The sequence below is a fragment of the Mytilus trossulus genome, chromosome 7 (assembly GCF_036588685.1).
Source record: "Mytilus trossulus isolate FHL-02 chromosome 7, PNRI_Mtr1.1.1.hap1, whole genome shotgun sequence".
Classification (NCBI taxonomy): Eukaryota; Metazoa; Mollusca; class Bivalvia; order Mytilida; family Mytilidae; genus Mytilus; species Mytilus trossulus.
In genome coordinates, this window is record NC_086379.1 from 48,884,240 (window position 1) to 48,956,328 (window position 72,089).

At 31.5% G+C, this 72,089-nt stretch overlaps 4 protein-coding genes across 5 annotated transcripts; all 4 read right to left on the reverse strand.

The window, feature by feature from the left end:
- Positions 1-2,749: 2,749 nt before the first annotated feature.
- Positions 2,750-12,347, reverse strand: LOC134726476 (uncharacterized). The gene is made up of 9 exons (XM_063590881.1): positions 12,278-12,347; positions 10,818-11,081; positions 10,003-10,113; positions 9,430-9,777; positions 8,596-8,877; positions 5,838-5,897; positions 5,305-5,346; positions 4,514-4,586; positions 2,750-3,314 (listed from the first exon to the last, which is right to left on the reverse strand). Exons 1-9 carry the CDS (start codon positions 12,345-12,347, stop codon positions 3,029-3,031), a joined length of 1,536 nt encoding a protein of 511 aa, XP_063446951.1. The 3' UTR covers positions 2,750-3,028.
- A 7,102-nt stretch (positions 12,348-19,449) lies between these two features.
- On the reverse strand, positions 19,450-32,857 carry LOC134725210 (uncharacterized). Of its 2 annotated transcripts, none has more exons than XM_063588853.1 (8): positions 32,750-32,857; positions 30,448-30,714; positions 28,196-28,315; positions 27,496-27,858; positions 26,135-26,407; positions 24,863-24,895; positions 22,121-22,193; positions 19,450-20,116 (listed from the first exon to the last, which is right to left on the reverse strand). In XM_063588853.1, exons 1-8 carry the CDS (start codon positions 32,823-32,825, stop codon positions 19,711-19,713), a joined length of 1,611 nt encoding a protein of 536 aa, XP_063444923.1. In that variant the 5' UTR covers positions 32,826-32,857; the 3' UTR covers positions 19,450-19,710. The 2 variants fall into 2 exon arrangements, with proteins under 2 accessions (XP_063444923.1, XP_063444922.1); XM_063588852.1 differs by having other exon boundaries at positions 30,448-30,729.
- A 6,559-nt stretch (positions 32,858-39,416) lies between these two features.
- LOC134725211 (uncharacterized) lies at positions 39,417-50,905 on the reverse strand. Its single transcript, XM_063588854.1, has 7 exons — positions 50,824-50,905; positions 47,655-47,921; positions 45,495-45,614; positions 44,797-45,159; positions 42,690-42,962; positions 40,379-40,438; positions 39,417-39,528 (listed from the first exon to the last, which is right to left on the reverse strand). The coding sequence occupies exons 1-7, from the start codon at positions 50,897-50,899 to the stop codon at positions 39,452-39,454; spliced, it is 1,236 nt and encodes a 411-aa protein (XP_063444924.1). The 5' UTR covers positions 50,900-50,905; the 3' UTR covers positions 39,417-39,451.
- A 3,191-nt stretch (positions 50,906-54,096) lies between these two features.
- LOC134726477 (uncharacterized) lies at positions 54,097-62,633 on the reverse strand. Its single transcript, XM_063590882.1, has 7 exons — positions 62,585-62,633; positions 60,991-61,110; positions 60,365-60,550; positions 58,311-58,583; positions 56,475-56,534; positions 55,579-55,651; positions 54,097-54,352 (listed from the first exon to the last, which is right to left on the reverse strand). Exons 1-7 carry the CDS (start codon positions 62,631-62,633, stop codon positions 54,166-54,168), a joined length of 948 nt encoding a protein of 315 aa, XP_063446952.1. The 3' UTR covers positions 54,097-54,165.
- Positions 62,634-72,089: the final 9,456 nt, after the last annotated feature.

Here is a 72,089-nt window from a genome sequence, read left to right on the forward strand (position 1 = left end):
GTTTATCCCTGAACCACCAACGATTATAATTTCCTGTTTTTTATAAGTTAAACATTTTTTTATATATCTACTTTCTTAATCCAACTCATACTTGTTCTATACTTCCTTTAATCTTAAATTAATTGTAAAGAATAACCACAACATATGTTTATACATATCATATTTACAAACAGTGTCTATCAAATTTAGTATTAAAAACGCCAACTCAAATTGATGATTAATAAACTGACTTTCTGATTTAAAAGGAATAAATAAAACATATATAGTGCATAATGTTCATTGTTGTTGTTATCTTTGCACTATAGATTTATATGGCACTTCTCTCTTCGATGAGTCCTCTTCTGTCAATACCTAGGCATGGAGGAAAAAACTACTATTAAAAGAACTAAAACCTGATGGTGTAAACGAGTAAATAATACACCTAGACGACAGCATATAAATAGCTTTTAACAACTGACAGATATCTACATGATACGTTATTTCTAAATCGTCCCAAATATATATAAAATAAGGAATAACTACTAGTATATTGTTTAACAGGTTAAAACATAATACGCAAAATGATATAACAATTTAGTAGAAAATTCAAAGATTTAAAAGTGTATTTTTAACATTTGTCATTTAAAGTGCACCCTCCTTCGTCGTTTGGGTCAAGAATGATCACCCGAGCCGTGCAGATTAAGTGACATACACTAATTTATACACTAAACTATAACAAAGATTTGGACAGGCTCTGGATTAAAATTATATTAAGTCAAAATAATAACCCAAATAACAATTGATTGATAGTGTTATCACGCAAATTTAGGTGAACGAAGGGTGCCAGAACCCTAGCTCTTATGTATCAACATTTATGAGGAATCGAAACTTTAAACCTGCTCCACTCCAAAACTGGTATAGTTTATGGACCCCTGTGACCCCTTTTTCAAAATCTGTTATCTGCATCCGGTTTTATACCCATTCTGCACACATAACTGTATTAAGGCGACGAAATTGTTACAAACAAATATAGATATTATATGAATTTATTTACTAGCACAAAGAAATCTGGTTTGGGAGGCATTTCTATTAGTATATAACTAGAAAAGACGCAAAGTAACGTATTTTGAATCGACAGGAGGATCCTTTAACCTTCATTTAGAAGTTCACACACACGTCACCAAAAATGGTCTACGACAAGGCTTTTCGTATCGTAAATGTACTGATTTACCTCTTTGTTCTATCTGGATACGATCATTTTTACAAATACGCCAAAAAAAATGTGATATGTTCAGACCGTATGTTAATCTCATTGGCATTTTCATAAGTATCAAACCATCCAATCTAGTGTACAAGACATGTACTTTTGGAGTTTACAATGCATGTTGATTTAACATAAATTGATTGAAAAAAAAGAACAAAAGTGTGTATGATTCAAAGTAAAACAGAAAAATCCCATCAGACACCACATGACGAGGATGTAAGCAAATATAGGTCTCGGTACGGCCTTCAACAATGTAATATATAAAATAAGTGTTCAATGAATATTAAATTACAGGAACAAACATATTATCAAAATTGAAATCTGTTTATACTATTCTCCTCTAAGTACCGCATGGTTTTAATGTTTTTTGTGTTTTGATTTAATGTAAGGCTTTTGACATTAAGTTAGTGTCATACATTTCTCTTATTGACAAATACTAAATATATTTATTATAAATCTTTAAAAAAAAAATTGTGAGGGTAGTTTTAAATATTTATCTTGCAGAAACCAATATTGAGAACAAAACATCGAACATTCCATCGCCAGACTTGTGACTGTATATAAAAAATAAAATCACAAAAAATACTGAACTCCGAGAAGAATTAAAAAAGGAAAGTTCATAATCAATTGTCAAAATCATAAGCTCAAAAACATCAAACGAATGGAAAACAAATGTCATGTTCCTTACTTGGTACAGGCATTTCTTATGTAGAATCGGTGGATTATACCTTGGTTTAAAGGTAGCTAAACCCCTCAATTGTATGACAGATGCATCAAATTACATTATATTGACATCGATATGTGAACACAACTTAGACATAATAGGTAAAAATGTTAAAAAATAGGGGTGTGGCAGTCAACATCGTTAAATTATCATCATTTAGGGTTTTGCTGTGTTTATTGTTAATCAGGGGGTTTGTTTTCAATTTTGAAATGTTTCACATAAAGCCTTGTACAACTAGGTGCAGTGTTGAAGGAGGAAAAGTTTCAATTTATGAAAAAATAAGAAGATATTGTAGGATTACCATAAGCTACGATACCCCAGAGACTTAAACGCAACTACTATAGTATAGGTAAATTTTGAATAGCACAGAGATTATATACATAACTGGCAAAAAGTACAGCGAAGAATAAGGAAGTAGAGATAGTTTTTATGATGACCTTAACATTTTTATGTGTTTTTTTTTATTATTATGTTTGTTAGTTTTATTTATGAAAAAAACTTAATGGTAGTAACAACCACATTCTCAACATTGTTATATTTTACAAGCGGCTTCTCAATATGTCATCTGGTTTAATGTGTTTGTGTGCTGTTACCGGGGTTCGAAATGTCCTGTTTTATATTTTATTATTATCTTACTGATATGAATTTAATGGTGTTCCGGGTGTCGTTACATTTTAATGGCTAGGTCAGAACCTTTCAAATATTAAAAATTAAAAGTGACATATATATTGATCAGTAAAATCTACCTGAGTTATCATATCATTCATTATTATGCCCAAAAAATGAAAAATGAAAATACGTTAGAACTTTAGATTACTAGGTAATGTTATTGAACTAAGTTATCATGATTTTGTTAAATCTGAACAAAGGATGATTAATGTTTGAAATTAATGTGAATCATGTCAACAATTTTTTTCTTTACACATTTGGCCCATTGTTTTGAATGAAAATACATCTGCCAGGTCTGCATTATTTATAGAAATGTTAGTAAGACCTCATATTTGTTTGCTTTATAGGCCGATCAAGAAACTACACTAATGCCATGTTTAAACGTGTAAAATTCACGTTCGAGTGGTGGTGTCATATTCATCTTCAGTTTGCTTTCCGAAGAAATGATCGTACGTTTCTTCATTTCTGTTCGTCAGCTTGTGATGACTTCCGGAATCATAAATATTGTCTGCAATATGACGGTATATATTGTTATCATTTTGGGGTTTTAATTGTTTTTCATTACTGGAAACATCGTAAGTTTCATCCTTGTCGGATATATCATATAGATCGGCTAGTTCTTGATCAAAAGCTTTGCTAGCGTTGTCAGATATAGCTTCCTGTTTACTAGTTGTGGATCTGTAAAATTAACAACATATTTGTTTTGTGTTTAGACATACTCAATATTTTGAAAAAATACTTAAGACATGCACCTAACTTTCTTTTGTCCTATCTGTTATAAGGTTTGAACGCAAGAGCTCACAACGTGTTAGCAATAACACTTCACTTTTGGCAACCGTCGATTTGAAGATATAGACTACATGACATTGTGTTGTCAATAAAAAAAAAGATGATATCACTGTGTTGCGACAGGTAAATTCTAAACGAAACTTCTTTCCATTGTCAAATATAAACTTCGGATAAAGCAATACAGACTTTCGACATATATCTAATTATAACATATATCAAAAACGGTACTACAGTAATTTGTTAATCCATTTCAATATGAAAGATGTCTACTTTTGAAAAAGTTGAATCAAATTATTATTGTTTGAAATAAAAGTTTTAAGATAACTTGAAAGGAGTATAATTGAATTATATAAAATATTAATTATTTAAGTAATACATGAAAAGGACAAACATACAGTCCGCGCCTGCATTTAACAATTTATATTTGGAAACTAAACACATGAACATACTTTGCCGTCGTAATAAACAATAAAGGATGACAGACGTTTCCTTTATATCGTACAGATTTTATATCAACATTTCATCAAACCCTTTACATTTATGTCATTGGTTATTTCTTTTTGTACGCCGCGTCTACGACTTTAGTTTTACGATCCGTCCGTTCGTCCTGTCGACCATCCACAACTGGTTAAAATCTTGGTAAAGACTATGCCAAGTTTCAGTTTATTGTAGTTTCGCCAAAAGTTGTGGTCATATTATTTTGAAACTAAGTGTCCATTATGTCGTTACGTGTTGTATGTGTTTGGGCTTTTGAAGTTGCCATTTAATTCGGAACTTTCGTTTTGGACTTAACTTGGATTTGAGTATGTTAACTTTGTGATTTTACTATTATAGAATATGCACAATTAAAGTTTTCAAATAGTGTATACACAGTTATTTATGTCAGTGATTTATGTATAAATTGCTAAAAGCAAACATATATTTTTCAAATCTCGATTCAATTCTTGTTTGCGTGTTCATTTAATCGTTTTGCCAATCATGTATTGTCTTTAAAAAAATGTCTTGTAGTGATTTTGTAAAATGCCATTAATGGTTTCAGTGAAATAAAATATTTGGAATGAAAACACATATCTACTATATCATATTACCTATTTATGCAACATATTACAAACACAGCTATGATAGTAACAAGTACGCCTCCGCTGACACCAGCTACTATAACTTAAATAAAGAAAAAGCGAAAAAACATTTGAATGAAATTAACAAGTATGTAATTACTCTTTTTTGGATATGTTAATAATTAAAAATTAACAACCAATGAAAAACAATTATATATGTTTGCAAGGTACAGCTGCTTTGATTGATTATGTGGTAGTTGCTTAAGATAGACCCCAGTGATAAAGAACATCTTTTGGTCATTCAATACTTATATAATTGTATTCATCAAACTTCAATTTGATGGCATGTCTAATATCTAAAGCTATTTTCATTAAGTTTTATCTGAATTAACTTCTAAGTTTCATTTGATCTATTAATTATATTTCCAATTATGGGTGTTGTCAAGGATATACTATCTTTATTTTTCTAACCATTTAGATAGTGAACATGGTTCAATCTGGAACCAAAAAGAATACAACATAAACGATTTCATTTGTCCTATTGCTGATATTAAACATGTATATTAACTTTCAGATTGTGACAAACACGTATGACTGTTGCTCTCATTTCCTTATATGTATTCAAAGACGTTACGTTGTCATTTAGATATTTCATTCCATTGATAAACATGATCAGATCCTCTATATCATTTATTTTTTTCCGATACCATGAAGTTCAAATATTTCTTCTACAACATTTATCTCAAAATGTATTTCACTATATAACAGATATACAAATCATAGCAGTTATGAATTGTTTATGTGAAACAAATGTTTATTACCTTTATATTTAACTAGAAACCCCAAGAATCCTCTTCTCGTATCTGCCGAAAAATTACAGGTATAGATTGATAGATTTATAAAGAAATAAAGACAGCAATTAATATAAAAAAAAATAACTAATTGAATGAAATGGTTTACAGACGATGATTTAGTGTAGTCCGATACTCTGAAAAGTCCATTGGCATTTCAATCAACGCCCGTTTTGGCAACATAGGATTTATCAGAACAGTTCAAAAGCCAAATCGACTACAAATTGATAAAAACGGAAAATAAAATTATGTTTGTCTTAGTGGTGCAAAAAGCAATATAATTCTGGGCTACACAAACACTCAGTATCAGTTTTAGTATAGAAACAAAACATTGAAGATACAATTATCTTTTAAATATCGTATTCAGACAAAATTGCAGAAAATAAAAACCACGTTTGTTACCGTGTGGCGAAGTGATATAACAAATTCTTTTGATTCAAATTTTTATCCGAACTATTGTCCATGAAAAAAAACCCCAAAACTGTAAGAATTTAATAGTTTACCTTCAGATTGGATTCTTGACTCTGTTGAAATTTCCGTATTAGTTGTTGTCTGAGAATTGTCTAAAATAACCCAAACATTTTGAAATAATCTTGCAAATACCGGATATGAATCAATCAAGTTTCATGATATATTATTTCAATAGTACTTGTTTTGTAAATGCGAGAACAATCTTCGAATATTTAATAACAACTATTGTATTAATATGTATTGGGTGACAATCACAGGGTTTTATACCTGATTTGGATCATGTCACCTTGCTACTACAATCCACGTGCTGTGATTTGACACTACACACTGTTAAAAAAGCTCTTATTGTTGTTCTTATTTCTACTGACTGTACAAGTCTGCAATATATAATGATATAAGAAAGAAAAACCCCACCATACGACAATTATTCTTGTTAATCGAAACTACAAGTTTACATTGTTTTCATACATGTGTTTGGTTAATGCTAATGACAGTTGATGTCAACTAAATCGTTTTAGAAACACATTTCATTGACCGTGAGACTGGATATCAACAGAAATAAATTATCTAGGCACGCTGTAAGACGTTATTCAAAAGCCATTTTGCGTTAAGTTTTAAATGAAGACAGGTTTATTATATTTGTATCAATAAATGGGTCAGTCGAAACTCTCTCTTGTATATTATATATGTTACAGTAAATAGGTGAAATTAGGAATTACATGTAATTACTAAACATATCAGTAAATATCTGTAATACTAGCCAATTTAGTAATTACATGTATTTACTAGTTGTTTCAGTGATTACCAGTACTCACTGATATTTTTTTGTCATTTTTACAGCTATTTACTAACTTTATATTTATGTTCTCAGATTAAAGATATAATTCAAGATACTAAATAAGCAAATAAAAGGGTAGGGATTTTAGGGCTTACTTAATTAAGGATTAAGGAATATAAGGCACGTCATAGGTGCATACTCCTAAGTGTTGTGAATTGAAGCTGGAAAATTGTTGTTTATAAGTTTTGAAACTCCAAGAAATTCATTTTCATCATACAAAATTGAGAAGAAAAAAAACATTTGTGAGACGTTGATACATGTAGGCAATTTCGCCTGCTAATTTTAAATAGACATTTATAGATAATGCCAAATTTGGTTATATAAGTCTTAAATCTCATAATATCTTTAAATTAAAATATACACCAGATATACTTTGCATAAAACAAACGTAAACTTGGCAAATGAATTAAGTTATATGGTTTTAAGAGTCAAATTTCATATTTCTGTTTGTCTGTTTTTTATGAGTTTTTCAAGACCTCAAAATTTAAGCGTATATACCTGCAGCAACATTTTATGATCGTTGAACCTGTATAAAAATCATCTTTTTGTGCATTTGATAAGTCGACTAAATGGTCCACCCATTTTTTCTTTACCTTCAATGTTGTCTTTCTATTTCTTTTTGTCAAGCCTGGGACTTTTGTCGCAAAAGTGAGACATAACACACATTCTGTCGTCAACAACATCCACAAATATTCACTCTGTGGTTAAAGGTTCTATAAGTTTTGATAAATTTCTTAAATTATTCTGGGTTTCTACCAAACTTGAACAGAAACTTGTACCTATCTCCAGCTCGGGATTGAATTAAAGGCCACACGAATGATTATGAATACGTATTCGATGAAGTCCAATATTCACTTGCAAGTGCACAACTCATCAACCATGTTTCTCAGCTTATTTTAGCAAAAAATTACCTGATTGACTGCTAAAAATGAATAATAATTTCACTATATCATTTTCATGAATGATTTACCAACAGAATAATCATATTTATTTTTTCTACATCACTTAGTGCATGCTCCTATAACAAAAAGGTACATTTTAGGCTAATCACTTTAGAGTATTAATTGATCTTCTATAGTTAGTTTTACAATAACTTTTAATCAGATGACCAAATTACATTATCGTTTTAACAGTTAGTAAATAGGTGTAAAAATTCATTTTAAAATTAGTAATAACTGGTAATAACTAGGCTGTTTCAGGAATTACTTGTTTTTACTTAGTGCATCGGGGATTACATGTAATTCCTATATTTTAGTAATTACATGTAATTCCTAAATTTTAGTAATTACATGTAATTCCTAATTTCACCTATTTACTGTAACATATATATACCTTTCACGGTTTGATCATTTTCTTGTGATTTTCTAGGCTGTTTAGCTTTTCTTCTTAATATTAATTATGCCTTATTAGATATTAGTAAAACCTAAGTTTCAGAGGACAAAATACTTACTCCGACGATGGAATGCAAAAAATAAAGAATAATGTAAACTTATACTGTTTGAATGCATTGATCATAATCAAATATTGCTTGTGAAAAAAATAAAAGGATGAATGACAGTCATGTTTACTTAAAGAAGATTTATATAATCTCATTGTGTAAGCAGTGCCTCTCTTCATGGAGCAACTGTTTGCATAAGAATGAGAATATCAATGAATTACTCCTCATATGTCCGGAATATGACAGTATTTATACACTAGTTTGTTGTATTTGTGCTTTTAAATCTGTTATTTGATAATTAGGGACTTGAGGCTTCGAAATTTCATCGGAGTTCAGTATGTTTATGATTTGACTTTTTATATAACATGATTAACATGACTATTTAAGCATTAACCTTAATTTGTGATGTGCAACTATATTTCGATGTTTTGTAGTAATCCAACATGAGGCACAAGGTGAAACCAGTTAACCAATGTAACGTCACTATGTCAACATTAAAAGTAAAAAAACTTACTCATGCATTGATACGTCACTGAAATATTGCTGTTGAAAACAGTACAATCTTTATATTTGTTCATTAAATCCAACACTCTAAATTTACATTGATCCGATTGGTTACAGCTTCTACAAAATGTATTTAGATCATTTTCAATAGATTTTTCTTGGCAATCAGTCTGGTGAATGGTTGGGTTTTCTTGTTGAAACGTTAATTTTATATCCCCAGCAAGAAACTGTGTCTCACATACTATGGCAATTGGTGTATCAATATCCTGGCAAGTGGTGTCAATTCTTTGTCCTTCATTTAAAAGAAAGCAAATTCTTCAGGTTTTTATGCGAGTTAAAATGTTCCTGATAACATCAGCTTGTGAATGTAATATGATTTCGAGATTAACATATCAATCAGTAAGAAAAAAAGCTAAACAGCCTGGAAAATAAAAAAAATATATGATCAAACCGTTTAAAGTATTTAAAAAAATTATCCTAAAATATTGGATCACTCCGTCTTATAGATATGACTGAAATCGTATATATATATTTTTAAATTTTATTTTTTTGTTATGGCAGAAATCAAGTGCTACGTAAGGGTTTGAAGTTTATTCTACATTGAGTATATCACAATAATATTTTTTTCAATAAATATCCGGTATGTTTATCCGGTTTGTTTTTATATCTTAAAAAATATTAATTATGCCTAATTAGATATTAGTTAAACCTAAGTTTCAATGGACTAAATACTTATTCTGACGATAGAATGCAAAAAATCAAGAACAAAGATGTTTTAAAGGAACACTGCGTCTGTTCTGTTTTGCAAATTATTTTAACAAAATAAGTTCTTGTTTATGTTTACCTTGACAAGGCCTATACGCTATCGATGTTTCATCCACTAGAATAGCATCATTACTACGATCCGTGAAGTTTGCTGCCAATGTTAACTTGAAAGGAACTTGTTCATATACATCTATTGATATGTTGATCCATTGATTTAAAGATGTAGATTTACCTTCTGTAGTAAATAATAAAGTGTGATTTTCGACATTAATCTTGTATATACTAAAGGAGCAAGTATGAGTTTTGGTATACAGGTGGTACCAAAGTGACAAGCATATAGGTTCCATGAATTCATTAACTGTAGTAATGTGTACTCTACTGTTTAAACCAATAGTAGATTTTGCAGCTATGACATAGCCTCTAGATGCTGAAAAATATAAATTATATAAATATGTATTCATCTACAAACTTGTAATATTTCAACATTTGAATTTTTTATGATTGGTCAGATCATTTAAGGTACTTCTAAGAACGATGGTTTATTGGAAACCCCGTTTAAACGAACGAAAAGTAAAATTCAATTAAGTAATACATTTTAATAGTTGTTGAGGTGATAATCAAGAAGGAACATAAAGATTGAAAATGTGCATACCTGCAGTATGATGTTCCACATTTGGAATACGTTTCCATTTGAAATTATGTGGTGATGCGTCCTCCCAATCTCCGAAATCCTCATCAAAAGTACTGACACTTGTCCCATTTTCTATAATGAGTCGAGTTCAGTTATTATTTCATATGTATCATGTTTTTCAATTTCGATTGTGAAAACATGCTTAATCTGAGGATAACTTAATTAACATATTTGAATATATAAATGTATAAACTTTTAATCAATTTTGATTTTTTGAGCTGGAAATAAAAAAAACCGTGTTATTTGACTTGCTGTTCTATATCTGCTGTGTGTCATTGTTTTTACACATCATTTTTCTTTCAATAACATGCTTAGTTAAGACAACATTTGGCCTCAAATCGGTTAACATGTTACATGACAAATCAAGGTAAAAAAGGCATAGCTTGATTTTCAAAAGAAAAAAAACCCAATCCGATCATGTCGCCCATATTGACATTGTTAGCGTTTTTTATGTATGATCATGCGATATACCAACTGGCAATCAATCACATGTTCAATCGGGTATAGGACACAACCTGTACCATTACAGTTGAAACGACAATCGTGGTACATGCATTAAAAGATTAGGGACCGCCAATGAGTTTGAATACTTTCAAATCGTATCGGTATAAAATCTGCAGATATATGTGGTTCTTCCAAAAAACTAACATATGAGTACAACCAAGGTAAGAAAGTCCGTAAAGCAAACTGCTTAAATAGTCCATATTTATTTTTATCACAGTACTACTAAAAATTAAGGAAACAATGAAAGCAAAAAAATGTAATATTTTTAGTACCGTGTTTACAAATGTACGACAGATTCATGTATCTTGACCCCCGTAGACAGGCTGATGTAAAGTTGAAATTCACCATACAGGAATTTACACCATTACAGCTGTCTTCTATATTATGAGTATCATTGGAATTTAAAACACATTGATTTGGACCACATGTCGTTGCCTCTTCCTGAACACTGATGTTCTGTATCTGTATTATTGAAGTTTGCCAACATGAGATGTTTACTTTATTATGTTCTGGATATCGAAACGTTGTAACCAATTCTACCATTAGCAAGACAATAAATACGATAAAAATTTATAATATTACATACAAGTGTAGCGTTGCAATTAAATAACTATAACTTCGACAGAAATTAACAGCATCCCCCACCCTTACAGAAATTGTTGAAAGACAAAAAAACAAAAAAAATATGTAAATGGCAAGATTAAACAAGATACAGGTCGGTTAGGAACACAGAACGTCGAAATGTTGAACTGATTACCAACCCTATGTTATTGCTTTAACCATTGTTGTATGTGAGGAGTAAACATAAAAATGATTTGGATTTAAAAGACTCCTTAGGTTTCCAGATGTGCACTTTATCAGTTTCATCTGTATGGAACTCATCCTTTATTATTGTTTTGTAGGTACACTTTTATGCATAACATTTGTTTATTCGTCCTGATACAATTACAGAAATTAAGCTAATCATGTATTATCACAAAACAACTTGAACTTTGCATGAAAGAATTATCGAGTATACACAATATTGCTTGCTTTCGAAAAACTAATAGTACCAATGCGGAATTAGAAGGTGCAGCGTAAACCAACCAAATACTATCAGCTATGACTCATAAAACATCGGTTAATTTTAAACATATTAAATGTGCACATTAAGCACTATTTACAAATGTACATTGACAGCTCCCAGTTCATTAAATGATTGGTTCGATTGCAAATCGGGAAATCTATAAACGGACCCCGTACCTTACAAATATACATAAACAGATATTACAAATGTTTGCTATCACACGAGTTTGGATCTTTGCATTTAAATAGTTTCTCGTTCGGTTTTAACATTCGTTTATATAGAACCCAGGTTTAGTTTAGGTCATTGTTCATATATTGTTTACTTTTCCGTAATTTTTAATATAATTTTGTCTTAAATAGGTATTCGTCTTATTGACAATCACACCACGTCTTTTTATTTCCAGTTGGGTCTTTAATTCGGACGTGTAGATCGTGGAACCAAAGTATAAATTGTAAATATGTCCACCCGATTGTAAACTTTTACATGCACCAAAATTTTCTTCGGTTTGACAAGTCGTTTAAAATGTGAGTCTTTCCTGTATTTGTTCAGTTCTGTTTAACAGAAGACCTCATATACACTAAAACTATAAAATAAAGTACATCGTTTAAGTACTTGCGGAAACAAATATATTCAACAGTGTATGGATTTGAACGAAAGAATACTTACCTGCTGTTTGTATGATTGATATACTAAAATATTGAAAATATAAAAATTCACTTATCCACAGGAAATCCATTTTGATAAAAAAAAATACGTGTGTCACGAATGTGGTAACGTACAGGAAGTTTTTAATAATCAAATAAGATACAAAGTGTTAAAACACAATGTAAATTAGTCGTGTAAAACATTATTTATATATTATAAGGGAAGTACGTTTGTTGTATTGTTAAATCTCGGTTAACATTTGTGAAGAAAATCACTTTAATACACAAACAGCCATTATTTCTATAAATGATAAATACATTAGTCAATATTTCAATACAGAAAGTATAAAAACTGTAACGCAAATAAAATATAACTTTTTGGGTGTACCGATTGATATTGTTTCCGTCATATTTTCATTACTGTTTCATATAAAAAGAATCCATGATATTCAAAATTCAACTCATTATGTACTTTGGCAAATCACTACTACGTGTTGGTATAATGATCTATAATACTAAAACTACGAGGTCCAATTTGTCAGCCGTCATCACGTAAAAACGACGAATCACAGAATTCAACTTTATATATAACTAATAAAGTACAAAGATGTAGATTAAAAATTACACCATTCCAGGCCCTTTTGTTTTCCACGTAATTAATATTGCCAATAATTAAGAAGTTCCGGGTCGAGTCCGATACCAATAGTATAATTCACCTGTTACCTATTACCTTATCTGTACGTTCCGCATCTGACAGGCGCACCACCAAACGGTGTATTCAGGATTAATATGCTATATACACGGATCATAATCACAGGGTTGACACTATTAAAATGTCAAATTGTTACCTTTTTTTTTCTTCTTTTTTTTCAAATTGTTACCTATTGTAGTATTTTAATCAGTAAGACTTTCTAATATAATACGAATACGAATACTAAAAATTTGGACTAAAAATAAAGCGTATAGGTACAGTTTTCAATTTGTTAGTTGGCATGACGTAAAACAGCGAGTCAAAGAATTCAACTTTATTTATAACTAATATAGGACAGTGCTGGTGATTAAAAAATGCTCTATTCCAGGACCTTTTGTTTTCCAAATACTAAATATTACTAATAATTGATAAGTTCCAGTTCGACGGGTTCAAACAGAAAGATTTGAAAGCAGAGAAAAACTGTGTATCTTATAATCGGCATGACTTTATCAGATGACAATACTAAAATAAGGCTTGCGCATATTTATATACTTTAATTCAGTCACGGACCCGTGATATCACGGGTGTTTTCTAGTATTTTATAAACGTCAGATTCACATTACTAAAGGACATTCGAATTACGTGTCTGATTTGCTGATTTGATATGCCTTTCAACTGGATTACAACTCATTACATGCGAATGGTTAGGAGAATCGCTTTATAATGTTTAGTGCTACATTTCATTTCCCATCATCGGTTAGAAGAATACGTAGTTTTTTTTACAAGACACCGAAAAAAAATTATGTTTCATTAAACAAAATGTAAAAACCAAATTCTCAAATTAAGTTACAAGTGTACAAATAATTAAATTTAACTTCCTCAAATGTTTCGTTAACTGCTGACAAATTTATGCTTAGTAGAATTAAATATTTATTTCATGTAGGCGTCGATTAAATGTAATGGTGAATTTTCTTCCCAATTTCTTTTTTTCACCTAAACACAATAAATGTGTAACACGAGGACAAGTTATAAAATCAAACTTTGAAACGAGTGACCGGTGAAAAATAATGTTCTTACAATTCTTGAACTAATGCATACAAACATAATAAACTTAGTCTTCTGTGCACGAATTTATTATTTTTTTCCTGTAAATTTCGTATAATCGTCAATTTTTTTTTCAATCGGTCAGTGTTGTTGTGAAAATATGGCAGGTAATTAAAGTTCGTGTTTTGAAGCCGGAGTTTAACGCTGGTCACCTGTTTGTCAACAATCGACAAAAAATAAACAAAAAAGCATGGAAGAGAGCACGTGTTTAACATGTAAATTCAGATAATAGTTTATTTTAAGGACATCCATGCGTATTGTGAGCACCGGATTTTTGCGAGATGGGTCACACTGAGGTCATTTTGCATACGGAAAATATGTCGGGGGGAATAGCTTGCTGGTAGGAAGCAATTAAAATAAAGTAAACTTCTTCTAAATATGAATAAATTAAAGAATTTTCTTCAGAAAAAAATATCTGTTCATAAGTTTTATAATGAAAACTATCCATTAAGTTATAAAAAACATATGCATTTTTTTTTTATTTGAGGTTTCTTATGACTTTAAAGAAAATAGACAAAGTTACCAAAGGTACCGTAATTACGCCAGACGAATCAGTGACACTCAGATCAAAATAGTTGTAAAGCCATATAATTGATATTCATGTCAACACCTAAGTGATGACTACTGGGCTGGTGATACTCTCGAAGACGAAACGTCCAGCAGTAGTGGAATTTACCCAGTGGTGTAAATAGTACCAGTATCATAATTTAATAGCCAGACGCGCGTTTCGTCTACATAAGACTCATCAGTGACGCTCAGATCAAAATAGTTGTAATGCCAATCAATTAAAAATTTGAAGAGAATTGAGAACCCAAAATTCCAAAACGTTGTGCCAATTACGACTAAGGCAATCTTCTCCTGGGATACGAAAATCTTTAGTTTTTCTAAAAATTCAAAGTTTTGTAAAAGGAAATTTATAAAAATGATCACATAATTTATATTCATGCCAACACCAAGGTAATGACAACTGGGAATCACATCCATGATTTTTTTTTTTGTTAGTGGCTTTGAACTAGTTGTCAATAACTGCGAGTACTCTCAGATCTGTACTCAATGTCTTTTTTGTTGTTAGGTTGTTCAAATACCCGGCCACATTCACTTTTAGTCGCAGTAATTATATCTTATCCATCTGATGAGTTAAGTTTAGCCTTTTGCAACTGATTTTTTTATAGTTAGTTCTTATGTTTTATATACCTATATGGAATTATTTTCTTTCAGAACGTCAGGTCATTCTTTCTCAGAATCAACCCGGACGATACCATGTTTCAATGGTATATCTCCAAGGCATAAAACAATGACCTGTGTAAGGTCATTATTTTCCTTGATAAACATGCAATCTATGATTTACTTCAAAATTTTATTCGTCTAATAGTTTTTTGTTGCCGATTTTGAAATTTATTTTCTAAAGTTCAACCGATGAAAGACGTAAAAGAAACCGTAATTGTAGTCCCGCAATTTATTTTTAGGAAGTTTTGTTGATTTATCGCTATAATAAAGAAACATTATCATATATGTCAGATGGATTTTAATGTAGACTTTCATAAAATAAATCCAGATTTAACATATTCGTGTGTAAGATTTCGAAAATCTTATTGAGTCAAACTGAATAGGTTGATTGATTTTTGGTTGATTGCTTAACGTCCAGTGGCAAATATTTCATGCATGTTCAGAACGATACCCACTGAATAGGAAACCATACTGTGACATACATGTATTTATATTCGTCTTCGTGTCAGTTCTTAACTTTTTAAAATTTATGTATACCTTTTACTCTATCAAATGATCAACTAATAAAATAATCTTATATTCTATTGAATAACATTATCGTAACTCACGAAAGGGTCGGGTGCGGAGGGTATATAATTTTATCCTGATTATCATTTTATAAAATGTATTGCTATTCGAAAGACAATCTTTCTGAATTTTTCATTCGATTCAAGTAAAATGGTTAAATAAATAACAACTTTTCCGCAATAGAAATAACAGAACAAATACAAAAAAAACATACCCCCTCCCCCTTTTCCATAAGCTAAGTGGTACAATACATAACTTACAATGTGTCTTGTATTTTTCAAATAACAATACATTTGTGTCTTACTTCATGCAGTTACAGTAATATTTCTATTGTGTATGGATAACAATTTTTAAAAGGTTTATATTTTATAAATTATTTAGTGAGTTTTATTTCACATTTTAAATGAGCCGCAGGGCGTATTAAAACCTGAACGCATTAGCAAGGAATATCCCACTTTAGTGTTGTCGGTAAAAAAAGGATACTAAATTTTACAAATCTTTATAAAATTGATATTTTTTTACGGTATATAAGTCAGATAATGCATATTTTCAGGGTTTTCTTGTCGTAGAACACACCTCGGGGTGTCAGGATTGTCCAAAGAAAGACCTCCCTCCGGTCGGTCTTTCAGTTGATCAATCCTAACACCCCTCGGTGTGTTCTACGACAAGAAAAACCTTAAAATATGCATTATCTATAACGTACTGTTACACCGCTGTCCCAGATTAGAGGAGGGTAGGGACCCGCTTACATGTTTAACCACGCCACATTCTCTATGATTGTGCATGTCTCAATTCAGGAGCCTTGTTCAAATGTTACATATTTGTTTTTCGTTCATTTTGTTTCTTAATTAGGCCGTTAGTGTTCTCGTTTGAATTGTTTTACATTGTCATTGCGGGGCCTTGTATAGCTGACTTTGCAGTATGGGCTTTGTTCATTGTTGAAGGCCGATCGGTGACCTATAGGAGTTACTTTCTGAGTCATTTGGTCTCTTGCAGAGAGTAGTTTCATTGGCAATTATATCACATCTTCTTTTTCTATATCAAAGTAATAACAAAGTATTACTGAGCATCGTGAACCTATACGAGTATGTATCTGTATAGCAAAGATTAGATGGTTTCATGATAAATAAAGATAATAATCTGACAATGACAAAATGAAAATTGTTGGTATAGACGGTATGTGATATTATATTTAAGAATATACATGAATATACCCAAATCAATATTACCCCTCTACCTTTATTCCAAGATTTGCGTTTTAAAAACAATCTGTTTTGTCTGAACGAATTATATTTTTAAATCATCCAACTATATAAAATGTTACAATGAAGTACTTAATTTTAGATTTGAATTAGTTTATTGTGATATGGATGTCTTTTAATATAATGTTTGTACAATGGTTCCCAAATCGTCTCAAACGTCTAGTAGTGGGATATTTATCAAGCAACAATGTTCTCTATTTGTGTGTAGAGATCAACATTGTTCAGTTTATTTTTATGATATGATTATTCTTATAAATGCTGAACATATAAATCCAAATGGGTTTCATTGTTTACAATGTCCTGGTAGCCGTAACAAATGAAAAATACCTAAATTTAAGACCTACAGAAAATGTATGCAGGTATTGGAATGTGTATTGAAAGAATGAATTATTTAAAAAAAAAAGAAGCTTACAGCAGTTTATCTTGTACATGCTGTAACAACTAGATAATTGGACTAGAGTTAATTTCCTGTTAATTGTTGCTTTGTTTTATCAAGCATACTACTACATGTAATAAATGTTCTTTTTTTATATTCAAAACAAGTGTGAAGGATAATATCAGAAAGATAACTTAGCTTGAATTGAAAGGCAATGTATATATGAATAGACCAATATGAATGTTTTTAAAATTATTGTTGATTAAATAGCTGACAACGGACTATGCTTTAATTCAAGAAATTATTTATAATATTAATCCTAGGATATCATTTTGCCTTTAACTGTGGTGCTTACCTTCTCCTGTCATCTCGTTATATTTATCTTTTTATTCAATTCAAAACATTATTTGAATCTTAATACGTTATCAGTTGCCTGGAATCGGTGACGATTTAATGGAGAATGCCTAGTTATATGGAATTGTATGACACCCTTTGAATACATAACACTTTTGGCACATTGCATGTCCATACAATAATTTATGGGTAAGCTCCAAAACTCTTCAATAGAAATAAAAAACTTTCCCTTTTTCTAATCTCATTCAAACCATATTTGAATAAATCTTTCCATGTCCAAGTAAATAGTAACCCCCCAAAAAATCGTAATCTGTATGAAAATGTCAAATTAAAAAGTTCCTTGTCAAATAGCAAACTCCAGAGACCGAATACATCAGACAAATAGACAACAATTGTCAACGTTTCGATATAACATTGTTTCTGCTGGAGTAGAAAAGCCATGCAATTATGATTTCATACTGTAATCTTGACTTAGAGATTTTTATTCATTATGATTATTAAAATTCTTCACACTTGTGTATCATATTGTATTTCGCGTACCTTTAAACTATCATCATTTAAGTATTTCGACTGATTTATCCTGTTATACACTGAAAATTCTATTATAGCAAACACATACAAAATTAATCTTGATGTTTCATACAAACAGACAGTTTGTTCGGTATAGTGAAATTATTTCACATTCTGTGTAGCCAGCACTTGTGAGCTTACTTTACGGCATATATTTCCTTTGTTTTTTGTTGTTGATAACTGTCGCATTTGTTGTCATGTCCTATCTTCTATTGTTCACAATAAGTGTAGCATGCACAACCAGATAGTAATTGTATGTTACAAACAAAAGGAACACTAGGTACAGCAACGAACAAGAAAGTGCCAGTAAATTTGTAAAAACACGTTTACATTTTAAAATACTTTATTCATATGATCACTAGACATGCTTAATTGCCATAATTACCTTAATATCAATCTTGTTATCTTTTACACCCTGTTCCTCAATATAACCAATGATTTTATGTGTTTGTGTTTAAAATTTATATAAAGAGTGTTACTGTAATATAATTTACATTGGTGTCATTCAGTATCATCTACACGTCAGACACAAGTAAACTAATAAAATAAAATTTCAAATGTAAAATTCGATTCACACTGCGTTAAAGATTAACAAAGATAATTGATATTGAGTAGTTTTTAGTATTTACATTATCATGATTATGTACCTGTTACTTTCAAATCCCCCAAAACGCTTTATGGATATACTTGAATCAGAATCAATCAAATTTATATTTTAAAACTGAGGATGTATATACTGTAAATTCAGAAATTATTGCACGCATTTATTATTGCCATTTGGTCATTTCAGACTAAAATGAGATTTGAAATTTTGCGATATTGAGAATTATCCTGTGAATTGCTTTGAAAAAATTCAAAACGCAATTATAACACATTTTGCATTTTTCGCTGTAATAAAAACATCGCAATAATTTCCTAAATACAGTATACCGAAACACGTGAAGAGATACAATTTCAAAATGGAAAAGAACGTATCAACCAAATCTATTTGAATTTTCATTTTTTTTAACAAAATCAAAACATTATAAAATAAGACACTTTTATTCAGCTTAGTAAACTTGCTTAAAAGCATATTAATTAAAACAGAGGTTGAATAAAATTATTCACATTTGATTTTGGTCTTTGAATAATCAGCATAATATTTACAAGCTGTGTATACTTTATTAATTTATGGTGATTTTCTATATGAGCATACATCTTCAATCTGCACAAGAATAGTTAAGTCCAACTAGACGTACACAAATGTATGATAACGTAGCTGTTTGCTTGATCAGCTGATTACCGGCAAAAATTCAGTTGTTACGTCACGTTCGAGCAGTGGTGTCATATTCATCTTCTGTTTGCTGTCCAAAGAAATGATCATACGTTTCGTCATTTCTGTCCGTCAGCTTGTGATGACTTCCGGAATCATAAATATTATCTGCTGTGTGGCTGTAAATATTGTTATCATTCGGATTTCCTCGTTGTCTATCGTTACTTGAAGCATCGTAGGTCCCATCTTCGTTAGACATATTATAAAAATCGGCTGATTCTTGACCATCCTGAGCCAACTGCACTGGTTTATGTAAATTTGTATCGGTTGATGTAATTATATCCTGACTGGGAGATTGAGACAAGTTTATTTTTGTTTTACTATGGTCGTCATTTTGCAATTCACCGAAAGCTTTGTTGTCGTTAGTGGAACTAGCCTCCTGTTTACCAGGTTTAGATCTGTAAAAAAAATTGATAATCAACAACATACATGTATTTGTTTGTGCCATACTAGCGAATTTAAATACAAAATGAACTCGTGAGTGTGGTAAGCATACGCGCTCATCATATGTAGGCAGTTACTAGAGTTGCAGATGTAGTCCGAATTTTCATTTTGAAGAAAATGTCTTCTAACTGTGTTCCGACATGTAGAACGTATATCCATTGTCGAACACAAACTGAAAGTCATATGATATTTGACATTTTTCAAAAGATATGTTTTATACACTGCAACGGATAAGTTCTAGTGCTACTATAAAATATACGGATAATCAATCATGTCTTCCCGAAATTTAATTTGCCAACAGATTTTCCGTATTCAATAACTTCAACTTTGATACTTGTCAACCTCACATCCTGATATCGCAAGTGCAAAGAAAAGGTAAACAAACATTGACATTCATATCCTTTTTTGTAATAATTATTCAGTGTATTGCACTATTGGTTGTTAACAAATAGCCTTAAAGATACAACTATCCCAGATAGGGTTATCCCTGTGTGTGAATTATCAAATGAACAAGAGGATTCACAAGATAAACGTATTATAAGTTTCAAAAGTGGTTAATAAATTATTACAATATATACACATGTAAAAAAGTATTGCAACACCTTGATTTTTTAAAACTTGAAAAATCAGCCTCTTCTTTTGGATGAAATATAATAAAATATGTGTTTAATATTATTGAAACATAGTTTATGATAACATTGGCATTGAAACGAACACAAAATGTTTGGAAAAAAATGATTTTTATAACCACAATTTTAATAACAAAATGAAGTGTTTTTTGTACCAAAAAATGCATTTTACAACTTTTACTGTAGTCGAACTTTACAATGTCAGACATTTGAAAATTAATCTTCAGATGACTGTTCACATCATGGTTGATCGCTATACGCCATAGAATTAGTACTTTGTGCGCAGCCTCCAATCAAACGGATAACCACAACTCAACGTCTTCTGATTCCTGCCATAAATCGACTAATATATTCTTAAGGTAGCAGCGACCCTTTCTGATGAAGGGCATTGTTTATTTCATGATGTGTTTGAACTGGTGTGTCCTTTCGCGCACTTTCCGCCCAATAGTGTCCCATATATGCTTGATATGGTTAAATCCGGGCTACGATCGGGCCAAGGAAGATGAACCGAATTCCATTTGAACATTGGATCTTCCTCCACGATGCTAATTTCCAATTTTGGGGACTTCTGCACTACATTGGATACGGAAAACTGTGTGACTGTTCGTTAGCAAAGGTCTCCGAAATGGTCTTATCGCACGATAACCAGTAGCGATGAGTTGATCTCGAACAGTTCTTGTTAAAAGGCTCCTGTATGGCCACCACTCTCTTTTTAGAATTGTCTTGTATGCAATGTGTTTCCTTATGACCAACCTTCAGTATGCTTGATTTTCTCTAGCAAAGGGTATAGGGGGTCTTCATTATCTCGGAAGGTCTTTAACAGCGTTTATTGTCTGATTTTATTCTCAAAAAGACTTATAGTGGAATTGTGATGACCCACAATACATGCAGTTGTTAAAGCGACATCCCTGCTTCTCTTATGCTGATAATCTGCCATCTTGCTGTAGTTAAGAGTGGTCAATGACCCATTACAAGGTGTCAATCACATAAATTTAAAAACTTGATTATTTAAAGTGTTGAAAACAAGGAGGATAAAAACATCTGTTTTGCTGTTTACGGGTACAGCAGCTGCACGTGCAGATAAAAACTTATCGAGTCGATATTTATTAATTAAACTCAGGTGATATTTAAATAATGTTTAACTAGTTCTATTTTACCAAATTATTTCACAAAAAAATCAAGAGTGTTTTTTTCATTTCAATTTCAATTTGGTGTTGCAATACTTTTTTTCCAACTGAATATATAGTTTTGATTTTTTTGGATTGATTTTTCTACTGTTATAGGGGATTTCGTCCACTTATAATATATATTATGATTACAATTGTTTACCTTTTTATGAGGCATATAACAACTACAACTATAATTGTAAGAACTACTCCTCCACTAACACCAGCTGCTATTCCTAAAAAAACAGAAGATGAACATCTATATTAAATTTATCAAACATATTTAACCTTTTCGTGATATGATACTACTCTAAAGTGTTCAATGACTTCCAATAGACAACCAATATGGTATACAATGAATAACAACCAATAAACGGATTACAAGACACCATTTGATTGTAGTTTAGTAAGTGCTTGTCCCGTTTTTCGTATGGCACTACAGAAAAATGTAGACACTATTATCATTTTTGTATGGCATCGTTTTTCAACACAACCTGACTTCTTAAATTTATCTGTTCAACATGAACCAGCACAGATGATTTAATGCAAAAAGCACACTGACAGTGATACTAGTATAAATTGTAATCATTTCATTACTTTGAATGATGTATGTGAAGTTAACAACCGGTCCCTTTTTTGATATTCGATATTCAATATCCAATCGGCTGCTAGCAGTCGGTTCGATATTCAAAATTTAGTTGAAAATCATAAAAATAAATAAAATACTTGATAACATTAATAGCATGATTTTTTTAGATAAGGGACTGGTAAGATACATAGGTAAAAGCAAATTGCTTGTTTCTGAATCCTTAATATTATTTCATTGTATACTATCGTTTAATGTTGATTTATCTGGATAAAAATTGTTTAAACTAAGATACATAGCAGGATCTGCTTACCCTTCCGGAGCACCTGAGATCACCCCTAGTTTTTGGTGGGGTTCGTGTTGTTTATTCTTTAGTTTTCTATCTGGTGTCATGTGTACTATTGTTTTTCTGTTTGTCTTATTCATTTTTAGCCATGGCGTTGTCAGTTTGTTTTAGATTTACGAGTTTGACTGTCCCTTTGGTATCTTTCGTCCCTCTTTTATACATAGAGATCGTTTAAAGACCTCTTCAAGCTGTCGTAAATTCTGTTGTCCTCGCATGTAAATCCTTTTCTAAGTTATCTACATGTATTTGTCTTTATGTAATACAGATTTCTACCAATAAAACGGCTTCATAGATTTTTTTAAAACAACAACAAAAACCGATATAACTCTAGAAACATTTATAAATATAAATATAAATATTTATGGAAAGCCGAAAAAAGATAAAATAGTGAAAACCTACCTGAGACCGCCGAAATGAGGGTTAAACCCCCCTGTTCTCGCAATGTCCATAGAATTCGACGAATTCATAAACTCTGTATATATAAAGGTTGTGTTAGAAGGATTTCCCGGAATAATGTGATCTTCGATACCTATGGAGGGCTTAGATTATCACTTTTTAGCTAAAGAATGTTTTAGGGCAAGGGGCACAGGGCAATTTTTAGAGCCCCCTGATCTCTCAATTTTTCTAATATTATGCAGACTTTTAGTTAATAGAATATCGAAGAAGACATTATTCTGGGAAATCCTTTTGATACCATCTTTATATATATACAGAGTCTTTGAACTCGTGGAATGTTATGGAGATTTAAAGAACAACTTCACTTAAGCGGTCTCGGGTGAGTTTTCGCTCTATATTTTGAATATCCAACTGGCAATTTGGACCCTCCATAAACATAACATACAGGAAGTGTACCCAAATTCCTTATAGTCACGTTTGTATCTATATATTAACTAACTGTCTGCCTAATATTAAGAAAATTGAGAAATATGGGGCTCTCAACATTGACTTGGGCGCTTTGTCCTGAAATTTTGATATTTTTCAGCTGAAAAGTGACAATCTAAGCCCTCCATAGATATCGAAGATGACAATATACTGGGAAATCCTTGTGATACAATCTTAATATATACGTCCAATTCTATGGGCATTGCGAGAACAGGGGGTCTCACCGTCACTTAAGCGGTCTCAGGGTAGTTTTTCACTATATATTTCTATTTTTTGGCTTTCCATATATATTTCTATTCATGATTTAAAATGTTTCTAGAGTGATCGTTTTTTGTTTTTATTTTCGGAAATAATAGATATAAAATTACAGTTTTAATGTCGTTTTATAGATAAACACTGCTCTTTATTTAAAGTTAGTTCTTATGTTGTACAGAACACAACTGTCCCAGGTGAGGGGAGGGGGGGGGGGGGGGGGGGTGGATCCAATATCCATATCAAATAAATTCATTTCTCAAAAATTGCCACAGCAGTAACTATCATTCAAATTAGATATCTTGAAATTCATTGTCAGCATATGTAATAATAATGTCTTGCTAATGTCATAATTAATTTATGCATTTACCATTATACTTTAAAATAATTCAATCAAACAATTAAAGCAGTAATTTTAATTTAACTTATTTTATTGAAAGTAAACGTACTGATCCTTGAATGTTTGCGGGTCTTTATAGGTATCCACGAGACAATGTCTTGAAATATTTCTTCATTTTGACAAGCTGACAAATCCTACATTCAAGTCATTTTTTTTATTTATCATAAAGCTTGGATGTAAATATATCAAACGATAACTAAAGTATGTGTTACAGTTTTTAAAAGTTTCTCTTCCTCTACAGTAGTCTTAAAATGTTTTTCACTACATCCATTTATGAACAAATGATAGTTTTCTTTTTGTTTTTTTGCATACTTTGATTGTCTTTTTGTCCATCTTCGTTTCGACTTGGCATTGGTAGTTCGTGTCCGACTTATGGGTTTGTTCATCCTTTTGTATCTTTCTGCTATCTTAGATTGTTAATAAGATTATAAAAAAGTACCTTTTATATCATTTTGAACTGGGAAATCCATATCTGCCAAAAAAAATTATTTGATTTAAAAACAAGTACATTCATGAACATGAACAAAATAATTAATTTATATATAGATACAATAGCAGTTGCAGAAAGGGTCCTCCGAGTTACGATTACGATTAAACTGATTCTAACAATATGTACATATTAAGACGAATGAGCCTATACAAAAATAGATATATTTATAATTTTCTTACTGAATCATATATTCATACAACAAATATATAGTTCTGAAAAATATTGCATGACTCTGACTTAAACATTAACATTTGTTGATAAGGATATATTAGTGCCGTTGGCTAGATTTTTTGTTATTCTTCAATAATTTACAATAGAATCGAACATAAAAGTGTATAAAAGACTGTTTTATTTAATTATCTATTGTTTCGGGTGTCAAAAGGTTTCAAATGTCTGATGCAAATGTTTGCTTTTGCTTGACATATTTATACCCTTCATCCCCTAGTTTTATGTTCTACGCTGTTAATGTTTTCTAAAACAGTTCTTTTGGTGGTCAATTGTTTACAAAAATTGAACATGCATATGCCGTGAATGCATTTGTAAAGGTTGCATTTTTATTTTGAGTTTGAATAACACTAATTAAAGCTGTGTTTCTTTGATCTTTGAAATACAGTTTCAACGAAGTGATTGTGGCTCATTATGTCCCACTGTGTTCTATTAACTATATGCATCTCCTGGCATTGATATATATATACGACTGCTTTGATATCATGGGAGGTTATCTAATTATCATACAGATTGACCAACAAACGGACGGATTGACAACATTTTCTTCTAGCTACTTTATGAGGTTCATAAATTCGATAAAACGCAATGATAAGGACAAACATCCATCTCGTACATGTTATTTATGATGATAAAAGCGTGTTCATTAATTTGTCTTTCAGTTCAAACGCACTGCATAAACCAAAGAATGTTTTGTATAAAAGAGTATACTAAAAAGTTTGGCTTATAACAGAAGTTCCATATTTTTTGTCTGGACAATCGGTTTTAGTAGTGGGATTTAATTGATAGTTGACCAGACCCCTGTATTTCACATTCTGATTAGTCGTCTCAATCATTTCTTGGCAAGCAGTAAAATAATAGTCGTTTCTTAGCCATATTAAGTACTATATATTGCCCCTTTGTTTATATTTAAATGAAGTTTAAGCTACCTTTAATGACAAGCCTGTAAATTCTTTTTTTTAAGAGAATTTGTTAATTTGACCATAAAACACTTACCGATGCACAAATACTTTAAAGAAACATTTTTTGTAAAATCGTAACAGTCTTCTGATTTGTTCATACGTTCAAACACACTGTAATAACAGTGTTCTGACTTGTTGAATATATTTCTGCAAACGTTGTTTAAGTCAGTTTCAATAGCTTTTTCTTGACAATCGGTTTTGTATTTTGGTCCTAGTGATAATTTGATGTCACCAACAAGGAACTGTGTTTCACATTCAATTATAACTGGTGTGCTTAAATCCAGGCAGGTAGTATGTATTTCCTCTCCTTTACAAAGTACAACAAAATAAATGTATTTTTTGTAATGAGAACATATGATGTAATAAAAAAAGAGTCCGCGAGATTGTACACTTGGCTATATAGGTGTGTAGAAGCCTTAATTCAGTATGGTGCATTTGGTGCAAAATCTGTAAAAACTCAAAACCATAAATTAAAGGGTAAACAACTGAAACATTTTTCAAAGTAATCAAAGGGACCAGGATTATAATTTAGTACGCCAGATGCGCGTTGCGTCTACATAAGACTCATCAGTGACGCTCATATCAAAATATTTATATAGACAAACGAGTAAAAAATTGAAGAGCATTGAGGATCCAAAATTCCAAAAAGGTGTGCCAAATACGGCTAAGATGATATATGCCTGGGGAAAGAAAATCCTTATTGTTTCGAAAAAAAAAGTTTTTTATACAAGAAATTTAGAAAAATGACCACATTATTGATATTCATGTCAACACCGGAGTGGTGACTACTTGGCTGGTGATACCATCAGGGACTAAACCTCCACCCGCAGTGGCATCAACCCAGTGGTTTAAAAGTTATCAAAGGTACCAGGATTATGATTTAGTACGCCAGACTCACGATTCGTCTACACAAGACTCATCAAACTTGAATCAATGTATATTTCATTGACACAAAGTTTACATTGAATATTATTACATATGTTAAAGATAAAAAAACTGTCGAGCACGGTCATCGTCCATTCCTTAAGTGACACGTTGTATTAAATGTGACACCAGATATCAAAATTGTCCATGATATTAGTTGCAAATATTATCAAAACACTACAGAGAAAGACTGTAAAAAAAGCAACAAAACATTGCTTAAAAAGCAGGATTTTAATCATTACAAATTCTTCATGATTTCTTTTAAAAATATTTATCATGAACATCAGTTTTGATAATTGCATTTAAATATCGACGAGAACAAAAAAAAAATGAAAAGGAAACTATACTATTTAAATATGCAGTTTTCACAAAAACAATTCTCCAAAAAATCCTATTCATTTCCTGTGGAAGATAACATGAACCCAAATGTGATGTACGTATTTTTATAGATGAATCGTATTGCATATTTACCTTTGCAAGGCCTATACGCTATCGATGTATCATCTACCGATATAGCTTCTGTTGCTTTACTTTTATTATTGTTAAAGACTGCTTCTAACATTATCTTGTAAGGACCTATTCCATTTACATCTACAGATATATTGTACCATTTCCCGGGATCTATAGAAGTTCCGTTCTCTCTAAAAAGTAGTGTCTCTTTACTGTCAGAAGTGTGATATATATTGAAAAAGCAATCCATATCCACACAAGTGGAAAGATATTGGTACCAAAGTGACAAACATATTGGTCTCATGAATTCAATATCTGTAATTATGCGTGCTGTACCAGCTGAACTATTATAGGATATAGTATTTATGCTATAACCTAGATGACCTGAAAATTAAAAACAACAACATTTACAGAATACTAAAATGCATGCATCTACATATACAATCATTTCTCATTTCTGATATTTTATGAGTTGTTGAAAATTTGAATTCTGAAATATAAAGTAAGGACCTATAACATTTATAATATATTATAGTCTTAGTTATGTTATAAGTAAACCCTTGCATTTTCAGTTTAAGACAAGTGATTTATGGTGTGGTTAACCTTATGAAGTTGATGTTATACAAATATAAAATCAATCACACGACAACCAAGGCCACGATAGATGTGCTTTTTGTACAATATTGGCGAAAATGTTAATTTATGTCGAGATTTTACTTACCCTCTGTTTCTCTAGTATGATCTTTGAATACACTACTACGTTGCCATTTGTAATTTTTTGATGATTTATTTCTCCATTCACCAAAATCCTCCTCAAAAGTACTTATACCGGTCCCATTTTCTGAAATTAGTTGAATTTAATACTTAATACTATATGAATCAAGTACAGGTTGTATTCAACAAATATATTTGTAGTAGGTCTTAAAATACCTTTTACTTAATGATCTTTTGAGAGTACCTCATTGTATCAAATGGAAGCCTTCAATATATGTATATAACAAACAGATACTTGCATTACTTTTAACAGATGGCACCACATAAAGATTTGACAAAATACTTTTATGAGTAATTTTTGATTTAAAAAGATTGTTTTTTAAATTTTCTAATTTTATGCATATGTTTAAGGTAAAATCAATTGGCGAAAACTAAAACTTTCGTCACAGTTGCCAATTTGTTTCGTCGCCTGTTGTTCATTTTCTAGAAATATTTAAGCACTAATAATTATTGAAGAGGGAGGTTTATTTTCACAGCATTGAATTACTGCAATACTGAAACATGTTATACTGCTGTGCTTAAGTGGATCTGAAAAGTGAAATATGTTACCCTCCTAGCATTACGACTTCGTTTTGACTTCTGTGCTTTATCTTAAATCATGTTTTTTATTGTGGGAGCGGTGATTAGTTCGTTCATTTTTTGCTTTTTGAAAAAAATGTATACTCAAAGTTATCAAAGGTACCAGTCTTATAATTTGATTCGCCAGACACGCGTTTCTTCTTCTTTAGACTTATAAGTGATGCTCAGATCAAAATAGTTATATAGCCAAACAAATACAAAGTTAAAGAGCCTTTAGGACCCAAAATTTCAAACAGTGGTGCCAAATATGGCTAAGGTAATCTTTTTCTGGGATGAAAACAATCCTTAGTTTTTCGAAAAATTCAAAATCTTGTAACAGGAAATTTATAAAAATGACCATATACTAGTAATTGATATTAATGTCAATAACGAAGTGCTGACTACTAAGGTTATAATACCCTCGGGGACGATACGTCCACCAGCAGTGACATCGACCCAGTAGTATAAAAGTTAACAAAGGTACCAGGATTATAATTTAATACGCCAGACGCGCATTTCGTCTTCATAAGACTCATGACTGACGCTCAGATCAAAATAGTTATAAAGCCAAACAAGTACAAAGTTGAAGAGCATTTAGGACCCGAAATTCAAAAAAATGGTGCCAAATACAGCTAAGGTATTCTATTTCTGGATAAGAAAATCCTTAGTTTTTTGAAAAATTCAAAATCAAGTAACAGGAAATTTATAAAAATTACCATTTAATTGATATAAATGTCAACAACGAAGTGCTGACTACTAAGGTTATAATACCCTCGGGGACGATACGTCCACCAGCAGTGACATCGACCCAGTAGTATAAAAGTTATCAAAGGTACCAGGATTATAATTTAATACGTCAAACGCACATTTCGTCTTCATAAGACTCATGACTGACGTTCAGATCAAAATACTTATAAAGTAAAACAAGTACAAAGTTGAAGAACATTGAGGACCCAAAATTCCACGAATTTGTGCAAAATACGGCTAAGGAAAATCAAGTCCCGGGATAAAAAAAATCCTTAGTTTTCCGAAAAAAACCTAAATTTTGTAACAGCCCTAGGATATTGATAAAAATGACCATATAATTGATATAAATGTCAACACCGAAGTGCTGACTACTAGGCTGGTGATACCCACGGGGACGAAGCGTCCACCAGCAGAGGCATCGACCCAGTGGTGTAAAAGTTATACGAGAAGGTAAAAGTGCATGTAGTGGTCAATCGAAGATGTAAGACAGGTGGAACAAAGGTCATGTGTTTGATAGTTAAAATTTACATATGTACGATTATCCGTGACACATACAGAGAAAAAGTGGTATCACCTGGTGAGGCCATTAATTAACATAATAACTAGAGATTTTGACCAATCAACATTAAATGACAACATTTTATATAATCTATCAACCCGACCAAAGAACCAAATCAAGTATACGTTAAAAGTAAATGAAAACAGCTATAATAAATATCGAAGTAATATGTCTTTTGCCAGGTTTGTTACCGATGTTATCTTAAATTCCAGGCGGTGACGGACGATGGACGACGGACGACGACGCCAAGTGATAAGAAAAGTTCACTTCTTTTCAGGACAGGTGAGTTAAAAAACCGGAGAAACAAATAGTATATACAAAAACTAAATACATACCGTGTCTACATGTGTATGACAAGTTCATGTATCTAAACTCCTCCCGTAAACAGGTTGATGTAAAGTTAAAATCAATTAAACAGGAATGTTCACCATTACAGTTATCTTGTATAGAATGTTTATCAATGGAATTTAAATAACATGTGTTTTTGCGACATATTGATTCCTCTTCCTGAACATCAATGTTCTTTATTTGTATTTGAGATTTATTCCGACATGAGATGTTTGTTGTATATTCATCTGAATAACATATCGTCGTAACATATTCTGCAATTATAGATACTATTCGAAAAATTAAACATTAACTGTAAGCTATCAAATCAGGTATAATCCACTATTTTTTCTTTAAAAATGCCTGTACCAAATCAGGAACATGACTTAACGCTCGCATTTGACTGTTTTATATCACTTTATGCAGCTAACAATTGAAGCCATCTTTAATGTCTGTGATAAAATTTATTTGTTGTAGTTGGAAGGATTACAATGTAGGATTTAACCTATAATTTACAAATATTGAAAGTAGTATATACATTATACATGAACATTAGCCGATGTATTAATGATTTAAATAATTTATTTCGCTTTAATTTGATTAAATGAAAAGCAGGAAACGCTTTCTTTATCAAACTTTAGAACAATATTTAGCATCCTTTATGACTTCATGCCATACTTCCAATTTCTTAATATTACCTTCATTTGACTTTTGTAAACCGATTTACTACAATGTATAGTCGTGTATTTTTTTTAGCATGTTTCCTCCTTCTGTTTCAAATGCTGCATACATTTGAAGTTGTATAGTTAGGAATGATTCCTCATGACTTGGATATATCGTGATTTTACCATGGGTTGGCCCTTTATGACAAATATTTCACCCTAAGTGATATCGAGGGAAAAATATCGGCAATATGGGACGACCAGTGGTGAAATCACGATATGTTCAAGCCTGCATTAACAATTTCGATTCTAATAGGACAAATACAGCAATTCTTTTGGATCGAAGCGCTCTAGGTGGAGGCAAATATTTGCCATTCCCATGAATAAATGCACTATTATATTGGCGTACAAGAACGGAGCAAACTGAATTAGTGACATGCTTTAAACTATTTACAATAATGTATTTAGATAGTTTTGGATGAATTCAAATGATAATTGACTTATATGTCTTAAATGTATATAAAAAGATATGAGTAATGACACGTGTTCTTTCACTAAATAATTCAAATTTTGGTGACTATGTGGAACGCATCTATCCCATTGAACTAGAGATAAAGGATACTACAGATACAGTTAAGTCGACTTCATAGCTTGACTTACATCTAGATATTGACCATGAGGGTCGGTTGAAAACAAAACTTTACGACAAAAGAGATGATTTCATCTTTCCAATTGTGAACTTTCCATTTCTTAGAAGCAACATTCCAGCAGCACCTGCATACGGGGTATATATCTCCCAAGTGATACGATATTCCCGTGCTTGCATTTCCTATCATGATTTTCTTGATAGAGGGTTGCTGCCCACAAGGAAGCTATTAAACCAAGAGTTTCAAATGGTGAAGTTGAAATCATTCCTTCGTAAATTTTACGGACGCCATCACAATTTGGTTGACCGTTATGGAATAACCATTTCACAAATGATATCTGATATCTACAATCCCCCTCCCTTTCATGAATGTGACCTACCGAATGAGACTATTTACCAGATTTGATATCACATAAGCAACACGATGGGTGCCACATGTGGAGCAGGATATTCTTACCCTTCCGGAGCACTTGAGATCAACCCAAGTTTTTGGAAGGGTTCGTGTTGTTTATTCTTTGGTTTTCTATGTTGTGTCCGTTACGTAACTATTTCGTCTGAGATATGAATGCATTATATGTTTCAAGATATTAGCTCACCTCTCGAGATTGATTTTAGCGTTTAGGTTTTATATAAAGTACGTAGAACTACATATATAACAAAAATACATTGTTTACCTCTGTATTAATCCATTAATTGCATGTAAATTTGTAAAATCATTTGAAGACTTTTAACCTGTTATTTTTCGGACAGGTTTGTTGTTAAGAAAACAAAACTATACATGAAATTACCAAAACATTTACTTTGAATGAAGCAATGAAGCATCAACGTACATTCGTAATCGAAAACTTCTATATTTGATATATAAAAGTTAATGTTAGGAATTAAAAGAAACAAGTTCTTTGCAATAGAAGAATCATAGAAGTTATAGTAAAAAAATCGATCTGTAAGTTATTAACTCAACGATCAAAGGACACATTTTGTTATACAAAAAAGTAATATTACCTGATGTATTTATCAGTGATATGTAAAAACACAAAATGTATAAGAATGAAAGTTCCCTTATCCACAAGGTATCCATTTTTAATACGACGGATTAATGTAGTAACATTCAGGAAGTGGTAAATGTCACACGTACTGGTTTTTATGGATGAGTTATGAAAACGGAAAATTTTACATGTATTAGATAAAATCGACAACTTAGATCCGTGAAGTGGAAGACATAAAAACGTTTAATAGAAAAGTAAAGTGACTTTTGTGTTGAATATACTACACAAATACATTTCGGTCAACCATGTTCAATTACTTTTTATAGATTCAATAACAACACGTTTTCCGGTGGTTCAATATACGGGCCTATGCTCACATTATATAACCTTCTTACTAATTTTCTTTCAAAACTTTAACTGATTTAATTCTGGTCTTCATTTTTATTTATTAAATACTCCGTATACTCCATTGAATGAAAGTTCTTTCCCGTAAAAAGTAATTAAAAAAATTACCCAAAAAAAACAATTCAAACCGGAAAGTTCTTAAGCAAATGGTGCAAACAAATAAAACGATTAAAAATAAACTTTCATATTACTGATTTTCTTTTGAACATAATGGTAAATTTAATCGCACCTATAGATAGCTACACTTCTTAGTTGCATTACTTGATTTATTTGACATGAATGGGCGGAGTAAAGCTATGACGACAGCTATTGCAACATATGCCTATGTCGTTATTCCAAAACGTTTTGAAATACTGTTTTTTCTCAAATGCCGAATGCTCTCCCCTTCTCTCCTCTATTTCAGGAGAAATTTCTTATTGATATATTTTTTTATATCACGTTTGTTTAAATCTCACAATCTCACAAACAGAATGATGAAAAATAACCGATACTTAAAAACAAATCTATATGCTTTAGAACACATGAATGCTATAAATCGGAAACATGTATCCCATATCGTACACTAAGTTTTTTTGTACATCTGTTTGGTGACACTGATAGGTGATTAAAAATCAGAAATAATAATAATTATAGCGGTAATCATCCATATCATACACATCTTCGAATAGATTATTATTCTGCAAGTTAAAACGTAATCCCAACCCGATCAGTTAAAACACATTGATAGATGAGAGCCGTGGTGTAGTGGTTAGTGCACAAAGGTTCCTGGTTCGATTCCCGTTTGGGATAAAAATTTCAGGAACTCAATTTTCGGCTCTCCCTTGACACCATTTGCGAGTATGGTCTTGAGGAACCGATGATAGTCCGTCGGACGGGGACGATAAATGGCTGGCCCGTGTTAAGAAAGAGCCACATCTCTTGCACGTTAAAGACACCCTTATAGATTTCGCAAAAGAGTAGGCTAATGCCGCTACAAGGCAGCACTCGCACCCGCAAAGTGGAAAGGGATTAATATAAGTTGCAAAACTTGTTTCCCAATCCACTATAAATAAATATGTTTAAACTAAAACACATTGATAATATGACAGTCGCATATAATTCCATTAATTGCAAACGATAAGTGAATAAAACAAACAGCTATACTACAAGTCATCATATGTTAAATTATAAAAAAAAAAGGGTACATCTGTCATCATTGTGTTATAATCTTAAGCACTTTTAAAAACAAAGCAATTTGTCAACACAGATACACTATAAAGACAGCACATAAAGCGCATAAGCAAAAACAAAAGACAAAAATGTACAAATTTACAATTAATTCAAACCACAATAACACAAAAATAAATATGGCATATACAGTTGGAAATATAGGGGGAAATGTATTTTTGAAATTGTTTTTTCTAGAAAAATAACTTTTGTCCATGAGCTTAAATATAGAAAACAGAATAATTTAAACGTTACAATTTTTTCTCTCTCTGTGAAATTTTTAGTCCATATAATTTCAAATAGAAGTTGATAATCGATATGAAAGGTAATTGAATATAAGCTGTGTTAATACGGGCATATTTTCTATCGATAAATGATCAAGTACCGCTTAATGAAGGCGAATTCTATTATTCTGCATCCTCATATAAAGGTAATGGTTTATAGTTTATATATTATATCAAAAGTATATTATTTTTCATCAAGATTTAAAAAATTTAGCATCCTATTTTACCGACCAAAAGACAAAAATGAATTATAACATCCAATAACGGTGTATGTAAAATAGAAGACACTCTGTAATTATTTTGTTGTGCCAACTTAGTTTATGATAAGAGGGGGTGCTACAGGTTTCTTTTCTATTGTAAATGACATTTCTATCGCGGAAAAGTGATTGTTTTTCAACAATTTTAATTGAATCGATTGAAATATTCAGAATGATCTTCTTTTTCCTGTTTCAATTGCAATACATTTTTAAACAGATAATCAGGATATGATTACATAGTTCCCCCCGGACTTGCTTGTGAAGTACGTGAATGTTATTCAATAGAATATAAGAATATTTTATTAGTTGTATATTCTAAAGAGTAAAAGATATACATCAATGTTAAAAAGTTTTAAGAACTGAGCATGTATCACGAAAACGAATATCAATACATGTGGGTCACAGTATGATTTTTTATTCATTGTGTATCAATAAGATAATCATGAATTTGTTAATAAATTGAACGTTTGTTATTTTAACATTTAGGGAAGTCAACATGTGTACCAAAAATAGAACAGGAGTATAGTTTGATAGACTCAATATGTAATGCTTAAACCAAAATAGCCAAACACATTTATGTGACCGTGTCTGAAGATCAGATTTGTCAAAAGAGAACAATCCTCAAAAGAACACAGAATACGATGGGGTATACAGTTCCGTTTCATTGTACAGCTCGTAACTTGTTTATTTTAAAATCCTTGGCTTTTAGATATTGACTTTAATAATTTTTGAATAATGCAAATCTAGAAGAGTGCGACATATAACAATTGTAACATGTTGTTTTTAATGTTAACAACATTGGTTCGATACCACTGCTGGTAGACTACAAAATCGTCGAAGGAATCAGCCAAATATTGAATGATCATGAACAATCAGTTTGAAGTTCTAAATATAAATGATTAAATATTACAATAGCACGTTTAAAGCATTGCAATACTGGTCTGATCGAAATATTTTGACTTAATCTGTATTTCCATGGCGTGTGCTGCATGATTGGAAGGAAATCCATTTGTATGACCCACCGGATCAATCTTACACATGTTACATTGCTTGTGTTGTTTCTTTATCATTATATTCCAACTGGGTCTAAGAACTACGAGAATCATTCTTTGTTTTGTTATATTAGGCAGTGTTATATATCATATGACATCTTTGCATCACATAACCTCATTTCTAAACGATTTATAATTGACCAAAACATGGACAATCCATAAATTTCGACATAAAAAGGTATGAGGAGATTTTCCAAAACTATTGACTGATTAAATTATGAACATCATTAAACGATGGTTGAAAGTCATTTTACGACATTCCTGATTTTTCAGAAATCAAATCGTTCGTCTATTGTACCATTGCCTTTACATTGACTTGCATGTTTCCGTTTCATACCACACTTTTAACCCTTTCCCGTCAAGGCATTTTATACCTTTACTTTAGACATTATTACAGTTTAGATTAATACTGCATTCGGAATAATGGTCATACACATGCCATGTTGGGCTCAAATGAAAGATAATTGGTAAAATATTTCGTCACTTTTTGGTCACGTGGTATATTTTCAAAAGTCAAGTGACTGTTGGAGAAAATTGAAGAAAAAGTACCTGGGCAAAAAATCGTTCAGAGACATTGTTGCGCTAATAGGGTCAGGTTTTGGTTGAAACACATTGCCTGGAGTCTGTCGAAGACATATTGTTTATCATATTGGTATAAAAAGACGCATAACGTGTTATAGGCCTTGAAATATAGATGTCCGTGACAATCAAAATAACTTATTTTAGACGCTCTCTTTGTCCAATTTCAAACTTGGACCGTTATTTGTTTAGTTTTCAATCAATAAGCAACATAAATTTTGTTTTTACAAGGGAAAATTAATTGAATCACCAATGCTAGCTTGAGCTAGTACACCCTAGATCGAGCCCGATGGAGCAAAGGGTGTAAAAAAAAGTGCGAGGCAATATGGCACTTAAAACGTTTCGTAGGTTTTCTTTTTGAAATTGAAAGTAAGGTTAAGTTACATTTAATATAGGAAATTAGTTTTTTCCAACCCAGGCAGTGAGATTCGAACACTCAATCCTGGTGCCTTGGGATAGCTCCGCGTACCCCTGCGCCACTAGCATTGTGAAGAATTTTTTGAAATTTAAGAACTTAAGTCTACTACAACTGAAGAAATTAAAAAAAATAAATAAATATAAAGATCCTCACCCAGTTTGATTTCTTGTAGGAATTATTTGTTCAGATGATAAATATTTGTGGCCAAATGCATGAATCTAGGAGGAATCCACTCTTTAAAATGTAATTTTTGAAATGAAATATACATGGTCCTTTATTCAAACAAAAGTGTTTTCAACTTGATCAGACCTCAACACTTACGAAACCATGTTTTGTTACATCTATTTCAACTTTGCAAAAAAAAAAATCAGAATATTTTAGTGATTTTTGTCTCTTTTCCCATACTATCTTTAAGAAATGACTTCGGATTTTTAGTGCATTTCAACTTTGTGATTGCGCTGTTACAATACAAATTACATTTTCAACTAGTGTACAAGTTAGAACTATTAGTTTAATATTATTCGTCATAAACTTACTGCATAGTTATTGAAAAAAAGTCATAAATCCTCGTAAAAGAGCACTTTTCTTTGCACTTGTTTATGAGATTATTCCTCAAAATTCGAAGAAAAAAAAGGGTTTATACAATAAAATACACATCAGTTAGAGTCAACTTGACTATAAACTAATAATAATTGAAGTTTGATGCACATTGAATCACATTGCTGGTTACGTGTACGTCAGCAAATGGAGATTAAAACAAGTCTAAATGCCCCCAAAAATTGGCTTCACCGGTAAGCTGTACCGGTGTGAAAGGGGAAGGGTTAAAAGTTTATTTTATTACAAAGATAATTCTACAAATTACATAAAATAAGTATGTGAAAGTTAGAGGAAGTTGCCGGAAACGGTGGCTCAACTTAATTTTGATTGATATATTGATCTGTTCTTTCAATTATGTTCAATTGTAGAGGAATTAGGAACATTTTTCATGTTGTAATAATTTGCGCATTCAAACGAATCATAAGCGTGGTCAGATGATGTCGAGGAAATATTTGAACATTCATAGACTGTAGTTTTACTTTCTTGTCCATTTCGCATGAAGGACGTTATATTTTTCACCACAAAATCACAGCTATTAGACCTGAAATAAACATAATAGGTAAATATGATTTTTATAGAGTTTCCGACACAGGTCGGTTTAAAAGTTGAGCTATTGGAATAACACTGACAAATTCATAAAAAAAGAAACGTCAATTTTATGTATAAAAACAAATTGCTCCTTACTTTCAACTAAAATGAAATTATATATTTCTTTTTATTATATGTCTCTTCTTATACCTCTTTTTTGTTAATGGAAGATATATCAACGTAGTAACCCAGTATCTGTGCAAAATATTTTAATAATAAAGAGATGTCAATAAACTGGAAAACCATCATTCTCAAGTATTATTTAAATACATAGTAAGGTTTGTTAATTATTTTGCAATTATTCTATTTTGAAGAACACAATTGAAGCCGTACGGTGACCTATAGTTGTAAATGTCTGTGTCATTTTGGTCTTTTGTGGATAGTTGTTTCATTGGCAATCATACCACATCTTTTTTTTTATACATTGAAACAAAACTCGGTGCAAGGATGAACTCAATATGACATTTCGAACCCAGGGATAATTCAGTTTTCATGCGATACTGCTCATGTTAATCTTTGATATAGTTTAAACAAATCCAATACACGTGAGTATTCTCAGATATGTCATTAGTTCTATTTTCGCTGTTAAGCATATCGAATGGACACATATTAGATCTGTGTTTATGTCTGTGTTTATGTCTGATTTTTTCTTCTTTATAATTAATCGCATAAGTTAAGTCTTTTAAATGATTTTTATAGTTTGTTCTTATGTCGTGCTGTTACGCTACTGTTTCATGTTAAGGGAAGGACTTTGTGTTCTTTAACATGTTTAACCCTGTACATTATGTATATGCCTGATCAAAACCAAGAGCCTGTATATCACTGGTTGTCGTTGGTTCATGTCTGTTATATATGTTTTTTTACTGACTATATGATATAATGTGTTTCTCATTATTGAAGGCACTACGATTGCCTTTACGATTGCCTATAGTTATTTTCAGATTGGAGAACCACAATAAGCGTGTATTCATTTGATGAAAACAAAGTTCCATTTCTTGTCTTAAAAATTGCCTCATGTACACTGAATATGTTTTTTTCTATTTTCATTATTGCTCAATGTCTACTGATATTTCTTCAAAGAAACAAATTAAGAGTTCAGTTATTCAAGCATCTTTAACATTATAATAAAGGGTCTCAAAGTAAAAAAACAAATTCACAGTATATAAGATTGAGCCCAGTTTAAAACACATGTAATAACGTAACAATTTGAGTATTTTGTAATAAATGTACTCATATCTAAAATATAGTTTAGACTGGTATCATTAGATTCATATTAGGTATTGAATGTTAGCAAGGAATTGTAAATAAAAATATTCAAAAGAAAAAAATATTTTACCCTCTTAAACGTAATATAACAATGATAGCTATAATTGTTAGTAGTACGCCTCCGCTAACGCCAGCTGCTAATCCTGAAATGAATAAACAAACCTTGTAACTAAAACATATATGATATGATAAAACTGAATACGTTTTATGCTTTCTAGGCGATTTAATAGATTTGCCATTATCAGAAATACTCAAACTAATAATGAGAAAGACAATGATGTATAAGATCCATCTTTGTCATCAAGTTATCAATAGTAGCAAACTTGTCTTAATGTCTTGTGTTTTGAACTAGTTTTAATTTGAAATTGATTGATCTGTGTATGTATCTCAAATTCACATTGTCCTTTTCAATTAGATAATAAAATTGAGAATCGAAATGGGGAGTGTGCCAAAAAACAACAACCCGACCATAGAACAGACAACAGCAGAAGGTCACCAACAGGTCTTCTATGCACCGAGAAATTCCCGCATTTGGAGCCGTCATTCAGCTGGCCCCTAAACAAATCAATATACTAGTTCAGTCATAATGAACATCTAGATAACTCTAGATAAACAAAGTAATTTGATTCAAGTTTGTGTTTCCCGAATTAATTTCTAGGCGGCATGTTATGTTGCAACTGCCTTTCGGAAATTGAAAGGTAGCGTAATTATATCTCTATTTATTCTAAGATTAGTCGTTATGTCCCTATTAACAAATGATACCTTACACTAATACAGCATCCATATACCCGATTTGTTCATAACTAGTGATAATTGTGCCTCCATTTACATATGAATTTCAAGGAGAACACTTGATTTATGATTATTTTCAACCAATCAGCCATCTACCTCATTATGCAGGAAAACATACACTATAAACAAAACAAAATTAATTCAAGTGTATGCAGTATACGTTAAATTCAATAAAGTATATCAAAGAAGTAAATATACTACCAATGATAGCATATGTGTTAGATGACCCAACAGGTGTTTTCTCTGTTTCTTCTGTTATACCTGCGAATACATAGATTTATATACTACTTAATATACTGCATAATTCTTGTTTATGTTAAATGAATGTCAGTGACCTGTCTGACTTTTTTTTCTTTGCAGATAGTCTCATCAGCAACCATACCAAATATCGTTATCGGTATGCAATATATTTGTGAGGAGTGTTTTCCTCTACTTAAGTGATGTTAATTGACGGCATTATCCCTCATTCCAGCTAACATACATTTAATAAATCCCTACTCATGTTACTATGATAAAAGTAAATACAAATACAATCATATACTAGCATATATATAGACAATATTTGTTTTGTTACATATAACTTTTACACAGCTTTAGTAGACCCTTTTCAGGTAATAAAAATGTGTCTGTTTAATTTATAGTGTCTTTGTAGCTTGTCATGGACAAAACGATGTTAGATTTTTTCTTACTTTGTATTTGTTTCGTTTACTTTGAGTTTTTAGTTCGTACATCATCTATGAATCTTTATTTAAAGGCGTTTAAAAAACTATACTCGAAGTACATTTTCAAATTAAAAGAATTTTTTACTTTGGTTCCGCATTTGAGTTTTTATTATCAGTTCCTATACCGCTCTTATGTAGGATTGTTGTTTCTATGACAAATATCCGTTTCTATTTTCTCATTCTCAAATCGATTGACAGATATTTCAACGATCAAATTTTCAATTTCTCCGGAGTTAAGTTGGACTGTTTCATAATAGTATTAGAAATAGCGTAAAGAATGTTGTGCTATGTTATCATTTGTTTTATACCCAACAATTGTTATGATGACAAATTTCTTAAACTGTTCACCTGTGTCAATATGTCTTGTGATTGAGTTAAGCCGTTTCAATTGATATATTATAGCATGTCTGTCTATGTAGTGATGTTATATTATTGTTTCAGATTAGGGCGAAGGTTTGGTACTATTAAAACTGTTAAACCCGCTTCAACTGTTGCTTGTCCTTATAGTTATCAAAGGTACCAGGATTATTATTAAAAACGCCAGACGCGCGTTTCGTCTACACAAGACTCACAAGTGACGTTCAAATCAAAATAGTTATAAAAAAACAAAACAAAGCTGAGGACCATTGAGGACCAAAAATTCCATCAAAATTGTACATATCTCAGGAATCTGATGTTCAGTAGTTGTCGGGTGATAATATGGTCATCAGTGTTTCTCGTTTCTCGTTTTTTATATAGATATAAAATTTTCTTTTCTCATTGGCTTTAATACCACATTTTCTTATATTTATTGTCATTTTAGTGAGTTTTGTGTGTTATAGACTATTCGCAAATTAATAAAGTAAAATATTCATGTTACAAAACATATTAGCATTGTAGAAATGTTGAAGCGGAGAAAACACCAAAAAACTATAATCAAATCCGGTAGAAAATAACTACTTTGAACGAGGGATATATACAAATATCAATTTAAAGTGATTTCTAAATTACAACAGCAAATTGCATAGTTCACTATCCGTATTTTAATGCCATGGCTATCGACACCTTTGCGAACAAGCAGTCCATCAACAAAGGCATCAACCAAGTTACAAGAAACGTTTATGGTACAGATTTTAATGCACCCAATGCGCATGAACGGTACATGGGCATTACAGATCTCTTAAGTAATGATCAACAAGGGTTTTCATCTGCATATTCAATGCTATATATTTCATGTTATGTTTTGTAAATCGACAATAACTTGATTATAAATTCAAACTCATTGTCCTGTCCTATAACTCAAAACCATGCGAAGTTCTCTAATCATAATATAGATTGACGGACAGATGGATGGTCGACAACATCATCTTCTAGCTACTTTATAACATTTATATATGCGGTAAATCGTAATGATGAAGACGACATACATACTTAATTATAAACACGTATTTATTGGTTTGTCTTTTATTACAAAAGCATTGCATATACAAAGATATAATTATGGATCCTTCTGCTCTCTATATAAGAGTATACTATATGGTTTTTGTTACTATCGAAGTTCTATAGATTTTTCTCGACAATCGATTTTGGAAGAGTGATTAATTGAATGTCTGGATCAAGGACCTGTTTTCACAAATTGTCTCTATAATTTTTCGGTAAGCGATGTATTTAGCTTAAGCTGTATTAGGTACTCTGTATAGGCATTTGTTAACATTTAACCGACGTTTAAGCTTCCGTCAATGACATAGCTGGAAATTCTTCTTTTTTGTTTTAAGAAAGAAACGTTGTTAGTTCAAATATAACACACTTACCGACACACAAATACTTTACAGAAATATTTTTCATACACTCGTAACAGTCTTCAGATTTGTTTCTGCGTTCAAACACACTGTAAAAACATTGTTCCGATTTTTTAAAGTTATTTCTGCAAACGTAGTTTAAGTCAGTTTCAATAGTTTCTTCTTGACAATCTGTTTTGTATACTGGTTCTAGTGATAATTTAATGTCACCTACAAGGAACTGTGTTTCACATTTTATTCTAACTGGTTTACTTATATCCTGGCAGGTAGTATCTATTTGCTCTCCTTTACAAAGATACAACAAATTAAATATATAGTTAATGAATGAGGTAAAAGATTTAAAAAAAGAATTTTCTAGCCTGAAAACTTGTCTTAATCAATGTAATGAAACCTTAAATCAGTATGATGCAATTGTTGTAAAATGTGTCAAAAGTCAAAACCCTTAGTTAAGTTTACGATATATATGGGTTTAGTAAATTCAATAAAGGGATTCGAGCTTCGCTCTCACCTCATATGGACTTTACTGACCATAGGTATATGGTATTAGGTCACTAGCACAATATGTTACTTATAATATTTGATTGACAAAACGTTTACATTGAATATATTCACATATTGTGGTATCGGTTCTCTTGGTTAAGATAAGTTAAAGATAAAAATTGTCGAGCGCGGTCACTGTCGATTCTTATTGAAACATGTTCTATAAAATGTAACACTAGGTGTGACAATTGTCAATGACATTAGTTGCAGATATTAATTCACAAAACAATACTGAGAAAGACTGTGAAAAAATACACACAACAAAAATCGTCTTAAAGCAGGATTAACTCGAGTGCTATAAAATGATGAGCAGTATTTGCTTGTAAAATATTCATATGATTCATATTCAAATCTTAATGCTTCGTGATTTCTTCAAAAGATTTATATCAAGAAAAGCAGTTTTGATGGTTGCATTTGGATCTCGACGGAAACAAAAATTCATTGAAAAGTGTACATTTTGAATATGCAGCTTTCACAAAAATATTAAAAAAAACCCTTTTTTATGTTTTTCTTTATCATTTCAACTCCTGTCGAGGACAACATTAATCCAGACTTGATAATAGTATTTGTGTTGATGAATTGTATTCATATTTACCTTTGCAATGCAGATACGCTATCGATGTATCATCTACCAAAATACCTTCTACAGCTTAACTTTTATTATTATTAAAGACTGCTTCTAAAATTATCTTGAATGGACCTATTCCATTTACATCTACAAATATATTGTACCATTTCCTGTGATCTATAGAAGTTCGGTTCTCACTAAAAAGTAGTGTCTCTGTACTGCCAGAAGTGTGAATAAACTCATCATAGATACCAGGAATAAATTTAGTATACGCCAGACAGGAGTTTCTTTTACAAAAGACTCACCAGTGATGCTCGAATCCCAAAAAGTAAAAAAAAAAAGCCAAATAAAGTACGAAGTTGAAGAGCATTGAAGACCAAAATTCCTAAAAGTTTCGCCAACTACAGCTAAAGTAATCTATGCCTGAGATAGAAAAGCCTTAGTATTTCGAAACATTCAAACATTTGTAAACAGTAAATTGATATATATTGAAAAAGCAATCCATATCCACACAAGTGGTAATATATTGGTACGAAAGAGACAAGTTAAAGAAAAAAAAACCCCTGTCGAGCACGGTCATCGTCGATTCCTTAAGTGACTCGTTGTATTAAATGTGGCACCAGGTGTCAAAATTGTCCATGATATTAGTTGCAAATATTATCAAAACACTACAGAGAAAGACTGTGAAAAAAACCAACATAACATTGCTACAAAAGCAAGATTACCTCCAGTACTGTAAAAAGGTATAAATCACTCACATATGAATCATGTTCAAATCATAATGTTTCAGGATTTCTTTTAAAAATCTATCAAGAACATCCGTTTTGATAATTGCATTTAGTTATCGACGGGAACAAAACAAATCAAAGGAAACTATACTATTCAAATATGCAGTTTTCACAAAAAAAATCTCAAAAAAGTCTTATTCCTTTCATGAAGAAGATAAAATGAACCCAAACGTGATGTACTTATTTTTGTAGATGAATAGTATTACATTTTTACCATGTTTACCTTTGCAAGGCCTATAAGCTATCGATGTATCATCTACCGATATAGCTTCTACTGTTTTACTTTTATTATTGTAAAAGGCTGCTTCTAAGATTATGTTGAATGGACCTATTCCATTTACATCTACAGATAGATTGTACCATTTCCCGGGATCTATAGAAGTTCCGTTCTCACTAAAAAGTATTGTCTCTTTACTGTCAGAAGTGTGATATATATTGAAAACGCAATCCATATCCACACAAGTGGTAAGATATTGGTACCAAAGTGACAAACATATTGGTCTGATGAATTCATTATCTGTTATTATGCGTGCTGTACCAGCTGTATTATTATAGGATATAGCAATAATGCTATAACCTCGTTGACCTGAAAATAAAATAAAAAACAGAATACTAAAATGCATGCACCTACATATCCAAACAGTTCTCATTTCTGATATTTTATGACTTGTTGAACATTTGAATTTTTGTAATATAAAGAAAGAATCTATAACATTTATAATATTGTAGTCTAGTTTATTTTATAGGTAAACACTTGCGTTTTGAGTGTAAGATAAGTGATTTTATGGGAGGTTAACCATTTGAAGTTGAAGTTGATGTTATACAAATATAAAATCAATCACACGACAACCAAGGCCATGATAGATGTGCTTTTTGTACAATATTGGTGAAGATGGTAATATATATCGACATTTTACTTACCCTCTGTTACTCTAGTATGATCTATGATAAATTTACTACGTTGCCATTTATAATTTTTTGATGATTGATTTCTCCATCCACCAAAATTCTCATCAAAAGTACTTATACCGGTCCCATTTTCTGAAATTAATTGAATTTAATACATAATAATATATGAATCAAGTACAGATAGTATTTAGCAAATATATTTGTAGTAGGTCTTTATTGACTGCTGTACCCCTATTTTTGACATTTTTACTCTTTGAGTATGTTTGTTTTGTTCATGCATCGTTGACAATGTAATGGAATTTGATGCAACTGTCAAACAAGTGAGAGGTTTAGCTAGCTATAAAACCAGGTTCAATCAACCATTTTCTACATTAGAAAATTCCTGTACCAAGTCAGAAATAAGACAGTTGTTATCCATTCGTTTGATGTGTTGGGACTTTTGATTTTGCCTTTTGATTTTTGATTTTCCTTTTTGAATTTTCCTCGGAGTTCAGTATTTTTGTGTTTTTACTTTTTACTTTATGATTTTGTACACTTTACTTCATCAAATGGAAGCCTTTAATTTATGTTGATAAGAAACAGATACTTACTTCACTTTATAACAGATGGCACCGCATCAAGATTTGACAACATTTTTTTTTGAGTATTTTTTTTTTTATATAAGAAGATTTTTTTTAAATTATTTAATTCTATGCATATGTTAAGTGTAAAGTCAATTGACGTGAAGTAAGATTTTCGTCACAGTTGCAAATTGGTTTCATCACCTGGTGGTCATTTTGTAGATATATTAAAGCACAAACTATAATTGGAGGGGGATTTCTTTTAACATTTTCACAGCATTGAATTACTGCAACACTGTAACATGTTATACTGCTGTGCTTAAGTCGGTTCTGAACACTGAAATCTGTTACTCTTCTATCATTACAACTTCTTGTTTTAAAGCTTTTTTTTTATTGTGGAAGCGGGAATAATTCGTTCATTATTTGCTTTTTGACAAACAAATGTATACTAAAAGTTATCAAAGGTACCAGGATTATAATTTAGTACGCCAGTCGCGCGTTTCGTCTTCATAAGTCTCATCTGTGACGCTAAAATCAAAATAGTTATAAAGCCAAAACAAAGTTGAAGAGCATTGAGGACCCAACATTCCAAAAAGATGTGCCAAATACGGCTAAGAAATAATTTCCTGGGATAAGAAAATCCTTAGTTTTTCGAAAAATTCAAAATTTAGTAAAAGGAAATTGATAGAAATGACCATATAATTGATATTCATGTCAACAATGAAGTGCTGACTACTGGGTTGGTGATACCCTCGGGAACAAAACGTCCACCAGCAGTGACATCGACCCAATGGTGTAAAATATATCAGAGGTACTATGATTATAATTTAATACGCCAGACGCGCGCTTCGTTTTCATAAGACTCATCAGTCACGCTCAGATCAAAATAGTAATAAAGCCAAACAAGTACAAAGTTGAAGAGCATTGAGGACCCAAAATTCCAAAAAGGTGGCCAAGTACGGCTAGGGCACGTTATCTATTGCTGGGATAAAAAAATCCTTATTTTTTTCGAAAACAATTAAATTTAGTTACAGGAAATTGATAAAAATGACCATATAATTGATATTCATGTCAACACCGAAGTGCTGACAACTTGGCTGGTGATACCCTCGGAAACGAAACGTCCATGCACTAGCAGTGGCATCGACCCAGTGGTGTAAAAGTTATACGAGAAGGATTAATTAGAGGTAACAATGCATGTAGGGGTCGATCGAAGATGCAAGAAGGGTTGAACAAAGGACAGTCATTTTGTTTTTTCATATATGTGATTATCCATGACACATAAAGACTTAAAATGTTAGGTGTGGCCATTAATTAGCACAATGACTAGGTATTTTGACTAATCAACATTAAATAACATTTTTATATCTTTCAACCCAACAAAAGACCCAAATCAAGTATACCTTAAAAGTAAAGAAGACAGCTATAATAAGTATCGAAGTTATATGTCTTTTGACGGGTTTGTTTCCGTTGTTATCTTTAATTCCAGGTGGCGACGGACGACAGAAGACGGCGCAGAGTGATGAGAAAAGCTCATTTGACGTTTGAGGTTAGGGGAGCCAAAAAACAGAGAAACAAATAGTATATACAAAAGCTAAATACAAGTACATACCGTGTCTACATGTGTATGACAAGTTCATGTATCTAAACTCCTCCCGTAAACAGGTTGATGTAAAGTTGAAATCAATTAAACAGGATTTTTCACCATGGCAGGTATCTTGTATAGAATGTTGATCTATGGAATTTAAATAACATGTGCTTTTGCGACATGATGTTCCTTCTTCCTGTACATCAATCTTCTTAATTTGTATATGAGAAGCATTCCCGCATGAGATGTTTGCTGTATATTCATCTGAATAACGTTTTGTCGTAACATATTCTGCAATTATAGATAATATTTCCCAAAAAATAAACATTAACTGTAAGCTATCAAACTAGGTTTTATCCAATATTTTTTACTTTAAAAATGCTTGTACCAAATCAGGAATATGACTTAACGCTCGCATTTGACTGTTTTTATATCATTTTATGCAGCTAACAATTGAAGCCATCTTTAATGTCTGTGATAAAATTTATTTGTTGTAGTTGGAAGGATTACAATGTAGGATTTAATCTATAATTTACAAATATTGAAAACAGTATATACATTATACCTTAACATTAGCCGATGTATTAATGATTTAAATAATTGATTTCGCTTTAATTTGGTTAAATGTTTGAAGGCATTTTTTTTCAATTATATGTTGTCTTGTATTTGGTGCATGAAAAGCAGGAAACGCTTTCTTTATCAAACTTTAGAACAATATTAAGCATCCTTTATGACTTCATGCTATACTTCCAATTTCTATAATATTATCTTCATTTGACTTTTGTAAACCGATTTACTACAATGTATAGTCGTCTAATTTTTTTTTGCATGTTTCCTTCTTCTGTTTCAAATGTTGCATACATTTGAAGTTGTATAGTTAGGAATGATTCCTCATGACTAAGATATATCGTGATTTTATCATGGGTTGGCCCTTTATGACAAATATTTCACCCTAAGCGATATCGAGGGAAAAATATCGGCAATATGGGACGACCAGTTGTGAAATCACGATATGTTCAAGCCTCCATTAACAATTTCGATTCTAATAGGACAAATACAGCAATTCTTTTGGATTGAACCGCTCTAGGTGGAGGCAAATATTTGCCATTCCCATGAATAAATGCACTATTATATTGGCGTACAAGAAAGGAGCAAACTGAATTAGTGACATGCCTAAACTATTTACAATAACGTATTTAGATAGTTTTGGATGAATTCAAATGATAATTGACTTATATGTCTTATATGTATAAAAAAAGATACACGTGTTCTGTCACTAAATAATTCAAATTTTGGTGACTATGTGGAACGCATCTATCCCATTGAACTAGAGATAAAGGATACTACAGATACAGTTAAGTCGGCTTCATATCTTGACTTACATCTAGATATTGACCATGAGGGTCGGTTGAAAACAAAACTTTACGACAAAAGAGATGATTTCAAACTTTCCATTTCTTAGTAGCAACATTCCAGCAGCACCTGCATACGGGGTATATATCTCCCAATTGATACGATATTCCCGTGCTTGCATTTCCTATCATGATTTTCTTGATAGAGGGTTGCTGCCCACAAGGAAGCTATTAAACCAAGAGTTTCAAATGGTGAAGTTGAAATCATCCCTTCGTAAATTTTACGGACGCCATTACAATTTGGTTGACCGTTATGGAATAACCATTTCACAAATGATATCAGATATGTTCCTTACTAAAATCCCCCTCCCTTTCATGAATGTGACCTACCGAATAAGACTATTTACCGGATTTGATATCACATAAGCAACACGACGGGTGCCACATGTGGAGCAGGATATGCCAACCCTTCCGGAGCACTTGAGATCACCCCAAGTTTTTGGAAGAGTTCGTGTTGTTTATTCTTTGGGTTTCTATGTTGTGTCATGTGTACTATTGTTTGTCCGTTTGTCTTTTTCATTTTTAGCCATGGCGTTGTGAGTTTGTTTTAGATTTATGAGTTTGACTGTCCCTTTGGTATCTTTCATCCCTCTTTTATCTTCGTTTGTATATGTTTCCTTATGATGATATGAGGTTTCACAAGCATGAATCGCCGTCAAATGTTTATATTCTCACGTCATTGTTCTATGACGTCGCGTACCTCAGTCATAAAAAGCATATGACGTGAGTTTCGATCGAAACATCCCAGACAATATATTCCAATTTTACCAAGGGTGTGAACTCAAAGCGTTTGAACATTGTTGAAGGACGTCATGTTATAATAATATTTATTCCATAATGCAATCTGCATATTCTGCTGATTTTGTGATTTGCCAAATGTAGAGGTGAATCGATTTTTGTTATTTGTCAAGATGCAAAACAGCAATAAAATCATATTATTTTTACATGTTTCATGTTTCACATTGTAGATCCATTTTCAAAATATGTCATAATCTAACAATAAAACTATTTCGACTATCTTAGTTATGTAGACGAGACTATATGCATTTTGTAGGTTAACTAACGGCAACGAACTATTCTTTACTCATTTGCTTAGAATCGAAAGACTATTGGTATATTTGACATGTTAGATTGACCAATGGAGTAAGTAGTATGACATAACATTGTTGAATGAGTGAGATGGGGTTCTTTGACTGTCAAATGGTGAACTATCAGGACAACACTCGTCTCATAGCGTTGATATATGAGTAGCAGTCTTCTTATGTACACCTGATCAAAATACATTTCGTTCAACAAGACAACTAAACAGATTCTTCCGTTACATAACTATTTCGTCTGAGATATGAATGCATTATATGTTTCAAGATATTAGCTCACCTCTCGAGATTGATTTTAGCGTTTAGGTTTTATATTAAGTACGTAGAACTACATGTATAACCAAAATACATTGTTTGCCTCTGTATTAATCCATTAATTGCATGTAAACTTGTAAAATCATTTGAAGACTTTTAACCTGTTATTTTTCGGACAGGTTTGTTGTTAAGAAAACAAAACTATACATGAAATTACCAACACATTTACTTTTAATGAAGCAATGAAGCATCAACGTACATTCGTATTCGAAAATCTCTATATTTGATATATAAAAGTTAATGTTAGGAATTAGGAAACAAGTACGTTGCAATAGAAGAATCATAGAAGTTATAGTAAAAAAATCGATCTGTAAGTAATTAACTCAACGATCAAAGGACACATTTTGTTATACAAAAAAGTAATATTACCTGATGTATTTATCAGTGATATGTAAAAACACAAAATGTATAAGAATGAAAGTTCCCTTATCCACAAGGTATCCATTTTTAATACGACGGACTAATGTAGTAACATTCAGGAAGTGGTAAATGTCACACGTACTGGTTTTTATGGATGAGTTATGAAAACGGAAAATTTTACATGTATTAGATAAAATCGACAACTTGGATCCGTGAAGTGGAATACATAAAAATGTTTAATAGAAAAGTAAAGTGACTTTTGTATTTAATATGCTACACAAATACGTTTCGGTCAACCATGTTCAATAACATTTTATAGATTCAATAACAACACGTTTTCCGGTGGTCCAAAATACGGGACTACATGTATGCTCACATTTTCTTACCTTCTTTCCAATTTTCTGTTAAAAATTAAACTGATTTAAATATTATCTTTATTTATTTGTTAAATTACTCCATGGAATGAAAGTTCTAGCCCGTAAAAGGTGAGTAAAAAATATCAAAACTCGAAGACAATACAAAACGGAAAGTCCTTAAGCAAATGGTGCAAACAAATCAAACAATTCAAAATAACTTTCATACTACTGATTTTCTTTAGTACATAATGGTAAACTTAATCGCATCTATATATAGTTAAACTTCTCAGTTGCATTACTTGATTTATTTGACATGAATGGGCGGAGTAAAGCTATGACGACATATATTGCAACATATGCCTATGTCGTTATTCTAAAACATTTTGAAATACTTTTTTGTTGCTCAAATTCAGAATGCCTTCCTCTATTTTAGGGAGGAGAAATAGTGTAATTATGCTCCATTTCTTATTTATATTTTTATAAATCCCGTTTTGAATAAATCTTACAATCGGAAAGGTTTCAAATAGAATGATGAAATAACCGATACTTTAAAACAAATCTATATGCTTCAGCACACATGCATGCTGTATATCTTAACTTAATATATTCGTCCCATATCGTACACCAAGTTCTTTTGTATATCTGTATGGTGACACTGATAGGTGTTCAAAAATCATTAATAATAATTATAACGGCAATCATCCTTATCATACACATCTTCGAATAGATTGTCCTTATTCAAATTAAAACGTGTGCTCCGCCCGATCAGTTAAAACACATTGATAATATGACAGTGGCATATAATTCCATTAATTGCCAACGATAAATGAATAAAACAAACATATATAATACATGTCCTCATATGTTAAATTATAAAAAATAAAAGGGTACATCTGTCATCATTGTGTTATTATCTTAAGCACTTAAAAAAAAGCAATTTGCCAACACAGATACACTATAAAGACAGCACATAAAGCGCATAAGCTAAAACGAAAGACAAAAATGCACAAATTTACAAAAAGATCAAAGCACAATTACACAAAAATAAATTTGGCATATACAGTTGGAAATATGGGGAAAAAATGTATTCTTGAAATTGTTTTTTTTTCTAGAAAAAAAGCTTTTGTCCATGAACTTAAATATAGAAAACAGAAAATAATTCAAACGCTACAATTGTTTCTCTCTCTGTGAAATATTTAGTCCATATAATTTCAAATAGAAGTTGATAATCGATATAAAAGGTAATGGAATATTAGCTGTGTTAATACGGGCATATTTTCTATCGGTAAATGATCAAGTACAGCTTAATGAAGGCGAATTCTCTTTTTCTGCATCTCCACATAAAAAGTAATGGTTTATAATAATATATTATGGCAAAAACATATTATTTTTCATAAAGATTTCAAAAAATTTAGCATCCTATTTTACCGACCAAAAGACAAAAATGAATTAATACCATCCAATAACGGTGTATGTAAAATAGAAGACACACTGTAAGTATTTTGTTGTACCAATTTAGTTTATGGAAAGAGGTGGTGCTATAGGTTTCTTTTCTACTGGAACTGACATTTCTATCGCGGAAATGGGATTTTTTTTCAATAATTTTAATTGAATCGATTGAAATATTCAGAATGATCTTCTTTTACCTGTTTCAATAGCAATACATTTTTTCAAACAGATAATCAGGATATGATTACATTGTTCCCCCGGAGCTGCTTGTGAGGTATGTAAATGTTATTCAATATAATATAAGAATATTTTATCAGTTTTATATTCTAAAGAGTAAAAGATATGCATCAATGTTTAAAAGTTTTAAGAACTGAGCATGTACATGTATCACGAAAACGAATATTAATACATGTAGGTCACAATATGATTTTTTATTCATTGTGAATCAATAAGATAATCATGAACATGTTATTAAATTGAACGTTCATTATTTGAACATTTAAGGCAGTCAACAGTACCAAAAATAGAACAGGAGTAAAGTTTGATAGACTCAATATTTAATGTTTGAAACCAAAATAGCCAAACACATTTATGTGACCGTGACTGAAGATAAGATTTGTCAAAAGAGAACAATCCTGAAAAGAACACAGAATACGATGAGGTATACAGTTCCTTTTCATTGTAAAGCTCGTAACTTGTTTATTTTAAAATCCTTGGCCTTTAGATATTGACATTAATAATTTTTGAAAAGTGCAAATCTAGAAAAGTGCGACATATAGCAATTGTAACATGCTGTTTTCAATGTTAACAGCATTGGTTCGATACCGCTGCTGGTAGACTACAAAATCTTCGAAGGAATCAGTTCAATATTCAATGATCCTGAACAATTAGTCTGAAGTTCTAAATAGAAATAATGAAATATTACCATAGCACGTTTAAAATATCACATTACTGGTCTGATCGAGATGTTTTGACTGAATCTGTATTTCCATGGCGTGTTATGTATGATTGGAAGGAAATCCTTTTTTATGACCCACCGGATCCATCTTACATTGTTTGTGTTGTGTCTTGGTTATTATATTCCAACTGGGTGTACGAACTATGAGGATCATTCTTTGTTTTGGTATATTAGACTTTCTTATATATCATATGACATCTTTGCATCACATAACCTTATTTCCTTACGATTTAAAATTGACCAAAAAATGAACAATCCATAAAATTCGACATCAACATGTCTAAGGAGATTTTCCAAAACTATTTACTGATCAAATTATGAATATCATTAAACGATGGTAAGACATCATTTTTATGACAACCCTATGTTTCTAAAATCGAATCGCTTGTGTATTGTACCATTGCCTTTACATTGACTCGCAGGTTTCATTTCATATTACAGTTTGAACTTGAAAAGTTTCTTTTATTACAATGATAATTCTACCAAATACATAAAATAAGTATGTGAAAGTTAGATGAGGTTGCAGGAAGCGGTGGCTCAACTTCCTTATGATTGATTTATTGATTTGTTTTTTCAATTATGTTCAATTTAAGAGGAATTAGGAACATTTTTCATGTTGTAATAATTTGCGCATTCAAACGAGTCATAAGCGTGGTCAGATAATCTCGAGGAAATATTTGAACATTCATAGACACCAGTTTCTGTAATTCTACTTTCTTGTCCATATCTCCTGAAGGACGTAATATTTTTCGCCACACAATCACAGCTATTTGACCTGAAATAAAAGGATTTTTAACAGAGTTTCCCACACAGGGCGATTCAAAGGCTGAGTTATTGGATTAACACTGACAAATTTATAAAAAAGAAAAGTCAATTTTATGTTAATAAACAAATTGCTCCTTACTTTTTCAACTAAAATGAAATTATATATTTCTTTTTTATTATATGTCTCTTTTTATACCTCCTTTTTTATCATTTGAAGATATATGAACATAGTAACCCAGTATCTGTGTGAAATATTTAAATAAATAAAGAGATGTTAATAAACTGAAAACCCATTATTTTCAAATATTATTTAAATTCATAGTAAGGTTTGTTAATTATATTGCAATTATTCTATTTTGAAGAACATACTTAAATAAAAAGTGGTGCAAGGATGAACTCAATATAACATTTCGAACCCAGGGATAATTCAGTTTTCATGAGATATATCTCATGTTAATCTTTGGTATAGTTTAAACAAATCCAATACAAGTGAGTATTCTCAGATATGTCCTTAGTTCTATTTCGTTGTTTAAGAGCCTGCATATCACTGGTTGTCGTTGGTTCATGTCTGTAATATTTGATTTTTACTGACTATATGATATAGTGTGTTTCTCATTATTGAAGGCAGTATGATTGCCTTTACGATTACCTATAGATGTTGTCATCCGTTTTATTTGAACTAGTTGTCTCATTGGCAATCATACATCATCTACTTATGTTTATGCTTCGACAAGAATATGGGTGTGAGATCACTAACAATTTGTTTTTCATGTTTGTTTTGGTGCATTTTTAAGCGGTATAACTATCGTAAAAACGATAAGCAACTTGTCAGAGATTAAAAACTATCACATTGGAGAACCACAGTAAGCGTGTATTCCTTTGATGAAAACAAAGTTCCATTTCTTGTCTTAAAAATTGCATCATGTTCACTGAATATGTTTTCTCAATTTTCATTATTGCTCAATGTCTACTGATATTTCTTCAAAGAAACAAATTAAGAGTTCAGTTATTCAAGCATCTTTAACATGATAATAATGGGTCTCAAGTAAAAAAACAAATACACAGTATATAAGATTGAGCCCAGTTTAAAACACATGTAATAACGTAACAATTTGAGTATTTTGTAATAAATGTACTCATATCTAAAATATAGATTTAGACTGGTATAATTAGATTCATATTAGGTATTGCAATGAATTGTAAATAAAAATATACAAAAGAAAAAAACTATTTTACCCTCTTAAACTTAATATAACAATGATAGCTATGATTGTAAGTAGTACGCCTCCGCTAACGCCAGCTGCTAATCCTGAAATGAATAAACAAACCTTGTAACTAAAACATATATGATATGATAAAAACTGAATACATTTTAAGCTTTCTAGGCGATTAACTTGATTTGCCATTATCAGGAATGATGTATAAGAACCATCTATGTCAACAAGTTATCAATAGTTTCGACTTAATGTCTTAATGTCTTGTGTTTTGAACTAGTTTTAATTTGAAATTGTATGATCTGTGTATGTATCTCAAATTCACATTGTCCTTTTCAGTTAGATAATAAAATTGCGAATCGAAATGGAGAGTGTGTCAAAGAGACAACAACCCGACCATAAAACAGACAACAGCAGAAGGTCATCAACAGGTCTTCAATGCACCAAGAAATTCCCGCATCCGGAGCCGTCATTCAGCTGGCCCATAAACAAATATATATACAAGTTCAGTCATAATGAACATCTAGATAACTTTAGATGAACAAAGAAATTTGATTTAAATTTGTGTTTCTCGAATTATTTTCTTGGTGGCTTCTTATGTTTTAACTGCCTTTTAATTTTCGAAAGGCAGGTAGCGAAGTCATAGCTCTATTTTTTCTAAGATTGGTCGCTATGTCTCTGTTAACAAATGATACCCTACACTTATACAGCATCCCTATACTCGATTTGTCCATAACCAGTGATTATTGTGCCTCCATATACATATGAATATCAAGGAGAACACTTGATTTATGATTATTTTCAACCAATCAGCCATCTACCTCATTATGCAGGTAACATAAACAAAACAAAATTAATTCATGTGTATGCAGTATACGTTAAATTCAATAAAGTATGTCAAAGAAGTAAATAAACTACCAATGCTATCATATGTGGTAGATGACCCAATGGATGTTTTCTCTGTTTCTTCTGTTATACCTGCGAATACATAGATCAATACACTACTCAATATGCTGCATAAGTCTTGTTCATGTTAAAAGAATGCAAGTGACCTGTCTGATCATTTTTTGTCTTTGCAGATAGTCTCATCAGCAACCATACCAAATCTCGTTATCGGTATGCAATAAATTTTTGAGAAACGTTTTCATCTACTTTTAAGTGATGTTAATTGACGGCATTATCCCTAATTCTAGCTAACATACATGTAATAAATCCCTGCTCATGTTACCATGACAAAAGTTAATACAAATACAATCATATAGTTACTAGTATATATATACACAAGGAAAAAAAAACACCAAATTGAAATTCAAATTAAAAAAACACTTTCTATTTTTTTTGTTTAATAATTTGTTGAAATAGAACTATGTAAACATTATTAAAATATCACCTAAGTTTAGTCAATAAATATCGACTCTATCAGTTCTTATCTGTACATGCAGCTACTGTACTCGTAAACCCTTAAACAGATGTTTTTATCCTCATTGTTTTCATTACTTAAAATAACCAAGTTTATAAATTTATGTTATTGACACCTTGTTATTAGTCATCCACAACTCATAACTGCAGCAAGATGGCAAATATCCAGCATGAGTGAAGCAGGTATGTCGCTGTGATAATTGCACGTATTGTTGGTCATCACCATTCCACTATTAGTCGTTTTGAGAATAAAAATTTTGCAAGAAACGATGTTAAAGACCTTTCGAGGTCAAGAAGACCCCCTATAACATCTGCTAGGGAAAATAAAGCATAATGAAGGTTGGTCAGAAGGAAACCCATTACAAACAATAAAATCCTAAAAAGAGAATGATGACCATACAGGAGCCTTTAAACAAGAACTGTTCGAGATCGCCTCATCGCTTCTGGTTATCCTGTGATAATACCATTTCAGGGACCTTTGCCTACGAAAAAACACTCAGATGCCCGTATCCAATATAGTACAGAGGTCGCCAAAGTAGGAAATTAGCGTCGGGGAGGAAGATCCATTGTTCCAATGGAATTCGGTTTATCTTCCTTGAACCAATCGTAGCCCGAATTTGAACCATATCGAGCATATCTGGGACACTATTCGGCGTAAAGTGCATTAAAGGACACCCCAGTTCAAACAAGTCATGAAATAAACAATACCCTTCGCCAAGAATGGTTGCTGTTAGCTTAGCAACAAATTAGTCGACATATGGCAGGAATTAGAAGACGTTGAGATGCTGTTATCCGTTTGAATGGAGGCTGTGCACAAAGTACTTATTCTTTGGCGTATAACGATAAACCATGATTGGAACAATCATCTTAAGATTAATTTTGAAATGTCTGACATTGTAAAGTTCGACTACAGAAAAAGTAGTAAAATGCATTTTTTGTACAAAAACACTTCATTTTGTTATAAAAATTTTGATTAGATAAAACGTTTTGTTTTATACATTTTTTTATCGTTTTAAAGCCAATGTTATCATTAACTACGTTTCAATATTATTTTACAAATATTTTATCATATTCCATCCAAAATAAAAGACTGATCATTCAAGTTTTAAAAAATCAAGGTGTTGCAATTTGTTTCGTTTACTGTTTCGTGTATTTCACAAATTGTCTCAATAGTTTTTCGGCTAGCGATGTATTAAGCTTAAGCTGTATAAAGTTCTCTGTTTAGGCATTTGTTAACATTTAACCGACGTTTAAGCTTCCGTCAATTACATAGCTGGAAATTCTTCTTTTTGTTTTAAGAAAGACACTTTTTTAGTTCAAATATAACAAACTTACCGATGCACAAATACTTTACAGAAATATTTTTCATACACTCGTAACAGTCTTCAGATTTGTTTCTACGTTCAAACACACTGTAATAACATTGTTCCGATTTTTTAAAGTTATTTCTGCAAACGTAGTTTAAGTCAGTTTCAATAGTTTCTTCTTGACAATCGGTTTTGTATACTGGTTCTAGTGATAATTTAATGTCACCTACAAGGAACTGTGTTTCACATTCTATTCTTACTGGTTTACTTATATCCTGGCAGGTAGTATCTATTTGCTCTCCTTTACAAAGATACAACAAATTAAATATATAGTTTATGAATGAGGTAAAAGATTTAAAAAAAGAATTTGTTAGCCTGAAAACTTGTCTTAATAAATGTAATGAAACCTTAAATCAGTATGATGCAATTGTTGTAAAATGTGTCAAAAGTCAAAACCCTTAGTTAAGTTTACGATATATATGGGTTCAGTAAATTCAATAAAGGAATTCGAGCTTCGCTCTCACCTCATATGAACTTTACTGACCATATGTATATCGTATTAGGTCACTAGCACAATATGTAACTTATAATATGTGAATTGACAAAACGTTAACATTGAAAATAATCACATATTGTGGTATCGGTACTCTTGGTTAAGATAAGTTTAAGATTGTCGAGCGCGGTCACCGTCGATTCTTATTGAAACATGTTCTATAAAATGTCACACTTGGTGTGACAATTGTCAATGACATTAGTTGCAAATATTAATTCACAAAACAATACTGAGAAAGACTGTGAAAAAATACATACAACAACAATCGTCTAAAAGCAGGATTAACTCGAGTGCTCTAAAAAGATGAGCAGTGTTTGCTTGTAAAATATTCATATGATTCATATTCAAATCTTCAAAAGATTTATATCAAGAAAAGCAGTTTTGATGGTTGCATTTGGATCTCGACGGAAACAAAAATTCACTGGAAAGTGTACTATTTGAATATGCCTTTTTTACAAAAATATTTAAAAAAAATCGTTTTCTTTATCATTTCAACTCCTGTCGAGGACAACATTAATCCAGACTTGATAATAGTATTTGTGTTGATGGATTGTAATCATATTTACCTTTGCAATGCCGATACGCTATCGATGTATCATCTACCAAAATGCCTTCTACAGCTTTACTTTTATTATTATTAAAGACTGCTTCTAAAATTATCTTGAATGGACCTATTCCTCTTACATCTACAGATATATTGTACCATTTCCTGGGATCTATAGAAGTTCGGTTCTCACTAAAAAGTAGTGTCTCTGTAGTGCCAGAAATGTGAATAAACTCATCAAAGATACCAGGGATAAATCTAGTGTAATTCTTTTACAAAAGACCCACCAGTTCGAATCCAAAAAAGTTAAAAAGACCAAATAAAGTACGAAGTTGAAGAGCATTGAGGACCAAAATTCCTAAAAGTTTTGCCCAACACAGCTAACGTAATCAATGACTGAGATAGAAAAGCCTTAGTATTTCAAAACATTCAAAAATTTGTAAACAGTAAATTGATATATATTGAAAAAGCAATCCATATCCACACAAGTGGTAATATATTGCTACGAAAGTGACAAGTTAAAGATAAAAAAAAACTGACGAGGACGGTCATCGTCGATTTCTAAAGTGACACGTTGTATTAAACGTGGCACCAGGTGTGAAAATTGTCTGTCCATGATATTAGTTGCCAATATTATCAAAACACTACAGAGAAACTGTGAAAAAAACCAACATAACATTGCTTAAAAAGCAGGATTGCCTCCAGTACTGTAGAAAGGTGTAAACCACTCACATATGAATCATGTTCAAATCATAATGCTTCATGATTTCTTTTAAAATCTATCAAGCACATCCGTTTTGATAATTGCATTTAGTTATCGACGGGAACCAAAAATAGCAAAGGAAACTATACTATTCAAATATGCAGTTTTCACAAAAAAAAATCTCCGAAAAGTCTTATTCCTTTAATGTAGAAGATAAAATGAACCCAGACGTGATGTACGTATTTTTGTAGATGAATAGTATCAAATATTTACCATGTTTACCTTTGCAAGGCCTATACGCTATCGATGTATCATCTACCGATATAGCTTCTACTGTTTTACTTTTATTATTGTAAAAGGCTGCTTCTAAGATTATCTTGAATGGACCTATTCCATTTACATCTACAGATATATTGTACCATTTCCCGAGATCTATAGAAGTTCCGTTCTCACTAAAAAGTAGTGTCTCTTAACTGTCAGAAGTGTGATATATATTGAAAACGCAATCCATAACCACACCAATGGTAAGATATTGGTACCAAAATGACAAACATATTGGTCTCATGAATGTATTATCAGTAATTATGCGTGCTGTACCAGCTGTATTATTATAGGTTATAGCATTAATGGTATAACCTTTTTGACCTGAAGAAAAAAAAAAAAAACAGCATTTACAGAATACTAAAATGCATGCATCTACATGTACAATCATTTCTCATTTATAACTAAAACACATACGTTTTTAGTTGTACGATAAGCGATTTTATGTGTAATTTCTTTTAAGAAGTTGAATCTGAACGAAAATAACATGAATTATATGAAAACCGAGGTCGTATACAAACGATGTCATTGATGTGCTTTCTTACAATATTGATGAAGATGGAAATATATATACACATTTTACTTACCATGGCTTACTCTTGTATGGTCTTCAATACGATTTTGACGTTCCCATTTCACATTATTTGATGGTGTGATAGTCCATACTCCCAAATCATCCTCAAAAGTACTTAAACCGGTCCCGTTTTCTGAAATTAGTTGAATACAATACGTAATAATACATGTATCATGATCCGGTTATATTTTATCAAATGGAGTCCTATTTTTCAAGTGCATATCAAACAGATATGTGATAATTTTTAAACAATGGCAACACATCAAAACTCTTCTGTTCTAGGAAACTGTTTGGAAAATATAATTCTATCATAGTATTAATTAATTTTGGTTGATTTTAACGGTAAAGCATGTTACGTAACGTTTTCTCTCGGAGTCTTTAAAAATCAATCATTAAGTCACACAAAGGTATCTATAGTCGCCCTTACATTATCTAAATCTTATAATACCTCCATATCATTTGATAACACGTATTTACAAACATGTATCTTCAAATTTGATATAAATATTCCGAAGGAAAATATAACATATGACGTATTTTCAATTGTTTACAAAAGTCCCATGATGAGCTGTACAATACAATTGGTCTCCTTTTAGTTTGAAAGCCTTCCAACTGCTTCAAGATGAGACAACCATAGGGCTGATTTTTTTTACTATTGTAGTGCAATATGTTGAGTCTGGATCATACCGCAATTCCATTTACATCACTAAATCAGATATGATAAGAGTACTAACTAACATTACTAAAATGAGTAAAGTGCTACTAGTATATTGATATCAACACATTGACAATTTTAATATAAAACATCACATGGAAAACATGATCACTCATTGTACGTCAAACTGTGTTTGATTTTACTTTAGTCGACCGCCGTGTATCTTGAGATATCTAATTAATCAAACAACACTTGACAAAGTAGTTTGTACTTTTTTAAAATTATCCTAGTGATGACGTTCGGCTACTTTTTTATATCTTGTTTCACCGCTTCAAAAGGGAGAACAAGGTCATCCTAATATTGAACCTTTTATTTGGCTTTCTTATGTTAAAATCCCGTTAGCGTATAACCTAAATGATCGAAACGTCGAACCAATGGGATGTTCGACCATTTAGGTGTCGGAATAATGCGATATCGCAATATTATAGCTTCATTTTAACTTGTCATCCTTCTTATCGGTCAACATATCTATACAAAGACAACTTCCTTGGCATGGGTATATATCAGTACAGCAGAGGTTTTGCTCAAAGCGGAAATACAATATACTATATACAGTTTTAATTAAAAATTGGGAATGGCCATCAGGGATTTGTCAAAGAGACACCAGCCCGTTCAAAAAGCTGGCAACGAAGACCACCAAATGGGTCATCATTGCAGCAAGAAACTTCAAAACCCGGAGTCATTCTTCAGCTGGCCCCTAAACAAAAAGGTACTAGTTTGAAATGGTAATGGACGTCATACTAAGCTTCGAAATATACTCAAGAAGTTAAAATAAAAAATCATACAAAACTAAGAAAGGCCAGAGGCACCTGACTTGGGACAGGCGCAAAATTGCGTCGGGGTTAAACATGTTTTTGGAAATTTCAACCCTCCCCCTATACATTTGTTTTACCTATACCAATGCGTGAACAGATCAAATCTTGTAGAAAGTTGGATGACATCATACCGGACCGATGTTGCCTTTTAGCCAACGAAAGTCATACGGAGAATTTATGGTTTCGGTTGTTAGGTCGACGTTGTCTTAGATAAGATTTGACCACCAGAAGAAAAAAAATGCCATGTAGAATGCATGCCCCATTTTCAATTTTTCTAATCTCCTGATCAGTCAAACTTGTTTAATAGTTATCAAAGGTGTGTCTATAAATACGGTGCATTTGTAATGATAAACATAAATGAAATAGAGTAAAAAAAAATCATAGATAATATATATTCTACTAAAGCCATACATCTAAGAACTTTGTCAATAGGAATATTGTACGCTTTATTGACTGCCGCAGATGCGCCATCATCCAAAAGACAATACAGAAATATTTTTAAAGCAGGTGGCATAATTTCAATTGAATAGTCCAGTGAAATGTCTTCTGATTGAATTACAACTTTACCCTATATCTGCTTCAATCTGTAAAATACTAGTAGCTGCATAAAGTTCTTGCAACCAGTTTCGCAGTCACTGCTTAGATCTTTAAAATTGACAGACTATATATCACAGTTGTTTTAAACGGGTATTTTTCCGTCATTACGGCATAAGACAACATTATACAGATACCGTATACAGTATTTGATTTACCTTGGTCCTTTACAATGTCAACACATCAAAACTCTTCTGTTCTAGGAAACAAAAGCCAAAATGCTTTAATGAGGAACTTTTGATATAAGAAGAGTTGGGTTTTCTTATTATTAAATTTTATGCAGATGTTAAAGGGAATAAAAATTACGAGAACTAAGATTTTCTTCACACTGAACAATTGTTTTCATCACCAGATGTTCATTTTGTAGAGATATTGAAGCAGCAACGTTTATAGAATTAATGTCTTTTATAAAAATGGAGGTATCAAACACTATCATACAATCATGTATTCTTTGGAATTGATTTTTGCTTTTTTTGTTTTGTTGTTGTCGGGCATTTTTGTTTTTGGGGTAGTGGATTACATTTTCACAGCTTTCAATTACTGCGCATGCAATACCGAAACATAGTATGCTGTTGCGATCAAGTGGATTCAAAACAGTAAAATTAATTTCACTGCAAACATTACATCTTTCTTTTTAAATATGTGTGTTGTATTAATCAATTTTCTTATTGGCAGAGGCGGGCTAAATTCGTTCATTTATTTGTTTTTGACAAAAAAAGGAAAACTAAGATTAGAAAAGGATAGATTGAAATAATGGTGATCGATCGATTATGTAAGAAAGGGGGAACAAAAGACAGTCATGTGGTTGATAGTTAGCATTTACATAATTATTTGTGATTATTCGTGACACATATAGAGAAAAAATTAACACAATGACTTATAGGCGAGTGATATGAGAGCCACATTTACATTTTTAATGCACCTACCTAACACACTTCTAAATTATATATCACCGGAAAGCTAAGAATGTGCAGTTTTTAAATATCCCGGTCGTCAAAAGAAATTATGGTGCATTTTTTTTTTAAATCGAGGTTAAAGGTCATGGCTGCAATTTAAATTCTCGGATACTTCCAGTGGAAAAATCGAGTCAAAACAAATGCAAAAACGAAACAATTTTATAGAAATGCTGTATTACTGTTTGGAAAATATAATTCTATCATAGTATTAATTAATTTAGTTGATTTTAACGGTAAAGCATGTTACGTAACGTTTTTTCTCGGAGTCTTTAAAAATCAATCATTAAGTCACACAAAGGTATATATAGTCGCCCTTACATTATCTAAATCTTATAATACCTCCATATCATTTGATTACACGTATTTACAAACATGTATCTTCAAATTTGATATAAATATTCCGAAGGAAAATATAACATATGACGTATTTTTAATTGTTTACAAAAGTCCCATGATGAGCTGTACAATACAATTGAGGAAGCGTATGGTCTCCTGTTAGTTTTAAAGCCTTCCAACTGCTTCAAGATGAGACAACCATAGGGCCGATTTTTTTTTACTATTGTAGTGCAATATGTTGAGTCTGGATCATACCGCAATTCCATTTACATCACTAAATCAGATATGATAAGAGTACTAACTAACATTACTAAAATGAGTAAAGTGCTACTAGTATATTTATATCAACACATTGACAATTTTAATATAAAACATCACATGGAAAACATGATCACTCATTGTACGTCAAACTGTGTTTGATTTTACTTTAGTCGACCGCCGTGTATCTTGAGATATCTAATTAATCAAACAACACTTGACAAAGTAGTTTGTACTTTTTTAAAATTATCCTAGTGATGACGTTCGGCTACTTTTTTATATCATGTTTCACCGCTTCAAAAGGGAGAACAAGGTCATCCTAATATTGAACCTTTTATTTGGCTTTCTTATGTTAAAATCCCGTTAGCGTATAACCTTAATGATCGAAATGTCGAACCAATGGGATGTTCGACCATGTAGGTGTCGGAATAATGCGATATCGGAATATTATAGCTTCATTTTAACTTGTCATCATTCTTATCGGTCAACATATCTATACAAAGACAACTTCCTTGGCATGGGTATATATCAGTACAGCAGAGGTTTTGCTCAAAGCGGAAATACAATATACTATATACAGTTTTAATTAAAAATTGGGAATGGCCATCAGGGATTTGTCAAAGAGACACCAGCCCGTTCAAAAAGCTGGCAACGAAGACCACCAAATGGGTCATCATTGCAGCAAGAAACTTCAAAACCCGGAGTCATTCTTCAGCTGGCCCCTAAACAAAAAGGTACTAGTTTGAAATGGTAATGGACGTCATACTAAGCTTCGAAATATACTCAAGAAGTTAAAATAAAAAATCATACAAAACTAAGAAAGGCCAGAGGCACCTGTCTTGGGACAGGCGCAAAATTGCGTAGTGGGTTAAACATGTTTTTGGAAATTTCAACCCTCCCCCTATACATTTGTTTTACCTATACCAATGCGTGAACAGATCAAATCTTGTAGAAAGTTGGATGACATCATACCGGACCGATGTTGCCTTTTAGCCAACGAAAGTCATACGGAGAATTTATGGTTTCTGTTGTTAAGTCGACGTTGTCTTAGATAAAATTTGACCCCCAGAAGAAAAAAAATGCCATGTAGAATGCATGCCCCATTTTCAATTTTTCTAATCTCCTGATCAGTCAAACTTGTTTAATAGTTATCAAAGGTGTGTCTATAAATACGGTGCATTTGTAATGATAAACATAAATGAAATAGAGTAAAAAAAATCATAGATAATATATATTCTACTAAAGCCATACATCTAAGAACTTTGTCAATAGGAATATTGTACGCTTTATTGACTGCCGCAGATGCGCCATCATCCAAAAGACAATACAGAAATATTTTTAAAGCAGGTGGCATAATTTCAATTGAATAGTCCAGTGAAATGTCTTCTGATTGAATTACAACTTTACCCTATATCTGCTTCTGTTAAATACTAGTAGCTGCATAAAGTTCTTGCAACCAGTTTCGCAGTTACTGCTTAGATCTTTAAAATTGACAGACTATATATCACAGTTGTTTTAAACGCGTATTTTTCCGTCATTACGGCATAAGACAACATTATACAGATACTGTATACAGTATTTGATTTACCTTGGTCCTGTTGAGGCTGTATACATATACCTATAAATTAACATTTTTTTGTTTTTTTGAAGCTGATAATATGCTGTGTAGTTTTCTCGGCAGCAATCCTCGGGCAGAAATTAAGCCCGGTTAACTGATCAAGTAATCAGTAAAGTTGTTAACCAGACTACTTCCTTGTGTACAGGCACGTCATCTTTAATCGTCGAAATGTTAGTAAAAGCTGTTTTATGCTCAGAATTAAATAGCTCTATACTTTCTCATTTAAAATTTTGTATCAAATATTGAGCAATGCAAGCTCGATGGTATGAAGATTTAATAGTAAATAGTTATCAAAGGTACCAGGATTATAACTTAGTACGCCAGACGCGGTTTCGTCTACATAAGACTCATCAGTGACGCTCATATCAAAATAGTTATAACCCAAACAAATACAAAATTATCATGAGTAATTTTGTAAATCATATCATTGTAGGAGATATATGTAGTAACACTCAATACAGATTGAGTTTGCTTCTCCGAGGATACCTAATGAAGTTGTGTAACTTGCTTATAGGCTTTATACATTTGCAAAATATACAAACAGAAAAATCAGAATGAGTTTTAGATATACTGCCCTCGTTGATATGTGAGAAGAGACTGGTCGGTAGAATTGGTACATGTAGTACAAAGTCTTTGCACAGACAAAAACTTACTTTTGAAATATTTATAGAAATTCTTATGATATTTTGTATTTTCAAATAAAGTGGGATGTTTTCATTTTTTTCAAATTCATCGACCCATAGGCGGATTTAGGGGGGGGGGCAGGGGGCCGGGCCCCTCTTTTTTGGAAAAAAAGTGGTTGCTTATATAGGGAATCACTGAAGCGTAACTGGAGCGGGCCCCCTCTTAGGTCAGTCAGTTGGCCTCCACTTATGAAAAATTCTGGATCCGCCACTGCTACCAGTCTTCATCTTTTCGTTTTCCCACTGCGGCAATGCAACTGTATCTTCATCTAAGTGTTTATCTACATAGTTTCTATGTAGTAAATACATGACAGACTATGCATTTGTGTCAATCAATGGATAGTTTTTGCTTTTTAGCATAGGAAGACTGGACTTTGAAAATTTGACCCGACTCGGAAGATTTTCGACAATTTTCCGATATGATTCCATATTTAAAAAGGGGTGAATTCTACAGAAATCAAAAACTATGTTTTACTTTGATTTGATCTTAATTTCGGACGATTTTATATTTATTTAAGCTACACTGAAATTAAAGATAGAAATAGAACCGTTTAAATATGATTTATCGTACTCTAATAGCACTATTAAGTACACGGAAATCGACTTATATATTCAGTAAAAAAACGATAACGAAATAGATAAGGGATTCCGGAAACTATAGTTATTTTACCCAACATCATAAAATTACAGATAAGGTCTTGATCTTTAATAAAAAAAAGAAAACTGATAAGTAACTAGGTGTGTTCTAAAACGGATAGAGTGCAAAAGCATATAATAAAGAAATAATTGTAGATCCGAAAATGTCAGGATTATGAAAATTTTCGTACAAAATGTCAAATATTTAGAAGGAATGCAAAAGCATGCGGGCTTATAGTTGTAAATATTGTATTTCATTATTTTAAGAATCTAATTCAATTAGTTATTATGTCTAAAAGAAGAGATACGACTAATTTCTTTTGCTTGAAAAAAATGTCGTAATTTTATAATTTTCAACTAATTTCTGAAATAAACGTCAATTTTACAAAAACTGCACCGTACGATTTTGTGACGACCGGGCAAAAATCAAAGTTAAATCATTATTCTTTCATTTAAAAAAAAATTAGCCGTGTGTTAGGTGGGTGCATTAAAGTCCTTAACTAGACGTCTTTTTCAAATATTACACTCGCCTATAATGAGTCTTATGTAGACGACACGAGCGTCCTGGCGTAAATATAAAATTTCAATTATGGTATCTATGATGAGTTTATTTGTAGCTTTTAAGGATCAAGATCTAGATCAAGAGCTAAAATTGAAAATGATTTTTCTATATTTTTTTTATATTTTTCTGACTAATTGACTAATTTTTTTCCAATACATTCTACAGTTCCAGTTTCCGTTCATCTACAACTTCATGGATTTTCACGAAAATTGTACAGAATGATTTGTCCAAACGAAGAGATACAACAAATTTCTTTTGCTTGAAAAATATTTCGTAATTTTATAATTTTCAACTAATTTTTGAAATAAACGTCAATTTTACAAAAACCGTACGATTTTGTGACGACCGGGCAAAAAACAAAGTTACATGTAAATGATTATTCTTTCATTTAAAAAGAAATTAGCCGTGTGTTAGGTGGGTGCATTAAAGTCCTTAACTAGACGTCTTTTTCAAATTTACACTCGCCTATTAAGATTTGACTAATCAACTTAAACTAAAAGCATGTTATATGAACACCTTCGGTTAGTGACGTCCAATTTTGATTATTGCCCTTTGCAATTTGATAATTTATGAATATTTCTTTTGAGTGACAAATAAAAAACACAAAAACAACGTCTAGTAAATTGGAGTATTGTGTGCGTTTAAATGCTAGAACAAAGAAAAGCAAACATAAAGGATAATACTAAATTAAAAAGACAAGATATTTGAATAAAGATTTCTAATTTTCTTTACTTTTGAAACTGTTCAACCTTGAAAGGAATGACATAATACTGTACACTCTCAAGATTGTTTATGAACATGCAATTGAACAATACAGAGTTGTCCTTTTTTTTACGAATGGTTATTATGGTGATGCGTTTAGCTTGTCTTACTTAAACACAGATGCATTTATTTCATATACCTAAATGTTTCTGTGTTTCTGTAAAAAAGTTGTCGAAAGATAACAATGTAAAAGTTTGAAAATCCATTAATGATAATATAAATCCTTCATACATTGAAATACAAAAACTTAACCAATACTTACTATGTTCCCTACGTTAATCTGATATTTAATATAAAAAACGGAGAAACAAATATTATTAATACAACAACTACATACCGTGTCAACATGTGTATGACAAGTTCATGTATCTAAACTCATCCCGTAAACAAGTTGAAGTAAAGTTAGAATCAATCAAACAGGAATTTTCGCCATTACAATTATCTTGTATAGAATGTTTATCAATGAAATTTAAATAACATGTGTTTTTGCGACAGATTGATTCCTCTTCCTGAACATCAATGTTCTTTATTTGTATTTGAGATTTATTCCGACATGAGATGTTTGCTGTATATTCATCTGAATAACGTATCTTCGTTACATATTCTGAAATTATAGATAATATAAGAAAAATTAAACACTAACTGTAACTAATTGCTAGCTATAAAATTAAAGGTATAAACCATCAAAATTGCATGTACCTAGTCAGTAATATGACTTTCTGTTTTGAATTTTCCAACGCGGTAAGAGTTTCGTGCATATTGTATCGTTATTCACCGGGAGAACAGCTGTAGTAAAAATACTACTCAATGAACAACAAGGTTGTGACAACACACGAAGGAAAACAAAATAAAGGGTCGAATGACATTTTCGGTTTTTTGAAAAATATAAAGCTTATGATATAAATAGATGACTTACCCTGTGAATGTAAAGCAATTTTTTATTGTTTATTACTCCTACTGCATACTCGGAAGTAGGATTAACGCACTTGTTTTCATATCATATGTGTATGACTAAGTTGGATTGGTGGCCGTGTTAGTATTTCCAACTGTATACTACGTATCTTTTTTTTTCGGGCTGTTTTTTTTAAAACAAAATCAAAGGTGTAATACCACCAAATCATGGTTCGTCATATCCAGTTGTATTCGAAAAAAGGTCGAAAAAAATAATCCCTTTAACTTTACAGTTGTAGGTTACTAATTCTACATTTTACTGCAGTAAAATATTTCTGTGTCATAATCATATTTCTTGGGCATTTCAACGCACCCTCATTTTTTTTTTAAATTTTGGTTTCTATAAAATATTTTGTTTATTAAGTTGTGGTAACATGGTTCCTTAATTTTGTACACAGGTTGCATAAGGGGATACATTTGATTGGTTAACTTCCAATGATGGTTATTTTTTTTATATGCAATGCCATGTTATGTGAAAAAATTTCTATAGTACTTGACAGGATAGATCTTTACTTATGCCAAGTATTTTCTTTATTTGAAACAAAGATAAATTCTGCACCTCTTTTGAAAAATTCAACAAAGACTAATAGGGGAAATTCAATGGTGGTATTACACCTATGTATGATATTGACGATGCATCAGCATTTACGCTTAATTAAGCAAAAAATCACGTATATTACAACTTCGATCTTCGTTAGCTGGCAATCTCTGTATTTGACAAATTAAAAGTTAGAAAGAAAAATCATTTGCAGTAGAAGTTATAGTGTGAAATATAAATTATATACGTAACAAAAAAATAAATAAAAAAAAAACTCAATCGAAGGATACATATGTTTTAAAACTAATAATATTACCTGCTGTATTAATCAGGGTTGTGTAAAAACATAAAATATATAATAAAGAACATTCACTTGTCCTCAAAGTATCCATTTTAGATAAATCTGATTAATGTAGTAACATTCAGGAAGTGTTATATGTCATACGCAGTAGTTTTAATGAATGAGATATAAAAACAGAAAATTATCTGATGAAAACTACGTTGATTAGTGAAGTGTGAGGTATGAAATGTTAAAAAGGAAAGTAATGGACTTTTTTTGTTTTACAATATATATAATGCTATCATTTTAACCATGATGTTTAACAACTATAAAAAAATTCAATATGTTCAATAAAATTGCAATTTCTAGTGGTGTAATATACGTGCCTGTGCTCATTTTTTTTTTACATTACTTCCAATGTTCTAACAGGTATTTGTCTGTATTGAATTTTGATTCATAAATATAGAATTTACACGCATATAACTATAACTCTTTGCTTTTTGAATAATAGTTCTGATAAAATATCTGTCATATCATAGTTGGAGTTCGAAATGTGGAGGAAATTATTCGTTTTCTAGAGATTGACCATTTCATTTGTTCGAATACAAGTATCATTTTTTAACCAATGAAACCGTTGAACATGAACGTACGATAAAAATAATGAATGACGCCAAACGGTACTGTTTTCTGTGAAATGGATAGGCCATACCATGAACCAACACAGCGAAGACATAAACCGTGATTAAACAGACATACTTAAACTTTCAAATAATGTATAAAAATACGTTACTTATTAAATCAAATTTAAAAGTATTTCTCAATCCTCACATTCAGAAAATAATTTCTTTATAATAAGGAAATCTAGCACTTTTGATTTGGGGAAAAGAATATCTCAATTTCAAATTAAAGTTCTCAATTTTTACAATTCTAGAACTAGCGAAATAATGTCACATAATTTGAAAACGTTGAAATAGGTGCTCTTGTCAAAATAGTACAAGGAAAAAAACACAACAAAAAAGCCCTACCGAAAACGAGAATGAAAGGGACCTTTTTCACTATATCAGGTATATAGCTCATTTAATATTTAGGTGATTAAATATAACTTGACTTTCAAGTATTTGGCTTTCATCGTTCCTGATGAGTGCAAATATAGAAAGCGCAAAGCACCTATCACATCTTTATAGTGTGTTTTGTTTCAATTTTACAGCACCAAATCGATACTGCTGCTTGTCTCTGAAGGAGTCATTACCTTAATAGTCAGTAATTTTGAACTGACATGGTTTATAAGAAACATTTTTGAATGGATCGTTTACAAATCTATAAGCAATACAAAAACTGAGATTTCAACTCCCTCAGCCAAAGTTAACCTTAAATGTATCTGGCTATTAGTTCAGGTAAATTTAAATGG

Coding starts and splice junctions, on each gene's coding strand:
- LOC134726476 (XM_063590881.1), bottom strand. CDS start 12,347: ATGGATTTCCTGTGGATAAGTGAATTTTTATATTTTCAATATTTTAGT. Junction 10,114..10,817: donor GTCGTACATTTGTAAACACG/GTACTAAAAATA, acceptor GACTCATTATAG/AAAATGGGACAAGTGTCAGT. Junction 5,347..5,837: donor GTCAAGAATCCAATCTGAAG/GTAAACTATTAA, acceptor ATTTTTCGGCAG/ATACGAGAAGAGGATTCTTG.
- LOC134725210 (XM_063588852.1), bottom strand. CDS start 32,825: ATGGATACCTTGTGGATAAGGGAACTTTCATTCTTATACATTTTGTGT. Junction 24,896..26,134: donor TTTAAAGTATTTGTGCATCG/GTAAGTGTTTTA, acceptor TTTTTTTGGCAG/ATATGGATTTCCCAGTTCAA. Junction 20,117..22,120: donor GTTATATGCCTCATAAAAAG/GTAAACAATTGT, acceptor TTTTTTTTACAG/ATCTAAACCTGGTAAACAGG.
- LOC134725211 (XM_063588854.1), bottom strand. CDS start 50,899: ATGGATACCTTGTGGATAAGGGAACTTTCATTCTTATACATTTTGTGT. Junction 47,922..50,823: donor ATCACTGATAAATACATCAG/GTAATATTACTT, acceptor CTATAATTGCAG/AATATGTTACGACAAAACGT. Junction 42,963..44,796: donor AGCTTATAGGCCTTGCAAAG/GTAAACATGGTA, acceptor ATCTTTGTAAAG/GAGAGCAAATAGATACTACC.
- LOC134726477 (XM_063590882.1), bottom strand. CDS start 62,633: ATGTCATCCAACTTTCTACAAGATTTGATCTGTTCACGCATTGGTATA. Junction 60,551..60,990: donor CCATACAAGAGTAAGCCATG/GTAAGTAAAATG, acceptor CTGACAGTTAAG/AGACACTACTTTTTAGTGAG. Junction 58,584..60,364: donor AGCGTATAGGCCTTGCAAAG/GTAAACATGGTA, acceptor ATCTTTGTAAAG/GAGAGCAAATAGATACTACC.